Source organism: Hypomesus nipponensis, chromosome 10, assembly GCF_054491055.1.
Source record: "Hypomesus nipponensis isolate SF chromosome 10, ASM5449105v1, whole genome shotgun sequence".
Classification (NCBI taxonomy): Eukaryota; Metazoa; Chordata; class Actinopteri; order Osmeriformes; family Osmeridae; genus Hypomesus; species Hypomesus nipponensis.
In genome coordinates this window covers 10,786,711-10,853,701 of record NC_140370.1, presented here as the reverse complement: position 1 = coordinate 10,853,701, position 66,991 = coordinate 10,786,711, and the positions used below count along the sequence as shown (strand labels likewise).

Genomic DNA, 66,991 nt, shown 5'->3' with positions numbered 1-66,991 from the left:
TTCACTCTCTCTCTCTCTCGCTCTCTCTCTCTCCCTCGGCTTTGATGTTGTCTAACCTGAGCTAACCTGGCTTAGGCCAGGGCAGAGAGGGAGGGAAGGAAGGGGGGAGCGATGGAGGGAGGGAAATGGGCTGGCCTAGCTCACTACCCAATCCTTTACCAGATTAGACGGTGCACATTCAGTACAGTGTGTCGTGTAAAGGTTTTTATCCAGTGTAGTTTGTTTCCACAGGTCTTCGACTCACTTCTGAATTCCGACCCCTGAGACACCTAGCTCAAGCCCTATGCTCAAGCTCTGGACCCAAACCCTCAACTAGAGGCCCAGGAAAGTTGAGGGAATCTTGGTTTTACAACCTCATACACACAGAACCCATATTATCTTTAAATCATGTATCATTCCTATTCTCACTCAAACATGTGTGTCTCAGACACAAACACACTGTAGCCAACTCCCTGTCCTACTGCAGGTACTTCAAATACGCACCTGTGGGGGATGGATGTACTCAAGTTGACACACCTTGGGTGTGGCACAGGGGCATGACTAACCTTTCACACACGGACGACGAGACACACACTTCAGACACACACACTCCTAAAGGTAACCACAGAGATGAAACCCAACCCTAACCCTCACTGATTCAAGAAAGGATTCATTGTTAATTGCATAAACTATATTACAGTGAGATGAAAAGTAATCTGCACAGTGAAGCAGTGCAGGGTGGAGAATATTGAGTTAAAATGGGAGCTGGGCAGAACACAGGAAGGATTCAGCACTGCACACCACTGTGTTTAGTACCTCAAACAATGTACTTTCTTACACACCGTTACAAAAGACTAAGGATGCCTCAGTGCTCTCTACATACACGCAATCTATCTACACACTGCACGCATCATTCACCTCATTACAGTAACACCGGACACTCTCACACACTTTCAGCTTTACTTGAAACATTATGTTCTGTTAACTCACAGAACACTAATTCTGTATATTTCAGTCTCTTTCTCTAGCATGTCACTCTAGAATTCTTTCTACACAAACCCCATGCTAATACCCACGTGTCTTTCATTTGGACACTGTATAAAACTGGAACAGAAAATGCCAGTGTGTGTGTGTGTGTGTGTGTGTGTGTGTGTGTGTGTGTGTGTGTGTGTGTGTGTGTGTGTGTGTGTCGGTACATGTGTGTTGGTACATGTGTGTTACATCTATTAATGACATACAAATTACCAATGTCAGAAAATGTTAGACTTGAAACTTGGTAATAAGTTTAACTCCAATGCCATACAGATTAAGCCGTAGGTCACTGCAATGATACAATTCGTCTTGATTTTGTGATTCAGAAACGCATTAAAACATCTGGATGCAGATAAGATTAAGTTATTGGTAAGTTACAATTTGTAGTGGGTAAAGTTGAACTGTGAGGGACACACAAGGGCGTGCGCGAGCTTGCACCCTTCTGAGCAAGTATAATAAAATCTAAGAATAATTAACCTGTGAAGGACGGCGAAACACGGCGCAAGAAGAATAATCAACAAAAGTTTATGGACACTACACTGAAACAAGAACTTCACAAAGGCTGAGTTACACAACGAAGCTTATACTGTCACTTACATTCTCTTATCAACCGGCTTCAACTGCCTGTGCATTGCGAGAGAGAACCCGAAAAGGCTCCCGGGGTCTCCAGTCTTTTTGATGACATTCGCGGTGTCCAGGTTGAATGCCGACAATCGACTCCATTCCAGGATTAAAACAAACGACAGAGAGTAGACGTACAGTATCCACCTCAACTCCATGATGGCAACTGTAATGATTATACAAATTGAACACTTTATAGTAGATCACTCCACCGGCTTCTCCGTGACTATGGGCTGGTACTGTACACGCGCCTACTGGGAGATATGTTCTATCTGCTTGGGGGTGGCTTATGGCCCACTTGAAGGTTGTGCCGCGCTCCTCCCACAACCTCCGTCTCTCAAAGACCACTCCACCTACTTACCTGGGGGCGCACAAAATCATCAGCATAGTCATCCGCTAACGCAACGGCACACCTTGAAAAGCCTGCGAAATACTTTGAATAAAAATGCTGTAACATAACATATAAACATTGTTTTGTGTTGCCATGGGATGTGGACTAGTTAAATGGGATGTCTGTGGAACTGTGTTTCTTGATGGAGGGATGAACATAACAAAAAAGTGAGTTCAGGTTATGAGATTGAAAAAAGGATGTTAGAGAATGTCAAAGAAATTCACATTGTCACCAAACACCCCTGGAAACCTTCCAGTTTCACGCCTGTCCTCTGAGATTAGACACTTACAGCCCACCAAACTGCCCTTTGTATCCAGACACCACACACACACACACAGACAGACACACGCACACAAACACATCATGCCCTTCTATTTGATGCCAAGGAAATAGACACAATAGCATGACTCAGCCTAGCTCCCGGGCAGGAGAACTGGCAGTTAACACCATCATGTCCAGACAGGCATGGCTGTTGGTCAGCATCCACTCCACTTGTCCTACACACCCTAGTGACCTCATAGAAATACAGTAGCAAATGGACATACTTGATCTGTAGCTCTCTAAGGCCTTCCGGTTACTCATCACATCAAATAAGGTTCAAATTCATTTCAAGCATAATGAATAATAGATTAATAACGGAATGTAAATGTTTAACTGTTGGTCTCTCCAGTGAGTCACATCCACTCTGAGATGTGTGAGAGTCCAGACGGCTGTAAAGTCACAAACAGATTTTTTTAGGACATTCCATGAAACACTGACCCAAAGCATGTCCTCACATTAGCAGACAACGCTGTCTTTGTGTAGCACTTAGAAAGAAAAGAGAGAAAGAAAGAAGGGGGGAAGGGAGAGTGAGGAGAAAGGGAAAGGAAAGGAAGGGAGGGGAGGGGAGGGAAGAAGAGATACAGTATTTTTAGGGAGGGGGGAAAGTGTTTGTGAGAGTCACAGATTAACCAAGAAACACCAGGCTAAACCACTGGGTGTTTCTACTATTGGCAAATATGACAGATCATTATTTACCAATTCCTTGGCAGTAAGGAAGAGGGGAATAAAACAGACAAGGAAAAAGCTTTTAAAAATAAGAAAGCTACTTTTTAGAACCATTTGCGCCAAAATAATGACAATACATCCTTTTCAGATAAAAACCTGAGGTTTGTAGTAGAAATTTTTTCAGGTCTGCAAGGTGCTCTTTGTAACACTAAACTGTTCTGTCAGGCCACAAAATGGCATGGATTATTCTAGCCCCTTTTTCTATTGAACATTCCAGATTAGCTGTAACATGGCAGGGTAAACTGTTGGCTGGGTAGAATGGCCATGGCTGCCCCTTGACAGAGAAGGAAGCAAGAGTCAAAGCAATTGTTTTTAAGGAGAGAGGATAATGGGAGTTTTGTCATGCTTCCAGGAGAGACTGGGAAATACAGCATATGTGTGCGGCTTATTGCCAGTGTGTGTGGTACCAATTTAAACTGTGCTGACTCCAGAACACATAACTTATTTACGTGTCTCTGCTATTTATCAAGAAAGAAAGCTCCTACACTCACTTTTCTCCCTTTCTCTTTCTCTCGCCCTTTAGTCAAGCAGACTGTGAATCTGATGAGATGACAGCCCCTTTTTCTCTGTTTCATAGACACATCCCTCTCACACATCAATCATTGCTGCATGTCTGGAAAAGGCCTCAAACTGTAAAATTCCTTATAATTAGTGTGTGTGTGTGTGTGTCTTCCTTCGAAACCCTCCGTCACTGTTCTTACAGTCAGATCTCTCAACCTTCCCCTCAAGCTTTCTCCTCTCCGGTCCTATCTTCCCTCCACCCGCCCCCCCCCCCCCCCCCTTTCCCCAGATCCTCCTGACGTGTGAAAGGTCACAACCTTTGTCTGCATAAAAAACAGCCACTAAGCTGTACTGTCTCCAAGGAAGACCTGACTATCGAGGTACAGGAGTCTGCTCTTTAGACACCCAGCCAGTCCCACAGAGAGACAGGGAACTGGGGACTTTTCTCCATTCTGTGTAAAGCCTCCACAGCACAAACCTAGTGCCCTTTTCAGTTTGGATAACAGTTCTGTGCCCTTAGATACAGAGTGTGTTGAGAGGGGAAACTTTCCCTGCAGGCACAATCAGACAAACAGAGGTGAGGCCACGCCCGGACTTGATCCAGCCACCACCCTGTTCAAGATTATGCATGCGTTTGTATCCTGGCGTTCCAGGAGGTGTGCTGGAGCACATAGTGTGTGTGTGAACAGGGTGCGTCTCTCCATTATAGACAGCCTGAGGGGTGATGTTTTAACACAGAGAGATGTTGCACAATCCGTCACCGTGCAATGTCAATCACCCGAGATTTCACAACCCTAGCTGTGTGGCTGGTCTGAGGACTATGTTCTGATAGGAGTAGTCTACAAAGAGACTTCAAGATAAGCTCTGTGTCATTTAGCTACCTTCAAACCAGACAGTCCTGGTTCCCAGTATACAGATGTGGACATTTTTTCACATAAGTCTTCAGGGGTAGGTAGCAGATAGCAGGAAGGAGAACAGACATTAATCACCGACTTGCAGTCAACCGTGCTGACTCAAGCGTTGCTGGTGTGCATTTTTGGAGCAGTCATACTGTGCAGATCTCTGCCAATCAAGAGCCTTTGACCCAGGGGACACCCCAGATGTCTTTTGGGATCGTGACTCGATTTCTCTCAACCATGAAGATACTTTAGAAATGTCTGCTGAGACATCTGCATGCAATTCATTAAACAAATAATTTGACATGGGGCACAGTTTAAAAATACATGAAATACGTTTTCGTTTTTTTCTTCTGCGACTACAAATAAAGAATCGATTCCAGCTGGCTCTGGGGTATTTGTTTTGTCTTCATTTGCATTCCAAATGGATTGATTAATTATTCTGATTATTGATCCTTCTACTTAGCATGTGTTTCACACTCCAATGGTTAAATCATGAAGACAACACTACTGACGTGTGCATACAGAACTACACACACAGGGGCAGGTCCTGTCCCCTATTGATGAGTATATTGATTACAGTGTGCAGGGACTAATTGATGTCTTGTCCTACAGAACAGCAACCTCCACAGTCGCTACGCAAATCATGCTTACCCCCCAAACAGTAAGTGTAATGTGTGTGAGTGTATGCTCTGGGTAGTTCCGGAGTTTCCAACTGTGCTCCAGAAAGAGAATATTGTGTACCCTGAGGGTGCAGAAAGGAGGTGCAGGATCCTCTTCTACCACCAGACGTTCATACCCGTGGAAGGACGTACCAGTGAAAGACTAGCTCCACCTTCACTCTACCTTACTGATAATATCTGCTACGGCTGTGGTTTCATGAAACACTATCTGCAACTGACATATCCCTCTCTCCCCCTCTCCGTTGACTGACTCAAAATAAATACATCAACATTTAAATGCATTTTTATTGCTTGTCTTTCCTGAGGGGGAGACCATTTTTTCAGTTGATAGTTTATCTCTCTCTCTCTCTCTCTCTCTCTCTCTCTCTCTCTCTCTCTCTCTCTCTCTCTCTCTCTCTCTCTCTCTCTCTCTCTCTCTCTTTCTCTCTTGTATATTGAATGTCTACAACAGGTGAAATTCCAATCCAGAACACATTGAGCATGCACTCATGTTAAGTACCCTCTTTTTTATATCTTTATTACTTTCTTTCACACACAGACACACACGGACACACACACCAAACCAGAGAATTCCTGTGACAACGATTCTTGCACGTTGTTGGAATGACATAAGACAGGCTCAGGTTTCTCTTGGTGTTGCTATGGAGAAGGAGTTCAGGGGGTGAACATATAGGATCACTAATATGCCTCCACTTGTGACCCTCCCCTTCAAACCTCCACAAGTCATCATTGGCGCTCCCCCCAGGCGAGTATGACGGTCCCCTCAGTTGGGTTGTTTACTTGTGGGTCTTCAGATAGATGTTACGGTGGATCCATTATCCCCAGGTTTTGGTGCCATGTGTGCAGGGGAGAGTGGCCGGGGCGGGTGGAGGTGTAGCCTTTCTCTGTCTCTGCTTCTCCTTGCGGAGCTGTTGCTTTGTTTCTGTGTCACAGCGGCATTTAGTGAACTTCCATCAGGGGACCTTCACAAATAAATCCTCCACTTGAGAACCTCTGAACTTCAACTAATAAAACCTCCACTAGAAAACCTCTTCACAGAGCCTTAGAGAGCCCTGTAGGGTTTCTCTGACTCAGTGCTCTGGACTGGACCTGTTGTCCCTCCAAGAAAGCAGAAGAGAGGTTATGTTACGTTAACAAACAAAGTAAACAGCTTTGATGTAGACAAATACTGGGCAGTCTCTGTGTCATATTTTATCTTAACTGTTACTACTGCTGAAAATGATAATAAAGCCTTGTGTCAGAGCAATACTGCATCAATATTTAGTTAATTTACTTGTCACTTTATCTTTGACACTTGAGCGCACTTACACGCATGAACATAAGCAATGGGCCACCTATTGACAATTGACAACCGATGGGTCTGTCAGTAAGATGTTTTTATATAATTCCATAGGACACACTAACCCTTCCTCGCTCTTATCTGATCCAAGAATGTAACTAATGTCTCCACTAGTCCCACCATCACACACACATTTAACACTCCAAATTGGAGGAGAAAGGGAAGTACTGAAGCAAAATCTCTCTGAAGTAAATCTGTCAAACCGGTTTTCTCTAGTTCACTGAGAGAGAGTGAGAAAGAAGGGGCATTGTGGAGGCCTGTGACCCACAGAGAAGAGGGCTGAAAGTGTGTGTGTGTCTGTATGAAATTCCTGCAGGAAAAAGAAAGTTATTAAGAATAGAGACCCAGACAGAGAGCACAGCCATAGATCCCAGATGTTTAGTACAGCCTCCAGCAGCACATACAACACATACACACACCCAAAGATTCTCACTCTACATTCCTGGACATTAATAAAATGTAACTTTTGAGATATTCAAGCTCCAGTTAGGAACTCTTCGATGACATCCTTCAACAGATGCCCTCCTCCAATACTTACATCATTTGTTTCGTTCACACTTGTCTTTCACTGATTCAAGAACCAGACAAACGGTCCACAGTCTAAACATGCCAACATACAAACAGCCAACTCTCGTACATTTTGAATTCCCTGTGGGCATATATTTGTCATCGGATAGGTAAAAGGAGCTGACTATGCTACATGGAGCATTCTATCAACATACAAACCCTTGTGTTTACATATCTCTCTCTCTCTTTCTCAGACCTGCCTGAACAGGTTGGAATGCAAGGTCACCACTGAGACATGGAATTCTACTGGTCACCAAGGTGACTAAGGATTCCTGTGGTCCTGAGTGGAACAAGTCCCAGGAAGGTGTGATATATCCCACTCCCACACACACTAGTAAACAGGCACACTAGGAGAGTCATTTTCACTAACCACATTGCACATGAGAAAGAAAAAAATTCACACAACTCACACACTGCCACATGGTAAGCTCAGGGAAAGGAATGCATTTGATATGAACATCATGTGTGACCGTCTTTTCTGCTGTACTTGAGTGTGTATGTCTAACAGGAACTCGACCTGAAAATGTATGGTCAAGGAGGAGGGGGCCAGAGAGACAATGTTCAAGGAGAACAGGATCTGTCCCAACAGGAGAAAATTCCTCTGCAGCTTGCTCTACTCATCCCCTGCCCCTCCCTGCCCCTCCCATTCCACCTCACACCTTTCCTAGCCCTTCCCTTTTCCTCCATTAACCTTCTGTGTGTTTGTGTCTGTATACAGAAGGGGGTATACCAAGGGCTGTTTGCAAGACTCTTGACTCAGAGAAATTGTCTGTACAGGAAGTGTGTACTGCTCTAGGTACACACAATCCCCACCCTGCTCTCTAATCAAACAGCAAAACACTTGCACATACCAAACATAACAGTGAAATGGAGGAAAATATCATAAATATTGTCTTTTTTCTCATAAATTCTAAAGTAAAAGTAAATCAAGACATTTCAGTTGTTATTTTCTGAGCTGGACAGCTTGATGTTAGCCAGCTGGGACATCCTCAGTTGATCTGTTATCCATTCCATTTCCTTACCACCTGACATGACCAAGGCCATGACTAATTGATGACAGATGATAAAGAAAGATTGGTGGATCTCCTCAGCATGGATGGATGTTCTGTTCCTGAGTGACTCACCTGTGTGGGATCTGATCCAACCTACAACACACCCACATGACTGACACTCTGGCAAGAGCGAAATAACACGCACACACACACATACTGGGAGGGGCTTATGAACACTTCAATGCATGTACAAACACACACTTCACAGGTACATCGGCAGGATGTGCTGACACTGACTGACTCGCTTATACAGTAGGATAATTACCCATCTGCTTTTCTGTAAAAGAAACAGTAGGACAGGATCAGACAGCAGAGGACTCATTCTATTTAGATTATTTCTGAACTTGCATCTTATTCTTTATCAAAGCCACATGTAGCCAGCGAAGAACAGAAAGAAGCATGTGCTGCTTCTCAACTATGCCAGGAATGAGTCTTGTAAGAGCCTTTTTCTTGGCGGCACATAGCAACTCTAAAACCACAGACTCAAACTACACAACCTAGTATTTTTGCAACTGGTGTCAATCCACCTTTCGCCAATTCTTTATTCATTTAACAGCAGCGGACTCAAATTCACATTAAAAGACACCAAGGCTTACATGCTTACACCTGAGAAGAGAACAGTGTGCAGTTTAATGAAACAAACTGTCTTTTTCAATGAAGATCATCATTCGGAACCAGTGTGAAGTGCTGAGCTGTATGCAGTAAGCAAAACACAGAATGGTCTATACTGCCATCTAGTGGCCAAGTCAAGTATGAAACAAATTAGTTTCGTTCCCTCCTTTTAAAACCTCATGCACACTCAGCCTTGCTCTGGGAGATCCTAACCATCCCAGTCCTCCTGACGGGATTCTTGGAAGCTGCATTCCAACCCGGAATAAGGAACCAAAAACGTTAGTACTTAAAAGTGCTTTATTTAAATAATGACAGACTTATAGAAGATTTGCAGTTCCATGTCGTGTGGGCAGCTTGGCTCCCATGTTCTCAGTACTGTTAGCTTCTGACCTAGTGCCTCAGCTGGACTCCTGAGGGTCTCTGATCACAGAGCAGTGGGCAGCTGGACAGGGTTCCAAAGTGCAAAAACTGTCAGCAAACCTCTACCAATGGTTTTTCCATTTCTCCTGCTGTCCTGGGAGACGTCTGCAGACTGACACTATTCTTTTCAGCACCATCTACTGATGAGCCAGGGTCAGCCAGTGACTTGACACGGATGCATGATTTCCTTCATCTCCTGTTCACGGCTCCTGCTCCTCTGGTAGTTTGGTGAGAATCTCCACGCCATCAGAGGTGATGACCACGGTATGTTCAAACTGGGCTGATCTAAACAGACACACAAGCATTAGGAAAGTCCCCATCTTCACCAAAGACTTCCGTAAGATACGGCTAAATGCGAGGAGGTGTAACATGTAGCTTGATGTGTCACCTTTTGTCATCTGCAGACACGGCTGTCCACTTGTCCCTCAGGATCCTAAACTCTGACGACCCCTCCATCACTATAGGCTCTGTATGCACGGAAGAATCAGGATCAATACATAGCCAGGAGAACACAAACATGTGAATATGTGCCAAAACTGACCAATGGTGAAAGCCATGCCTTCCTCCATGGTCATGTCGTTGTCGTTAGCTGAAAGACAACGTAGAGGGGGGGGGGGGGGGTATAGAAGTATATGGTATAATCTCAGTCAAAATCTTAATTTGAGATATGTAGATAAATGAGTTCCATTTATTGACTGACCATGGTGCCATATCTCAGGGTGCCCGTGGAAGTAGGAGCCAATACCATGACCGATGAAGTAGGGACATACACGGAATCCATTAGAGTGTGCTATATCACTAGAGGGGTGGAGAGAGCATATCAATAGACCATGGGGTGAGCTACTAGCTGAAGGCATGCTGTTTAAGTGTGTGTGTGTCTGTGTGTGTGTCTGTGTGTGTTACCTGATAGTGTTTCCTATAACACAGAGCTGTGCTCCAGGTTTACAGGCAGCGATGGCCTCGTCTCTACACTTCCTGGCAACTTCCACCAGTCTCTGTCCACCCTCATCCACATGACCCATCAGAAACGTCTCGGATGTGTCGCCATGGTAACCCTCCAAATACACCTAACATGGGGGAGGCATCAATCGTGTACAGGATTAATGAAAGGACTGCATGTAGAGATTGGTTTCTGTGTGCAGGGAGGCAGAGGGAGATGAACTCACAGTCACATCAATGTTGATAATATCTCCATCTTCAAGTTGCCGACTGACAACAAACAGTTGGGAACAGGTAAACATCTGTGGCAATAACAAAATGTGTGGAGAGCAATGATGAAAGAAGGTGAAATTGTGTACCTGTCAGGTATGCCGTGACAAACCACATTGTTGACCGATGTACAGACAGACTTGGGGAACCCCCCGTACCGCAGAGGAGAGGGGTACGCATTGTGATGGATGGCCTCCTGGTGAACGATGAAGTCTATCTCATCTGTCGTCATGCCAACCTGGAGGTGAACGGTCAAACATGACAGGTCACAACCCAGACAATAGTCAAGCAGTAAAGAGAGTGAGACACACACACAGTACCTTCAGACTGCGACCAGCGAGCAGAAGTATGTGTCTGGCTAGCTGACATGCTCGAGCCAGGCCCTGTATCTGTTCCTCGTCCTTGATCTCTATGTATCCAGGCCAGTCTGGTATGACCCCACTAAATACATAGTCTGGACGCTGGATGTGCTACAGACAAGGAGAAGAGAAAAGAGAAGTTCTTCAACTTGACTGATGTGCTTCTCAGATCATTTTGAGCATCTGGATCATATCAGACCAGAGTTTATACAGTGAGTATAAAGTCACTCAAGTTCTGCCTATTGGGTAAGAGAGTTCTGACTGTACCTTAGGCACTGTGTAGGCTGGCCTGACAGTAGCAGGGCGGACAACGTTGTGAGAACTTTGCCACTTGCGCCAGAAGAACAGCCTGTGCTGCTGGGATAGGCTGCAGGCCCAGGGCCGTCCAGAACCCCTTGCACAACACCCCCTCTCAAGGAATCCTCCCAACCCTCCAGGCAGAAGGGAGATGTGGGACAGTTTGACTCAGACGTGCTGTCATGCTATTACATTCCTACTGGAAAGGATTACTTCGCGTTTTAAGAAGTTAAAAGCGAAATAAGAAGTTTAATGAAGCTATAGATATCATTTTATTAATAGTAAAACATGTACACATTTACACGCTCAATGTTACTCAAGTTAATGCCTAATCTCATTAAAGTTAACTGTTAGTTGTGGCTTTATAGTGGAGTACTGGTCGTGAAGTTGTTATAAGCAAGCTACAACAGCACGATATATAGCTAGCTAAGCTAAAAGGTGGAGTGCTTGAAAAACAATGCAATTCATATATATGTATCAATGTAATAAAATGCAGTGCATTCACGTTGTTATTTTTGGTTCTACATATAGTCGTTTGTCTTCTCGTCATTAAAATAATGATAGTACAGGAACGTTCTTACCAGCTCTTGATATGAATCTAGCGGAACAGGGCGCCGCCATATTTGTATTTGGATGGCGATCACGTGCTTTGCGTTCACCGGCGATTTTATACAAATAATTTTGTTTTTACCACACCCCCAAAAATATTTTCATTTATAGCCTCTACCGTACAGTTACTTTAATTGCACCTAGATGACGTGTTTCGTTTTATTTGACGCATTATTTGGAAAAAAGGGCTATTTATCTCTTATTATCTCGTTATTGTGATATTTGTATATTTAAAAAGATTAGACTTATTTTTTGTATTCAACATGAGCTTGTACTCCAACTTTATTGTACGAACCCGAACATCATCATCCCGTTCCTCTTCTACCTCTACCAAGGTCATATAACCAGGTAGTTCCCTCTGTTGGTCACATTAAGTATTACAATTGATTCATTGCATATCAAAACTATAATCTCTATTTTAGCACGGGGGAGTCTCTTAAAATGAAACGTGCCCTTTTACCCTATGTCACAACGGAATACCTTTAAATGCCTGTTCAATATATGGGTCAGAAAGGCAGCCTACTTCAGACTTCTTTTAACCCAAGAAAAGCCATGTCGGGTCATGTCCTGACACCAAACAATCTATAGAGCAGTGTGAGCAGTCTCAGCACCATACACTGATTTATCTGCTATGGAACTGACCCTTAGTTGATTTTGAAATAGTTGTGGTGTTTTTACAAAGACCAGCATGAGTAAACTGGGTGTTGTGCTTCTTCTGGGACAGTATCAGTAGAACAGACAGTATCTGTTCTAAGAGCAGCACTGTGCTTATTGCCCATTGCTTAGGTAGCCTTTGGGTCAGCTGCAGGCAGACACACTTTGTACATGGAAGATTAGTTGAGTGTGGGAGGCTCCACAGCAAGACTGCCCCACGGTGCATTTATGTGTGAAAGAGCGTAAGGAAACACTGACAAAGAGTAAGGCGATATGCCAGTTGGCTTCAGATGTGCTCTTCAGTCCAAACCAATGTTAATTTAATTGGATTACAGCTCTGTGTACCAGAATCTACAATTAGGTCAGTCAGTGGGGTATGAGACAGCCAATGCCAACAATAATGAGGACCAGCATCCGGCATTGATAAATAACGTTGGAGCATCCCCACTCTTGACTCTTGAGGCGTGCCAAGACAGTACAACCGATATGAGATGGATGCCGCTGAAATACTTCAATTCTCGCAAGGTTTCTGGGCATTCATCGTGCATACGTTAAACCTATTTGTATTATGAAGTTTAACCCACAGTAATTGACAAAGAAATAAAGAGCTGACACTGTAACAAACAAAAGTAAAACGTCAAATTGCATTACTAGCAATGTCATTCCAGTGATGTACTCACTCGACTATCAACTGACAACCACTCACGAGGCAACACAACCGTAAACAGAAGTTTCAAGAAAGGTAATCATACAAGACAGGCTACACAAAGGAATACGTTGTTTGGGTCACATTGCGGACTTGATTAACCCTGGCTCGTTTTGTGATATTTTTTAGATACTATTGGAGCGCGTGCGCCAGGCAAGCCGATAACTGTACGTGACGTCAAAACCAGCATGGCGGTCAAGGTGACTTCGGCATCGCAAGCTTTGCGTTTCAGAAATATATATAAATGTTGTTTACAGGATTTATTCGTTTTATTGTACGGGGAATGTTGTGTTAGCAATTGGTGCTGTATTCTAAAAGCTTTTTTGCGAATATGGTGACCTCTCTGCTTCTTGCATCATTGCGCTAACGCCCGGTGTGTGGCCTTGAATGAAACATCCACAGCCGGAGCTAGCGATACGGGCTAACCAGCTGTGCATCTCTTGGTTGAACATAAATAGAAGATAGCTAGCATGCAAATCTGATCAACTGAGTTGACTATTCTGTCTGGGCTCTTTCACATCTTATTGCATTTTGTTTTGTCTTCTCGCTTCTATTGCAAACTCAGCTAACCAGATACGGTAACAGTTTGTGTCCTCGTTAGAACTGAGCATTTGCGAGCTGGTCAATTAGCTAACTTCCTTAGCTAGCGACTTAGCTTGCAACACTACTAGTCCATGACCCTAATATCTAGAACTAGGTAGATTTAGTTATAGTTGCATGGAGTTACAAAATTTGGCTTTCTGCATCTTTTCAAGGAGATGCTAAGTGTACTACTCGCTATCTTGCAAGGTAGCAAATGTATAGTTCCCTCAGTTACCTAGCTTGATCAATGAGTACCTATTTGGTGTGATTGTATTGCTGTCATTGGTTTCAAATGTGACTAATGTTGTTATTGCTGCAGGTGCAATCCACTAAACGCGCGGACCCAAGTGAACTTAAGGCGATCTTCCAAAAGGTAGGACAACTTTGCCCTTGAACGGAGCTTGTACATTATATATTGCTGCTTATGCGGGCTTTTGTTTTATCACTCTGTCATGGCTTGTTCGAGACTGTTAGTTAGTAAGACCTGTTGATGACCTGTAAGGGTTTCGGACGATCATTATAACTCTTGAGATGACGAAATCATGCTACAACGATTTTGTATTGACTACAACTGATTCAATCAGCGTTCCATTCGGTGCCATTCCACGTCGACCGGTTAACTACCTAGTTAAGCAAGTCTGAACCGTAGAGAAGCAGAGGGCACAAGAGGTCATGTCACAAGCGGTCATTACATGTATTCAGATAGGCATTTAGAGTGGCTCTTTAATACTCTGCATCAATCAATTAAAAAAAAGCTTTTGTAGCTGGAGTAAGATATGGTAGCGACTAATGTTTTGTACTCTGGCATCTGGGTCAGCAGTTGTCACAGTGTCTGTGAGTGAGCATGAGCAGGTGTGGTGGCTACACTGACTTCTATGTTGAATGTGTGTGTGTCATGGTTGTGCTTTTGTTATGTCATGGCACAGGGGTCTTTAGCTGTCGTGCCACGCATGTGCCACACAGGTATGAATGTAAGAAGATCAGATGCAACAAATACTAACTGATACCCTTGGGCCTGTAGTCAGTCATGTGTGAGTCTACTGTTGAGCCAACAGGCGTTCCTGTCATGTGTTAACAGAGCTGTTGAATACACACAGCTTATACAGTACCAACCCTGGTCTCAGAGATGGCTTAAAGCTTACAACATAAGAATGAATGGTAGAGATGCAACTCCATCATGTGTATGACACGTGCCCGAGGTGCTCAAAGTAAGGCCTGTAACGGTTGACCCCATTTTCCTAAATTGGTTATTCTTGTTACCTCATCTAGAAAACAAATGTTTGTGCATCGGTGTTGGAGTGTAGTGTGGGTGTTACTGCTGTTTATCTGACCTCTTTCTGTGGCCCCCCTCTTTACCGTGCAGAATGCCAGCGTGGTGGACAAGGATGGAGAGAAGTTTATGACCCCGGGAGACTTTGTGCAGAAGTACCTTGGATTGCATACACAGATCCACCACAACCCCAAAACGGTTCAGCTCATCGCTGGAGTGGCCGATACTACTAAAGACGGGTATGTGTAAAAGTATGAGCACCCTTCTCTCTCTCTCTCTCTCTCTCTCTCTCTCTCTCTCTCTCTCTCTCTCTCTCTCACTCTCACTCTCACTCTCACTCTCACTCTCACTCTCTCTCTCTCTCTCACACACACACACGCACACACACACACACACACACATATTAAACTAAAAAGGATGCGTCTCGTTATAATTGCTAAAACGATGTGTTTGGATTAATCTGAACAGTAGCTAGTAGCTACCATAATTGCCACTCATTGATAAGATAAAAGGCCTACTTGCATGCAGCTATGCACACGCATACTCACTGCATTATACTCTGTGAGTTAATGATTCCTGTCATTCTGAAACCAAGTATTGCTTCAAGGTCTAACAGAGCAATACGGCCGCAATAGAAATATGTTGTTAATTAGCTACAAGGGTCAGCATTTGTTGAAGCCTATCACTGAGTGAGAGACAGAGTACATGTGTGTAGAAACGCACGGTGGTGTGTGTGTGTGTGTGTGTGCGCGCGCTGGTTTACGTGCGGTTGTGTCTTGCAGGGCTCATGTTCAGAGGCATACTCCTGTGTCATTCAGAGCTTCTGTTGAAAGTAAAGACCTCCCATCAGCCATCAAACTGTCAGCAATTGCTGTTGCATGTTGTAATTAACCAAATACTGCATGATGGAATCTCCTTAATATATGTATATATATATATTGCTGTGGATATTATTTTAAGAATTTAAGACTATTTTAAGAATTCTGTGAAAGCAAACCTTTCTCCTTCTGATTGGGTGCCTAAGCTTTGTGTTTTAATGGTGCCATTGTCATACAAGGCTAACACACCTTTTTTCTTGTCTTTGTGTCCATCACTCCCTCCCTCACACACACACATACACACACATCTAGACTGATCTCATTCCAGGAGTTTCTGGCTTTTGAGTCGGTGTTGTGTGTTCCTGACGCGCTCTTCATCGTAGCTTTCCAGCTGTTTGACAAGACTGGCACGGGCGACATCTCCTTTGGTATGTACTTCTCTGTGTGGGGTTTCAGTGTATGCTCAATTATCCATTCATATTTGCACAGTTGGGGCTCTGGAGTTGTTTTTTTGTCCAGCTGAAGGAATTTCTTAATCATTACATTGTTAACCAGATTATGCTTTCTGACTAAGCCATTGTACATGGGGATGCACGCATGCATGCACACACACACACATACACACCTACCTCCTGGGTCTCACGCTCTCTCCTGGGCTGTGTAAACTGAGACATAGTAATGGTCACTAGATTGATTTTAACAGGGAAGGATACTCCATGTCTGAATGTGTTATCCAGTTATAACAAATAAAAAAAATCTTGTTCAACTCAACAGTGTGTTAAAATGGTGTTGATGCTTTCTGTGCTGTGGGGAACACAGATAATGCCCGTGACATCTTCAGCCAGACTACTGTACACCACCACATCCCCTTCAACTGGGACTGTGAGTTCATCCGCCTGCACTTTGGCCACGACCGCAAGAAACGTCTCAGCTACCTCGAGTTCACCCAGTTCCTACAGGTATCCACACACACACACACACACACTATTGTCCGAGTGTCAACCACACCTGACTCTGTGCCACCTGTTGGGCGCCCTGCAGGAGCTGCAGCTGGAGCATGCCCGCCAGGCGTTTGCCCAGAAGGACATGGGCAAGAGTGGGGTCATCTCTGCCATGGACTTCAGTGACATCATGGCCACCATACGGCACCACATGCTTACACCCTTTGTGGAGGAAAACCTGGTGTCGGTGAGGACTTGAGAGGGATGCTTGATATCATGACAATCAAAACACATGAACCTGTAGAATGCCAATGACACGATGGATGTTTTGGTATAAAAGCTGTCAAATGAACCTTCCCCTGCGCTGCGTCTCCTCTCCCAGGCTGCAGGGGGTCACATGGTCAGCTTCTCCTACTTCAACGCCTTCAACGCCCTGCTTAACAACATGGAGCTGATCCGCAAGATCTATAGCACGCTGGCTGGAACACGCAAGGACACACTGGTCACCAAAGGTAACGCATGCGCACACGCACACACACACACACACACAAACTGCCACTAAAGCAGAGATGGAGTGGGATCATACTGCTACTCTGCTTTTAGCTGCAAACATGTTGTTGCAAAGTTGCCTGTTAATAGAGCCCGTGAGGTCTCCATTAGGGTGACCTGGCAAGTCATTATATACTAAGGCTCTCCTCACAGGTATTATGTGTCACATTCGGTCTCTTTCTGGTTCTCATTTTCCCTCTCTCACCATTCCTCGCTTCCTGGTTTCTTCCCCTTCCTTTTGTAGAGGAGTTTGTTCATGCCGCTAACAAGTTTGGCCAGATTACTCCCATGGAGATTGACATCCTGTACCAGCTCTCGGGCCTTCACTCCCCCTCTGGGTAAACACACGCACGCGCCGGGGTTACATAAGCCTTGCATGTCTGTACCTGGCTGGAGTGATGACACTGTTATGTTATTGAGTGTGTGTCTTGGTGTGTGTGTGTCAGGCGTCTGAATCTGGCCGACATCGAGAGGATAGCCCCACTAGAGGAGGGGGCTCTGCCTTACCATCTGGCAGAAGCACAAAAACAGGTATTGTGTGTGTGTGTGTGCGCAAGCTTGAATTTTGACAGACAGTTGTGTACATGATGCCTCTGGTTGTGCCGCAGGCCCACGGTGATGGCTCCAGGTCAGTGGTGATGCAGGCTGCAGAGTCTGCCTACAGATTCACCCTGGGCTCCATCGCTGGAGGTAAGGTCACTACTCCTCACCTGCCCACGATGGGGCCTCAAGGCCTTCATAGCTGGAAAAGAGCCTTTGCGTAATCCTGTGCCCTATGATTTATTATTCATGATACTTGATAATGAACTATAGAGCTAATGCTTGAGTTTGGGTGTGTGTGCGTATCCGATGTGTGTGCGTAGCTACGGGAGCGACGGCCGTGTATCCTATAGACTTGGTTAAGACCCGCATGCAGAACCAGCGCTCAACCAGCTCCTTTGTGGGAGAGCTCATGTACAAGAACAGCTTCGACTGTGCCAAGAAGGTGCTGAGATATGAGGGCTTCTTTGGCTTCTACAGAGGTACACTACTCTCTCCTCCCCCGTCTTCACCACGTTGTCTTACCCTTTCCCTTTCTCATCCTTTATTTTGTGCAAGACTCATTCACCATCTCTCTCTCTTTCTATCCAGCCTGCTCCTTGGTAGAATTCTGTAGCGAGACTTCCACCTTTTGTTTCTTTGCCATTGTTGAGCACTCACCCATTTTCCTTCTGCTCCCTTCTTTTTTCCTCTATTTTTTCTTTGTTACCTTCCTCTCAGCTGTCACCTCAGTACAGAACCTTCTCTCTTCCATTTCTCTCCCGTATTCTTCCCTCGACTTCTCCCCTCCTCCCATCCTCCTTTCCTTTGCTCTGCCTCATCTCCCACCCCTCATAGAAACTGTAGTCATATTCTGATTCTGTCCATCCTGTTGGACTCAATCCCCCATGCTACCCTGCAGGTCTGGTGCCCCAGCTGATAGGTGTAGCTCCAGAGAAGGCCATTAAACTTACGGTGAGCCCTTCCCACCATCATTCTGCATCATCCTACCTATGACAACCTACCTACCTATAATGTATATATGACATAAATGAAAATATGTATATTTCTAACAACTAATGTTCTAAATGGTTAGGGTTAGCAGCACTATGGTATCTGAATTATCTGACGCCGGCTCTGTTCTCTGCCCCTCTGCTCTGCAGGTGAATGACTTTGTGAGAGACAAGTTCACCACCAAAGATGGTATCCCAGCCTTTGCAGAGGTGCTGGCAGGAGCCTGTGTGAGTATGAGGCAGGACCAACTCTCCCTCTGTTCCACACCGCCCCTCAATCCTGGCGTCTAACTTCACTTGTGTGTCCACAGAGATGGAACGGCAGACAATCCAAAGACACACTGGTTCCTTCTGTTTCTAATACAGCCTGTTTGTGTGTGTGTGTGTCCAGGCTGGAGGCTCCCAGGTGATCTTCACCAACCCTCTGGAGATTGTAAAGATCCGCCTGCAGGTGGCAGGAGAGATCACCACAGGCCCCAGGGTCAGTGCCCTCAACGTGGTCAGGGACCTGGGCTTCTTTGGACTTTACAAGGTTGGTGTGTGTGTGTGTGTGTGTGTGTGTGGAGGTATGCTTGGGTGGTTACATCCCACACATCTACTGCTTGGTTTCTTAGTGACCTAAAGGCAGCACACGTCTGTGTTGTGTGTGTGTGTGCGTAGGGGGCCAAAGCATGTTTCCTACGAGACGTCCCCTTCTCAGCCATCTTCTTCCCGGTGTATGCCCACACCAAGGCTGAGTTTGCTGATGAGCAGGGCCGGCTGGGACCCCTGCAGCTCCTAACAGCTGGAGCCATCGCTGGTACGTGCGCTTCCTTGTTTTAGAGTGTGCATTTCACCCCAACTTTGAGGGGGTCCAAACCTTCTCTTACACATTGCTCCTGACTCAATGTCCCAGGTATCCCTGCGGCCTCCTTGGTGACGCCCGCGGATGTCATTAAGACACGTCTGCAGGTGGCGGCGAGGGCAGGGCAGACGTCCTACACAGGAGTCATCGACTGCTTCAGGAAGATCATGAGGGAGGAGGGATTCAAGGCCCTGTGGAAAGGCGCCGGAGGTACTGTGTGTGTGCACGTGGGGGTGAGGGGCAGTGGTGCGCTTAGCCCGTCAAAGTGACTGGAGAAACCACATTGTATTCTAACCTCCTGACCCCTCCCCAGCCCGTGTGTGCCGGTCCTCTCCTCAGTTCGGTGTGACCCTGGTGACCTACGAGCTCCTGCAGAGGTGGTTCTACGTGGACTTTGGTGGAAGGTAAGGCACGGCATCAACACATGGACTAGTATATGTAAGCTCCAAGAGGATCGTCAGTCGCATCCTGTCCATGCTCCTGGCGGTCACTGTGGAGCAACGCTGAGCCCCCCTCCTCTCTCTCTCTGTCTCTTTCTCTCTCTCTCCAGTCGTCCCGCAGGGTCCGAGCCCACTCCCAAGTCTCGTATCTCGGAGCTTCCTCCCATCAATGCGGACCATGTGGGAGGCTACCGCCTGGCCGCGGCCACCTTCGCTGGGGTGGAGAACAAGTTTGGGCTTCATCTGCCCAAGTTCAAGTCCTCTGGCGTGGTCTCCATCCACACAGAACTCCCCAAGGAGGAGGCTCCTCCAGCCGCCGCACAGGCCCCCTAAGGACTCCACCCTTCACCATCACCCCTCTTCTCCTCTGTCTGGGGCTACGCACTTTAGACACACACACACACACACAGGAACATACTGTACGCACAACACACATTCCACATAGGGGCCAGTCATGCAGAATCGCAAAGATATTTGCATACACTCATTCCGTTCCTAGGGGGCCATTTACAAACACACTAATAAACAAACACACACACACACACACACACACACACACACACACTGCCCTGCCCCACCACTGTTTCCAGGGTCTGCTCCAGTGGTCCCAGCCCTGGTCCTGGAGACTGACACCAGATCAGTGTTGAAGTGCAGACACTGCCCAGAACCCTGGAGGGTTCTGCACTTCCAGTGGCTGCATGTTCCTCTCCTTTTCCACTCCTTGCCCATCCTTTCCATTTAGTTGTTCCTCCCATCTCTCATCTACAACCAGTGTCTGGATGGAGCCTGCGTGGAGCCTCCTCTTTTTCATGAGTAGCTGATTTGATTTTAGAGCTTGTCAGATTGGACGGTGTGCGTAGGGGGTTGACTGGCAGCATCGCATAGGGCTCTCCTGTTTGGTCCGCACACAGGGAGGTAGTGTACATATTGTAGATCGGCTGTACAGAGACAGCATACAGCTACAGACCAGTTATGTTTCAGTAAAGCAGGAGAGCTTTCACTGTAACTCCAAAAAGCAACACCATTGTGGAACGCCATTAATAGTGGCATGAGAATGGTTTCACTGTAACCTTATACAATTATGTTGTGGTGACATTGGATCAACGTCACACTAATATAAGAATGCGGTTATGGTGATATGGTTGATACGGTTGAAATGAACGACTGAAAATCACTTACTGATGTACAGACATTTTCAATAAAGTGTTTATTGATAAATGAGCAGAGAATTAGGTAATAATAAATTAAATGTATTTCAATTCATTCATTGTATTGTATTTTATTGAAATAAATCATCCATGTGGTTTTAATTTTACCCACATGAATGTGTCTTCATTTCAAAGGGCAGGAGCAACCGTTTGGTCATTACTGGACTGGAAGTGTCCCCTCTCATATTAATTACCCAGTATAAAAGAATCTAGAACCAATGACAGACCTTTGGGAACTGGGGAATATTTTAGTGCAATATGTTGTAACCAATAATTAATATGACCGGTTCTGTCATAGAATGTTAAGGGGTAAACATACATAACTGAATATGACTCAAGCTTCATTATAACCCTTTAAAGAAGGATAAATAAACTTGGTTTTTATTACTAAACATTGTTTGTGTAAACATTGTTTGTGTATGTCTAACACTAAATAATACTAGCTTTGGTTCAAAAAAACAACACCTACATTAAGAATCTAGTGTTAAATCTTCCAGGTAAGAGAAGTACTTTTGTATCGTAGTTAAAAGCTTGACGTAGTGCTCATGTTAAGAATGTAAAAGTTAAGCTATCAGCAGAAACAATACTTTGATATATTACTACTACTATGAAATGCAACAACAGGATAAATAATTTAGTGGTCAAAACATAAGTAGGACACACAACTTACCATTCTGCAGTGAGAACGTGTGAGAGGTTCTAGTAAAGAACGTTCAAATAGCATAGCTTGAATGGGCCTCGATAACTAACGAGGAAAAGTCATTTACCATACAGAAGTATCCTTATCCCCACTAGGGTGACAAGTCCCCAGGACCAGCTACACGCACGCCTAGACACCGGTAAAACATCTGTAACATATACGTGTATAAACACACAAAAAGGCTGTAAAAAGGTGCAAAAGTTCAAAGCTTTGCATACTGTGTGTAGAAAAGGACAGAGTTGGTCAAGAGCTCTAGACAGAAACCCTGAGGAAATCGTCACGGAGATAGAATGATGGAAAGAAGTTCTCCCGCCCCGCTACCCACCTCCACACACACACACTAGCAGCCCTGTTCGACAAACAAAAACGTTATTAAAGGGTATCAGTGGTGAACTTGTCTATGCCAGACGGAAGCAGTCTGATCATGGACATGAAGTGTGACCCCCAAGCCGCTGGTGTTGTTGTTCTACTCGTTCTAACTCTATGCAACGTGATGCAGCTGGAGACAGGAAGGGGAGAAGATGCTGGAAGCAGAAAGGAGGGCTTCTTTTTTCCACTGTGACACGTTTAACGGGGCTCTTCCTGTTTTTCTGTAGCCATTGTGATTACGCGACCAGGCGCTGTGCGGCCAGCTCCTCCCCTTCATCTCGGTTCTCGTTGATCTCGGCGAGCGTGCGCACGAAGCGGGTCCACTCATCAGCTTTGGGCACGCAGATTTGCTGGAGAGGAATTCAGGTGGGGTATTAGAGAGTTCCTATTCCTAACCATTGATTCAGACTGGTTCTGGCTACATTTGAATGTAGACGTGTTTTACACAGGGTAAGTTGTGAGTTGGGTAGAAGGATGAGAACTGTGGGCGTAATGGGAGTTTATGGAGGGACAAACGTCTCACCTCTCCCACGTCGTAGACGAGCACCTGTCCGTCTGAGTCTCCGGTGGCGATCTCTCTCCCAGAGTGAGCCCAACGCACACGGTTCAGCGCTGGAGACCCCTCTACACACACACTGGCACTGGGGACCTACACACACACACACACTGTTACATGCAGTGTACACTAAGCATAACTATACACTCTGCTAGGAACATGGCCTTGAGTGAATACAGTACATTGGCAGCACAAACATCACATATCAAATATTATTAGAAAGTGTGTGTGTGTGTGCGCGTGCTACCTCTGTGTCGTTGTTGAGGTTCCACAGGTCCAAGTGTCCAGCTCCGTCCACACAGGCAAACAGGGCGGGGTGTGTGGGAGACCACATGACGTCATACACATAGTCATTACTGTCCTCAAACGAGTACAGGGGACGGGTGCTCTGTGGGAGTGGAGGGAGAGGGAGAAAGTGAGGGAGAGAGAGAGAGGTAGGACTGTATGTAGCTGTTTTGGCTAAATGTGAATTTGTCTAATGTGAATGTCAACTGTGAGAGTGAGTGAGTGAGTGAGTGTGTGTTACCTTGGTAGTCCAAAGCTTGACGGTCCAGTCGAAGGAAGCAGAGATGAACAGATGAGAGAAGTCGACAGGTCCCCCAGCACTGTGACAGCTCAGCCCAGTCACTGGTCCATGATGGCCCTCAAATACCTCACTGATACCCGCCTTACTGGAAACACACACACGTTCAGTACACCCTCCCTCGCACTGCCAAGCAGCGCCATTTTTGACAGTGACACACACACACACCTCCCATGGCGACAGGCTGTGTAGACAGAGCCATCTTCACTTCCCACCACAAAGTTATTGACATCCCCCAGAGGAAAGGCCATGGAGGTGACGGCCACCGCCTTGCTCTGTTTGAACACCAGCTCCAAACTGTCCTGTAGCACACACACAGACACACACACACCTTTAACACCAGTTTCAGATTCTCCTCATTCAGATGTAGTTTTTGTTACGGGAGCATTCAGTCCTCAGGCGCTGGTACCTGAGGCTGGGACAGCATGTCTAGGCTCCAGGAGCACATCTTGCCGTCGGTGGAGATGCTGATGAGGTTGTGAGCATTCTGGGTTCCCACCACGTTCACACAGTACACAGGGTGCTGCAGGGGAACAGGTCCACCATGGACCCACAAATTACTAAACAACATGAGACACAGGTCTCTAACAGTCGATGAGTGTGTGTGTGTGTGTGTGGGAGTGGTGTGAGTGAGTGAGTGAGAGAGAGAGAGAGAGAGAGAGAGAGAGAGAGAGAGAGAGAGAGAGAGAGAGAGAGAGAGAGAGAGAGAGAGAGAGAGAGAGAGAGAGAGAGAGAGAGAGAGTGTTACCGTGTGTGCAGCTGCAGACAGTGGGGTCCTCTGTACAGGAGTGCGTTTGTTGCTCCTGTTGTCCCATAGGACGATCTGTCCGGAGTAAGTCCCGCCCACCACCAGGTTAGGGTGGAACCTGGCGAAGGCTGCTGACATCACAGCTGACTGGAGGAAGAGGCCAGACATATGGAGATGACACACTGCCCTCACACACATGGGAACGACCACACTCAATCCCATGCACAGCTTTAACGGGAACATATTTTCTGTTCTTTTATGCATGCCTGAACATATATACCATGTATGTCTGTGTGTCTACCTGGCAATGAAAGGTGTACTCTGGTGTAGTTTTCTTGTACTTCATGTTCCACACCAGAGCCACTCCATCAGGCTCATGGGGAGCATCCTCGTTGTTGTTGTAGGACGCCACCAGCAGCTCTGGGTACTGAGACAGACCAGGGTCAAACTGGGCTCAGATGGGGTTCAGATGAGTCAAACGGGGGTCCGACAGGGGTCAGGGCCTCGCTGCCTTACCTGAGGGGACCAGTCCAGACAGGTGACCACTCGGTTCTTGGACCAACGCTCATCTGAGAACTGCCTGTTGAGAGACAGCTTAGCCCCCGCCTGCATCTCACTGGGGGAGGGAGGGAGGGAGGGAGGGAAGGAGGGGGAAGTGTGGAGGTCATTAAATATATCTGCTGCTCCAGTCTGTGTGTGTCGTGTCCTTGAGTGAGAGCCTCACCCCTCCCTGTCCTCCAGGTCTTTCCCGCTGTAGTCGAAGCAAACGTCCACGCGCTCAGAGAGGGCGCGCTCCACGATCCGGCTCCCTCGCTCGAAAAACGACATGAACTCTTCAGAGTGAAGAAGCTGCATCTTTTCTTCCTCTGTCAACTCCTGAGGAGGAGCTGTTAGACACACACACACACACAGAACACAGTTTGAGGTAAGGCGTAAGGTCGAAAGGGAGAGTCCCACTACTGGTCGGTCATCCGACAGGAAGCAGAGTGTAAAAGTGTAAATGTGACGAGCTCTTACCCTCCTCCTCCTGCTCTCCTTGTTCTCCTTTTTCCTCCGGACTCTCCTCAGCTGGTGCCACTACAGCCATCTCCTCTTCGTCCTCTTCTTCTGCCACACAACACACACACACACACAGTAAGGGACAGAATTGATTGAACCATTGAACTGAAACTGTGGGTATGTGACTGTGTTTTAGATTACAGAAAGCATGTTTACCTGCTTTGGCCTGGGAGTGTGAGAGCGTTTGGGTGGGTGTCTGAGTCTCCTTGGAGTAAGAGACCATCTCTTTTGGAGGAAAGTCCACCTGGGTCACCTTTGCCATACCCAGCCTGACAGAACCCCGCCTGCTCAGACACACACAGAGTTTGAGAGAGGCTTACACACACGACAAGAGACACACTTACATCCTCAATCACAGCACCACTAGAAAAGATAGATGCAAAAACATGCAATAATCCCACAGTAAAATAAGAGAATGCTGTCCCTGTATTAGACCGGAAAGGGCAGCAGGGGGAGGAAGGGGAGGAGGAGGAGAAGTACCCCAGTAGCTCAGAGTCGGAGTGGAGCTGGAGAGTAGAAGGGTCAGGATCCCAGTGCAACGTCCTGATACAGCCACTCACCAGAGGGCGTTAGTCACGTGGAGGGAGGAAGGGAGAGGAAGAGCAAGAGCAAGAGAGAGGGAGAGAGGGAGAAAAGGAGGGAGACAGAAAGAAAGAGAGAGAAATAGAGAAAGGTGGGAGTGTTAATTAAAAAGGTAGAACAGCAGCAGGCAGTAGACCGCACAGTGGCGACCAGGAAGAATTGCTATAACATACATACAACACACTTTGCATGCAGGCATGCCGGTGACCTTTCACACACACAAACAATATGGATATACCGGCGAAAAAAAATTGAGCATGGCACACCTTGGTCCGGCATTTCCATCTCCAGAGTCCTGGCTTCCTGTCTCGCTGCCCACTGACTTGTTGGAAGGGGACATGGGGGCGGGGACTAAGTAGTGAAACAGACAGGTGTCCTCTGTTACTACTCTCAGAGGCTCGGCTGTGGGGGTGTGGTCCACAGTGTGTGCATGCCAGTGTGTGAAAGAGGGTTGATGTAAAAATTTGAGGCAAAAAAAACAAAAAACAAAAAGGGGGTCAAAACAAGGGAAGAAGAAAGGGAGGAAGAAAAGAGAAGACAGACAGGGGGTCAATGGAAAGCATGCTTACGGTGTCATGCAAAAGAACCAGCAGTATAAACACAGGGCCGTAAAAACAGAGGGTCATAAAAACGGTTAGAGGATATGTGAAAATAATGTTAGGTATATGATTAGAAAACAAGGCAACAGTCTCGGAAGGGCAAGGGTTAAGCAGATCACCATTAGATTAGACTTTATTTGTCATTGTGCAGTAAAATCATACAACGAAATGTTGTATGGTTTTACTGCACAATGAAAAATAAATGCAACCATGCAATGTTGACTTTTGTTGGGTTATTTTCACTGGAATGGGGAAAACTTGAGACGTGAGAGTGGAAATGGCAGAAGGTGTGTGTGTGTGTGTGTGTGTGTGTGTTCACCATTGGGAGTATCAGGGGTGATACCCATGCTCTGAAGCAGAGCCTCTGCATCTCTTCTCTTCTTCTCCAAGTCAGAGTCTTCTTGAGGTGCTGCTGACCCACCCCCACCCCCCTCCCCTCCACGCTTGGAATCCCCCTGTAAGGCACAAAAGAACCCTGAATAATAGTAACCAAGCCTTAACGGTGCATGTAATCTTTCCTCTTTTGACTCACATCCTTCTTTTTCTTCTCCTCTTCTTTTCTCTTCTTCTCCTCTCTGATCTGAGCAAGACGCTGTTTCTTCCTCTCCAGCTCAGCTTTCAGCTCACTCTTGTCCGACATGCTGCAGGAGGGTGACATGCAAGTCACATTTCGGTTATTTCAGGACTCCAATAGCTGTTCTTAACAAATAGGTAGTTGATGAGCTATTTTACAACTTGTGAAAAGAGTCAGATATCTGATACTGCAGCCATGGCTAGCTGATAGTTCTTAGTACATAAGTAGTTTTGATTACAGGGAGAATACGACAAATACGTCGGTAGCTAGAGGCAGTATCACATTGGTACCATGTGAACCCAACACAAATGGACTACAGTATTGTCCTTGTCTGGTGATGAAGGCAAGATTTAGCTCATCATGCAATATTACATCACTTGTACTAACCAGAACGTAATCGATGTTTTACAGTTAACACTTCTCACGTAACAAAATCAACACTGTGTGGAAAGCATTGTCTGGTAAGGATATGGTATGTTATAACTTGCTAGTTGTCATGTTATAACGTTAGCTAGTTAGCTTCAATACAGTATCGAGTAGATTATCTTGTGTAGCCAGTAACTACATAATTGAATTACTTTCAGACAAAATTCGTTTGTCATAATATCAGTTATTGAGCTAGAAAATGATGAACAAACCAACCTAAATCCGCTGTGCTGGTGGTCGCTGACAGCTGGAACTAGAACACTGATGTGACTATAGTCTATAGTCTACTAGACTAGCTATAATCTAACGCCGCTATCTGCACTGAGCAAGCTAGCGACATATCGTTGGTTTAGCAAATATGAATGCACACTTACCTGATTGTGGGATTTTTGATCCACTAATAGTGCAGTTCGCAAACTATATATAGATTACTAGCAAACTATCAAGGTAAATTAGCTGGTTGATAGCTACAGAGTGGAATGTGAGACTCCACTCCCTGACAGTTCGCTAAGCTATGAGCCGATGATGTCACACTGTGTAACCGTCAATGAAGCAGCCGGCCTGTCCTTTTAGCTGATCTGTGTCAAGTTTGACGATATTCTTCCACATTGGAACATAATGAGTTTTGAGTACGAAACTGACTCCAGGCCTGTGGTCTGCACAAACAGAGAACTCGGATGGAAGGAAAGACAGGAGGACAATAGGGATTTTTGGATCGCATTACCAATGTCATATTTTACCACTAGATGGAGCTAATAGCTCATAAATGCAACGGTAAGGGATAATAATTTGTGTGCAGCGAGACGAGGTTGTTTCTGTCAGAGGCTTGGGGAAATTGCATTGTCGTGAATTAGGCCTAACAGGCGTTTTCACCCCCCCCCCCACACACACACAATAAATAAAGAATAGAATAGGTAAACAAATAAACGGAATAAATAAATAGTACACAGCCTAATTACACAGCTGTACTATAACAAAGGGTTAATTGGTGACAAACAGGGCCACTAGTTGTTTTCCACGTGTTGTCTTGCATCCCACACATAATGTCAAAGTGTGCTATGAGTAGGCCTATAATCAGTAAATACTAACACTGGGACTTGGTGTAACTGTGCAAGAACAAACATAATTCACATAAAAGCTCATATCTGGCTTGATGCAACATCATTAGTAGTTAATTATTGTATCTAACATGTTACAGTTAAGACCATTCTCAAAATGGCCGCCACTGTGCCTGCTACTGTAATGGCCTGCTCTGGGACATTCAGTGCTCATGGAATGCACTGGCTCTGGCTTTCATCTGATGGCTGCAGCCATCACAATCACTCTGTCTACATAATGGAGGTCAGGAATGGTTTATTCCCCCTCTCTCTCTCTCTCTCTCTCTCTCTCTCTCTCTCTCTCTGTCTCTCTCTCTCTCTCTCTCTCTCTCTCTCTCTCTCTCTCTCTCTCTCTCTCTCTCTCTCTCTTTCTATCTACCTATATGTGCTTCATCTACAGTAGTAGTGTTCCCTTGTGCCTGAAAAGGTGATGGCTGTTACCATGGAAACCGCAAGTCTTAAAATTCTAGTTAGGTACTCTGGGCAGGTGCACATAGTATGTGATTTTCAGTTTTACTGCTGGTTTCCTGATGCAATCCTAACTGCTACTGTACTGAGAGGAGAAAGAACTCTGCCCCCGCCCCTGAGTGTGTTTTTTCATGAATTTCATTTTTATGCTTTGCACCAAATTGGGAATAAATTGGTGTTTGTAGCCTATCTCTGTCCTGTTTATTCTGTAAAACTGTAAATTGATAAACCCAATGAAAAAATCCTGTAAATCCAATAAAATTCAAACAAGGACACTCAATATAAATTTAATTCGATAAAAATAATTAATTGGATATCCTATGTAACAAGTTTCTGTCAGTGTAAATAAAACCAGTGGTCGGGTTGTACATTGCATACAGTTGAAAATGACCAAGGTTTGACATTTTATTATGAACAATGGAACCTCCGTATCCCCCCCCAAAAAAACATTTCAAACAACGTCGGTCTATTGTTACATTCCAGCATAAGGCGGCTAGAGACGAACTTTCGGCCATTTTTGGGGTGTCTCTTCATTGTTTTGTCTACTAAGATGCCTCTACGACTGGTCTAAGGTCTGTGTTTAGCAAGCTTCCTTTAATGAGGACGATTGCGATTTGGGGTATGTAAAGTGATCCTAGATCAGTGTCCACGGCTGATTTCGCATCCCTGTAACGAGCTAGGTGCGCGCCAACCTCGCGATAGCCGCTTCCAGAATCAAAGCCCCGCTCGCGAACTGATGCTGACAGACGCGCGGTCATCATGCAAAGGTTACATACTGCTAGATTCAGCGAAGTACACGAAGAAGGCGCAGTGCAGAATTAGCTATCTAAAAATACGAAATTTGTGTACAAAAATGCACAAAAACGACACCGTCGTGGCTCTGTAGCAGGTGTCACACGATGGATGCATGTTTGGCACATCGGATTTTCACTGACGTTGGTGTGTGTGCTCGCTCCACTCGACAGTAAAGTGGCTTCATGAGTGTCCAAAGTAACAGTGGAAGTGGTGGAAGTTTGGAGGCGACGCCATCTTGGTCGCAGCTCTCCTCGTCCCCAACGATTTCTCAACAACATACAACGGCGACCGTCAAGACCAAGGAAGGTAGCTAGCCAATCCATTAAATGGCATTACTCCTCCAAGTGTGTTTAATGGAGAAGTGGAAAATGTAGCTCGCTTAACCATGTCTGACTAGTTCAAGGGAACGTGATGTCAAGTTCAACTGATCTGATGGCGTGAATTGGAAGCCAAAAGCTGTCAGCTGTCAGCAGCCACAGTCACAAGCTAGCTGGCTAAAGCTAGCGTTGGAGTGCACATACCAAAGAGAAACATGGCTTAAATTATCCCTTCTAGCTAACTAGACGGGAAGAGGACGAAAGCTAGGATACGTTTTCGTCCCTCTGCCTGCTTGGATGTCAGATGGTGTTTTGGGGCTCCTTCCATGTCACATTGTAAACATGAACACACAAGATTTGATGATTGATTGAAACAATAATATAACAACGCCTGCTTTTGGAATTGCCCTTTATGCGCCATCATTATGGACTTTTATCTTGCATTGAGATCGGTATTTCATTTTTATATTATTAGCATACTGGATAGCGCTAAATGGAAGACCACATCGCCGAGAATCGAATGATTATCATTTGCAAAGCTAGGTAGCAATAGCTTTTATCAAGTTACTTTTCACACCGTTTCCAAGCTGTCAAATACGACAACAGATGACACAACAGTAGCTTTGTTTATTCATAGACTATATACCTGTTATGTCAGTTAAATCTCCTCATGGTCAGGTGTAGCTTGTTGACTCTGGTTTATGATGAATCGCTTTCCCAATATCATCTTGAAAATGCATTTCCTAACCGTCAGGTATCTCCTTCCTGTCCTTAAGTTACCCCATCAGACAAACGGCCATTTGCATGTTAGCCAAAGGGATAGAATGCCGACAGAAATGTTATCCGGAAATGCCTGCTAGGAAATGGGCACGTACACACACACAGGGTCACCTGGAAGAGTTTTGGAGCACTATCTTTGGTTTCAATTGTATTTAAAAAATAGACGTTAATGTTGCACAGTGACAATCGGTCAAATGTTGTGTGTGAATATGTCTATATTTCAGTCTGTAGTGGTGTGGAGTATTATAACCCATAGTCTGACCTTTTTGAATGTAGGTTCTTAGTCAAACCTACCCAATGATTTGGTATAATCAGATTAACTGACTGTCGGCATGATTGGCAGGCCCCATGGAGGAACTCCACAGCCTGGACCCCCGCAGACAGGAGCTTCTGGAGGCAAGGTTCATGGGAGCGGTCAGTGGAAACACAGGAGGCAGCACTGGGAGTGCCAGTGGAGGAGCTAAGGTCAGGCTGTAACATACGCATTGAGAAAAAGGCACAGCCATTTTGTGCTCCCAGTTTGCTGTACTTGCAGGCCATTCTATAGCTCCTCTATTAGTATTTACTGCTGTGTTTGCTGGGTTGTGCCATAGCTTTCAATGCTCACATATGTTTGCGTCTGTTGTTTCTGTGTTCAGGGCCTGGCCAACGAGTGCTCCAACCACAGCTATGGCAGTCTGGGTTCCTCCAGTGACAAAGAGTCAGAGGTAACACATACACACACTGGCCTAGTTTTGATGTGCAGATGTCACAGATTCCCAGGTGGTCTTTTGCCTGGGTAAAGGGGAAAAAGTTTCAGTTTTGGAGTTGTAGTAAGATGGAGTAAAGATATGTGTATGCACCATTTCCATGTGTGCATTTGAGAGAAATGGATGACCTCCTTGCGTTCAGATATCAAATCCTCCTTGAACCGTATGAGGTTGCTACCAGCTGCTACCTGGGCAGAGGAAAGATTGTGGACAGAGAAAAGTGGATTTGACATCTGTTTGTTATGAGAGGCCATGTTGTCATGTTGTAGCCTTTTAGCTGCTAGAACAATTGTATCAGGGAGCAGAATGATATTACCTTCGTCCTTGCATGTCACGCCTCTCTCTTTGGCTCTTAATTTTCTCTCTTTTTCTGTCTTTGTCTCTTTCCCTATATCCCCCTCTCTCTCCCTCTAGAACTCTGATTTGAAGAGAGGGAGTTCTCCTGCCTACTCAGTACGTACTCTTATTTCCCGCTGTTCAGCCCTTCTGCTCGTTAACTGTAACCATCAAATGTGAAATGTGTCAGAACCACCAGACGCATTACACAGAACAACTGTATAACAGCACTGTTACCCCTGTCCGTCTCTCCTACAGACCCCAGAGAAGAAGCACTCTGAATCATCCAGAGGAAGGAAGAGGAAAGCTGACACCCAATCAGAGAGCAGCCAAGGTTGGACCGCTTGGATTTTGGACTGGGTTTAGAACCATAGGCACCAGAATCATTGTCGTGTGTGATAAACCAAACACAAAAATACTTGTAAAGGGTTTAGGCAAACTTCTTTGCTGAGTGCTCTTCCCTGTCATTTAGGGAAGACTTCCACACGTGGACCGAAGATCAGTGACTACTTTGACGTGAGTGCTCCAGAACTCGGCCGGTCGCTCTGATGACGATAGTTGATGATATCACACCCTGTTTCCAACACTGCTTCTTCCTGTGTGTAGCTCCAGGCAGGGAATGGTTCCAGCCCCGTGAGGGGTCTGCTACCTGCCCTCCGCTCCCCTCAGAACTCACACTCTCACTCTGCTCCTGGGTCTATCGTAAGTACGCGCATGCATGCACATAAAATCAATGACCCAAGGACATGACCTTACATTTATTCCTGTCTGGCTGCAGGTCAGACAGAACAGCTCTTCTCCAACCAGTCTGAGTTTTGGAGAACATCTGATGAACCCCAAAGCCTCCTCCAGCAAATGTGTACAGGTGGGTAACACACACGCACACACACACACACACACACACACACACAGTCTCAAGGTTACACCTCTTCTGTTGATCTGTCTTTCATGAAGTGTCTCCTTCTCTGAGTAGACTGAGCTGACCGGTCTGAAACTGGCAGCTCTGGAGAGCAACAAGAGTCTGGACCTGGAGAAGAAGGAGGGGCGCATTGATGACCTGCTCAGGGTGCGTGTGTGTCACGTTGTGTAATGGCCCCCTAATGGTACCTATTCATCTTCGGAGCACCTTGTTTGACGTGCGTCTCTCTCCTGAAGGCTAACTGTGATCTCAGAAGGCAGATCGACGAGCAGCAAAAACTACTAGAGAAGTACAAGGAGAGACTCAACAAGTGCATCACTATGAGCAAGAAACTCCTCATAGAGAAGGTAGAGTATGTGTGTGTGAGACAGAGAGAGTGGTCCTATGCATATGCTTTTTACATGCAGGTGTATGTAACGTGTGTGTGTGTGTGTTGTGTTTACAGAGCACCCAGGAGAAGCAGTCTTGTCGTGAGAAGAGCATGCAGGATCGTCTCAGGCTGGGTCACTTCACCACTGTCCGACATGGAGCCTCCTACACTGAGCAGTGGACTGACGGCTACGCATTCCAGAACCTGGTCAAGTAAGAACGCGCACACACACACACCGTCTCATGCATGCACACACACACATATTTGGGAGCAGAGTGCTCAAATACTTTTGCCATATGTTTGATCTTATTTCAGTTATTGGTCACTGTCCTGTTTGATGTGCATGACATGCTTGTTGTGGGTTTGTCTCCAGGCAACAAGAGGGTATTAACCAACAGAGAGAGGACATTGAGCGTCAGAGGAAGCTGCTTGCCAAGAGAAAGCCCCCCAACCCCTCCTCCTCCCCTTCACTCTCCCTAGCAACCACATCTGAACCCAAGCAACGCAAAGCCAAGGTTGTCAACGGCAACGACCCCGACCCCTTCCTCAAACCCTCCCTGCCCCAACTGTAAGTAGGCTACCCAAACATGGACACACACAGACACACACCTTACACCGATGGGGTGATAAGCTGGCGACGGACGCAGATCGCTCAGTGGTATTTTAGGTCTGGCACACTCTCACGCAGATGCTGTTGTTGTTTCCCCGTGCCAGGCTGACTCTGGCCGAGTATCATGAGCAGGAGGAGATCTTCAAGCTGAGGCTGGGACACCTGAAGAAGGTCAGTGTGGAGGACATCCATCTCACCCCTGTACGGGGTCCTCAGGAGCCTTGCTCTTCAGCTCTTGGGGGGGGGGGGGGGGCGAGCATTGTTCTGGAACGGTGTCTTCACCTCTTCTGTGTGCGCGTGCAGGAGGAGGCTGAGATCCAGGCAGAGCTGGAGAGGCTGGAGCGAGTGAGGAACCTGCACATCAGAGAGCTGAAGAGGATCAACAACGAGGACAGCTCCTCGTGAGTAGACACTCCCACCGTCACGGTCCGTGTTGCTGAGGGCCTGGTAGATGTGATGGGCGATGGGACAGCTGGGTCTGACCTATCACTGCCTCCCCCAGGTTTAAGGAGCACCCCACTCTGAATGAGAGATACCTGCTGCTTCACCTGCTGGGCAGGGGGGGCTTCAGTGAGGTCTACAAGGTAACACTGTGTGTGTGCTGGTTTATCATGATCATAATTGTTGGTTAAGATGGGGTGAGTAATGTGTGTGTGTGTCCTCAGGCCTTTGACCTGTTCGAGCAGCGCTACGCAGCCGTTAAAATCCACCAGCTCAACAAGAACTGGAGAGAGGAGAAGAAAGAGAACTACCACAAGTAGGTCTCATCTGATTCATCTGACAGCACACACACACACCATGGTTTCCTGTCTGTGTTGTCGTGGTAATATGTGTTTCCTGTCTTTAGGCATGCATGTAGGGAGTACCGGATACACAAGCAGCTGGACCATCCCAGAATAGTCAAGCTCTATGACTACTTCTCACTGGATACAGACACGTGAGTCATCCTGTGATCCCTGGTCATCGTGCTGCCAGTCACACAACCAGTCTGAACATGCACCTCCTCTCAGTAGAAGCTACACAGCACACTCAAATGTAATGTCTTTCTCTCTCTCTCTCTCTCTCTCTCTCTCTCTCCACGCCCTTCTGTGTTTCCTTCCCTCAGATTCTGTACGGTTCTGGAGTTCTGTGAGGGGAACGACCTGGACTTCTACCTGAAGCAGAACAAGCTGATGTCAGAGAAAGAAGCGCGTTCCATCGTCATGCAGATCGTCAATGCCCTCCGATACCTGAACGAGATCAAACCTCCCATCATCCACTATGACCTGAAACCAGGTAGGCAGCTCAACACACACACACACACTCCTCTGTGTGGAAGCAGACACTGCCTCACACACAGACAAATGTCTAACTCTTCTGTATATTTAGGGAACATCTTACTGGTGGACGGGACTGCCTGTGGTGAGATCAAGATCACAGACTTTGGCCTGTCTAAGATCATGGACGATGATAACTATGGAGTAGACGGAATGGACCTCACATCTCAGGGGGCTGGAACCTACTGGTGAGACACACACATACACACACACTCACATACCCTAATGGAGGTGGAGTATTGTTGGATTGTTTGATTATGTTAATTTTGGTCAGACACCTGCAAAGATGTATCAGAAGTCGTCTGATGTGTGTGTCAGGTATCTTCCTCCCGAGTGTTTTGTGGTGGGGAAGGAGCCTCCTAAGATCTCCAACAAGGTGGATGTGTGGTCTGTAGGAGTCATCTTCTTCCAGTGTCTGTACGGACGCAAGGTAAACACCCATCTACAAGGCTAGCATGGGGCTTCCGAGGACCGGCTTTCGGCTTAGTTCACTAACTGTGTGCGCACGTGTGTGTTTTCTCTCCAGCCCTTTGGTCATAACCAGTCCCAACAGGACATCCTCCAGGAGAACACCATCCTTAAAGCCACCGAGGTCCAGTTCCCTGCAAAACCCCAGGCCAGCACTGAGGCCAAGGTAAGTCTCTCTGCCTCTCTACCTCCAGTGAGGTCACACTAACAAACACGCACATGCAAGCCGTGCTTGGAATGCTGACTAATCGAGTGTCCTCTCTGTGCTCAGGCGTTTATCCGGCGCTGTCTGGCCTATCGTAAGGAGGACAGGTTTGATGTTCACCAGCTGGGGGCTGACGCCTACCTGCTCCCTCACATGAGACGCTCCAACTCCTCCGGCTCCCTACAGACCGCCTCCTCCTCCTCATCTCTCTCCACTTTCTGACTGGCTGACCGACATGACTGACGGGCCCCCTGGCAAATCCCACGGCAGGACTGATCCTACTACAGGAAACGTGCTCACTGTATCAAAGAGCTTTTCCAAACGGATCAGAACTGGTGGCTGGATGGAACTGGGAAGCGATAGTGAAATGGAGAGGTGGATATAATGGAGGCTCCTGGTGAAGATGTAGCACAGCCCTGTTGTAAGGAAGAGAATGAAAAGTAGATACAGAATGATAGAGGGAGCTAGAGAAAAGGGGGAGGGAGGTAGGGAGAGAGAGGAGTGATGAAAGTGAAGGAGTATTGTCTTGAGAGTGGGGACAGTCAGTGGAGATGCACCACACTGCTGGCTTGTGCTGGACTGGCCTCCCATTGGTGGAGAGGATCTCTAAACAGGAAGCCGGTGTTTATTTGTCCCTCCTCCAGAGACTCAGCAGTAGCAGCCTATCTGCTGATAACGGGGGTCTTCCTTCCACCCCCAAAGAGTTATGGACATGACTCCACCTAGTCTCCGAGGCTAGGTGGAAGCCTGGCCATGGTGTCTACCTGGGAACAGAACTGACACAAGGCCTCTCCACAGCTCTAGATAAGCTCAGTAATGTGAACCCTATCATGGGACATTCCCACTGACCAAGACAAAGCTGCTGGACTAAATAGCACTTCCTAATCCAAGATCCTGATCGATTTGGTTTCATGGACATAAAGTAGTCCAGGATTATTGTTCATCTTTTGAGTCTCAGAACCAGAGGCATGTAATGTTCCCCCTGTTTTCAGTTCTTCAAGACGTAGCTAGTTGAGAATGGCGTTGTGCCCAAGGGTGTGGCTCAAGGTGTTTGGACAGTGTGAGGATGATGGTATGGGTGCTGGGTGCTTTGCTACGGTCAGAATGAAGAGCAGTGTTATCATCACAATGTTGTCACCAAATACAGTTTGTTGTCTGCCTGGATTAGTAAAGGTCAAATGAACATGAGGATCAACTATATTAACAACCGGACTCCTCTGCTGGAACTAAATAACTCACTAATCAGAGGTCTGTTTTCTACTGAACATCTTCGCTTGGTCAGCCTTCAGACTGAACAGCTGCACCTGGTCAAACTTCAAACCTGTTTTTCTTCTGAAGGGAAAACTGTAAAAATAGAACATGTCAGACAATACATACTAGATTTTTTCTTTCTTCAAAGCTTTGGATGCTCATCTTGCATCCCAGATTAACTAGACTGGGCAGAAGTTTTCCTTTCCAAGCTATGCTGTTGGCAACAAAGGCAGAAACCTTCCCCAGCTGAGCTGCACAGTGACTCAACATGCCCATCCTATCATTCTCTTCAAGGTCGGACCTTCTCCGACATTAGAATCTCTAGGTAGAAAACGGAAGTTAACATTGTCCATTTGCGCATGTTCAGACCATCAGAACCTTGGTTTCTCACCTTTATTTGTTCATTTGTGTTCTGAAATGTGTTTTTATTTTGCTGCTATAAACAACGCTTTTAGTTTGTGAAGCTGGTATTTTAAGCTGAGGGTATGCGTACTTAAGACCTGTGATGAAGTACTCTCCCTAGGGTCATCTCCGAAGTGTATACTTCCTGTTCTTTGAGAAATAATGATGATCCTACCAGAGGGATCCCTTCAATTCATAATGTATTTGAGCGCATCAATGTTTTTGCAGTTGTCTTGAAAATATTTTAAGAGCAACTGTCAATGTATGGAGCAACGCCCCCATGTACTGTATGAAGAAGATAAAATATTTGAATGACATGAATGGTACAGGGAATTAATTAAATGTCATGCGGAGAGAGGAAGCATTCTGTGATGGTAGACCTAAGGCGATAGCCATGGTGAACCCAGTGGTTGGTGTGCTCCTTCTCCACTTGACCTTAGCTCTGTGATGGGGTACGTTTGATACCACAAGCATGAAGTCTTAATCCAACCCACCCACCTAGGTGTAAGCCTGGTCACAGACATAGTATCACAAGCAGAACAGTCACCTTGGTATCAACACCACAGCAGACAGACCACAGACATGAAAGGAACAAAGTCTCTGCTCATGGGTTTTCTGCTCCTTATACTCCTGATTGAAGTGAGACCGGTTAGTGAAAGCGACAGCCTGTACAGTCTCAGCCTGTTTCACTGAGCTTTGTGAGCTAAACGTTTGGGGGGCCAGTGAGCAGACCCTTGCAGTTCAGTGTTCCTAGTTTTCTCTGTGTGAGCCTAGTTGTGCTGAACACAGCCGTACTAAATGGGCTTAGTAGCAAGTGCATAGCAGGTAGAGCACAGCTGAGTAGCGACTGCTGGTGACGCCACCATGAAGACAGGTTCAGGTGCTGTCTCTGAACTGAGTTCAGATGGCATGGCTTCGAGGCAACGTCAGGTCCTGTCATTCATATGCAATAAAGATTGCCTTACAAGTCCTACCCTGAAGTGTGTGAAGTTTCTTTTGTTGCTGTTGTCACATCAAACACATCAGCAAAACATCTCATGTTGGAGCTTGTTTTATTTAGTGTTTAAATATTACTGAATATTCTTAAACACAAGATAAATGAAAATGAAATTATGACAAAAAAGGCTGACACTGTTGACACCCATTAAAGGAGCTATACAAGGCCATGGAGTCCATGGAATGAAGAGCGTGTGGAGAATGTGTTAACAGGCCATACAGGAATCTGCTGTTTCAGGTTCCAGGGTCCGTATGGACCAGTGCTGTGATCGCCATCTCCTTCCTGGTCTGTCTCAGGCCTTTCCTACTCTTAATCACCCTCTTCTCCCTCTCACTAACTTTTTCACTCTCTTCCTCCCCCTTCCCTCTCCTCCTCTCCTCCCCCTTCTCCCTCTCCTCCTCACTCTGCTTCCCCCTCTCATCCTCCCTCTCACTACCCTGACTTCTCCCCTTCTTTTCTCTCCCCCTCCCTTTACCCTTCTCTCTACCCTTCCTCCTAACCCATTCCTCCATCTCACTCCCCCTCTCCTCCCTCCTAAATCCACTCCCAGCTGTGGAGCTTCCTGAGCAGGAGTCAGTGGCCCCCTGGGAAGGTCTCTGGGAGTCTTTGTGTCTGGGGTGGGACGAGAGCTGATGGGGAGGAAAAGAAAACATGAATGAAACACTTGATGATAAATGTGTGGGTGTGTACGATGGGGAGAGGGAACACTTACTTTCCTTATCCCTGAGATTGTGGTGAAAGCGCCATGGTTGGGCTCACACCTGAAATACCTGTAACCATGGATACTGCCATTGTTCTCTCCACCTAAGGACCAACGGGATAGGGTATCACTGTCCCAGTCCAATCTTATATAGATAATGAGGTCACACACACACACACACTTACAGGGTGTATCCAGTTCCACTCCAATGTAGACCTCTGTAGAGTCAGTGTTCTGTAAAGGTCCTATAAACCTCACAACTCCTCTCCTTTTCTCTTTACCCCTCTGTCTTTTCTCATCTCCCCTCCGGTCGCGTAGTGTCACACGATCATTCACCTGGAGACGATTTATTCGCCTGACACACACACATGCACAGGTAAACATTCATGCATTTCCAAAGAAAAACGTATGTGTACTGAAATGTAGGGCTGGATCAGTCGACTGTACGTTGTGGAGTTTGGATCCAGACCCTCTCGATAAAGTGCTGTGGCATCTTGCTCATCATTCTCCTTCCTCTCCATCTCCTCAACCTCTTTTCTCTCAGCTTCACATGAGGCACTCTGTCGCAGGACTGTCTTCTGCTTACAAACAGCATGTGAGGAGTACCTTTTTTTAAATTCTGGGTTTCATTCAGAGGAAGCTATGGCAGCATGCTCACCTTCAGAGCCTGAGCGTAACCCACTGTCTCTGGAGCCAAAGCAGGCAGAAGACCCTCTACTCTCCTCCTGACTGGAAGAAAAGGAGAAGATAAAGAAGAACCCAACACCTAAAAAAGATGAACCTGGCACAGTGTTATGTGACCAGACACTTGCCTGTCGCTTTAGACCACCCGTCATGCTCAGGGCCATGAGCGTCCCACTCTCTCCTCGGCTGGGGAGAGTGAGGCATGCTGGGTATCTCATTCTCCTCCACGCAGGGCAGAGAAGATGGCTGACAGAGAAGTCGTGATGTCAGCATTGCCATCAACAGCAATAGGTACGTTCGACTTCATGCAGCGCCAGCGGCGCTGACAGTTGACTGCAGCTGGCTGACTTGAAGCAGTGAATGCCATTGGCTGCTTCAAGTCAGCCGGCTGCAGACAAACACACCTAGTGACATCATCATGAAATACTCACACCACCCGTTCTGGTGGAGTGAGATCACACCCACCTGCCGCCTGCAAGGGGTAATGAGGGCACGAGGATGGGGAGTCCCAAGTCGGGGCAGACAGGGAGGTGTGGTGCTGGAGGACAGACTGCCCAGCCCGGAGCTGCAGCTATGGGAGGAGGTGCTGGGGGAGGAGCCTGACAGAGAGGGGAGGTAATGTGGGAGGGTGGGGGAGGTGGTCAAAGGGGGATATGGGAGGTGATACGTGGATGGGAGGAGACAAGGGAAAGGAGAGGGGGAGGGAGCACCAGGGGTTGGTGAAGAAAGTGGACCCACTGGACCAGCAGTGCTCAGAGAACACAGAACCCTCAGCTCCTCTATGTGGATTCGCTGGGCCTCCACTCTCCTATGCAGACTGCAGAGATCAAACCACACACATCACAAAAACACACATTGGCAAAAGTTGAATATCAACCAAAGCTAGGGTGACCACTTGTCCCGCTTTGCGTTGTACCCCACAGCATTTTCACCCCTTCTCCCGCACGTCGCATATTGAGAAAATGTCCCGCATTTTCATCAGTCTGTTGGTTTTTAATGATCATATTAAGAAGAAATTGTCAACACTACAACATAACCAGAAACTGTTATATAATCTATCTAACTTAATAAACAGCGCTGTTAAATATTGGAAAAGAAAAAAAATGTCGCAAAAATAGTAAACAAAATGCATACTGCATACTTTTGAAAGAATGCATACTTTTGCCTTTTTAAGAAAGCATTTTGTTTACTATTTTTGCGACATTTTATATAACAGTTTCTGGGTATGTTTTAGTGTGGGTAACATGTCCCACATTGACCCACACAAACTTAGTAATTGTCCCACAATTTGGTTTGTTTGATGGTGATCACCTTAACCAAAGCATGAGAGGTTAGTGGTTAATGGTTAACCTGAACATTAAGGTAGGACTGAGACCTCCGTCATGCTGATGGAAATGCAGAGCTCTTTAGATATGTAGTTACACAACTCTGGTTCTCACCGTTTATTCTCACGCAGTAGCTCCGCAATCCTCGAACACAGGTGCACGTTGCCCTTCCTTGCGCCACTTACGACGAACTGGACAGCCAACGACGCGATCTGCCTATCCTCCTCCATATCCCCGAGGTCTAAATTTTGAAGAGGTTTTGGCGTATGAGCAGAAGTCGTGCGGGAAGAACTATCAATAAGAAGAAATTAGTTGATTTTTTTTTTCAAATGACTACGACGCGGTGTGGAATGTCTTCCAGGTTTAGTCCTACCTGTCCTAGACGTGGTGCATGAGTCTGGATCCAACTCTAGCGACCTCGACTTGCTTCTGGCCTTGTCCCTGCCTTTCATCTCCATTTTCTTCTAGTTTAATTAAACTTAAATAACACTATATTTGCCTTGGGATTTGTTAGGCTACTACTCTTAGCCTATTGACAATTATGTTCCCAGTCAGGCTTTGCGCTTTGGTTGTCCCTGTTGTTAATTAACCGTACGTAACCTGTGCGTAAGCCAAATCGAGAAACACCCATGATTCGTGTTGGATCAGATGTTTTTGAATTAGGAGGAAAAAAAGTAAGGCCAACTATAACATTTAAGCTTAGCCCACCCAATTCTGCCCAGATCCAGATTTTTAAACGTTTAAACCTTAATACCTTGTTTAAAACGATTAGGCCAAGAGAAAACTATACACACAAAATAAGGTAAAATTCCATTGATTTTATTGCTGGTACATGTTAAGAGACGGTTGTTACACAGCGACATCTTGTGGCTGTAGGCCTACGGTATCAGTCTTCCGTTTCAGTCATGAATGACAATATTTGACTGTCTAGCCCTCAAGAACCCAGCCACAACTCTCAACTTGCCATCTTTAATGCCATCACCTAAGACTATAATCGAGTCACCATTGTGTAGTTTTGTCCTCTGTAGCGTGGTCATCTACTGACCACCATTCCCACACGGCAGAGAAAGGTGTTTGAAGTTGGTTCAGAATTATGGTGCATAGACATACAACGGGGACAAACATGCCTAATCATTTCATAACACAAATGTGGTGCAAAACAATGCAGATTCGTTCATAATAGAAACAATCATAAAGCCATTGAGCAAAATTAACATTGGAAGGTCTAAGATAATCTAATGGTTATGATCTACTACAAGTAGGTAGGTGTTATAAAATAAAATGGTAAAGCACAAGAAAAAAATGTTTTGATGAAAGAAAAGCCCCTATTTCATCTTATTCTCATCCCCTCTCTGTGTTGGCAAAGTGTGTAGGACCCAGACAGTAGTCAGTCACATGATGAAGACCACCTAGCCTATCCGCTGAGTGGGACAATAGGCTATCTTCAGCTATAGTTATAAAATTACTCAGTAAGAAACTCAAACTGTGCCGCATGTCGGATGACCCCATTGCCTCTTGAGTAGACCTGCCCTGTGTCCATCCTGGCTAAATAAATATGAGAGAGGAGGAGTCAAACAGAAAACCCAGAGGAAAAACACAGAGGGATACAACTGTATGTATAGTGTGTACTTCCTTCCTGTGTTACGAGGACGCTGCTGTCGTTTCCGTGGTGGCCGGTGACTCCGTGGTATCCGTGGGAACTGTTTCTGAGGCCACCGCTGGCTCTGTGGGGGTGTGGTGGCTGACCTCTGCACTGAGGTCACTAGAGGGCGCTGTTACAGTAACTGTGGAATCAGGTTTGGGAACTGAGGCGGCTGCTGCTGAGGGTAGTGTGACAGCTGACGGGGTGAAGGCTACCCCCTGTGGCAGGAGAGGGAGATGGGAAGGCAGTACGGTAGGCAGGGTGGGCAGAGGGGCCAGGCCAGGCAGGGTGGGCAGAGGAGCCAGACTAGGCAGGTTCAAGGGTGGGAGTGGGCCCAGCGGAGGGAAAGCTGAAGGGGAAGAGAAACAACTCTCAGATCCCATATACAAATCTCTCTCAGCAAACCACCAAATATAAATCACTGTGGCTCTACTGTCAGATTCTCGCTGTGTGCTTACCTGTAGTTCCAGGTGGGGGTAACCCACCGATGCCAGCTAGTGACATGGTGCTGAGGTCTGGTAGCGTGAAGTTGAGGTTGGGGAGGTTAGGCAGGGGGGGCAGGCCACCTGGGAGATGCATCAGACCTGACAACAAGAAACAGGAAGAGGGACATTTAACAATCTTCCCACAGGACTATAATGAGGATGAGCTGTCAACAGTACTAGGATGACCCCCCCCCCAGTTTAAAGACTGCCACATGACATGAAGAGTGACATATGACTGTATGAAGCCTCCACCTGGTAGCGTGGTGGCAGGGTTGAAGGTAGTCGATGCAGGGTTCAATGGGGTTAGGGGGTTGAGGGAGGGGCTGGTGGATGTGGTCAGCAGGGGAATGGTGGGGAGACCTGACAGAGAGAATAGAGATAGACAGGTCAGCATTCTAAAAAGACAAATGATCATATATTTGGTATCATTGTGATTTAACAGACAACTATTTATACTGGAGAAATGCGATACCTGTCTGAAGCTCACTTGGAATGGTGGACGGAGCTGAACTGATTGACAGGCCAGAAAGAGTATCTTCCAGGCCCGTGGGTACTGCAGGAGGAGGTGTTACAGCAGACAGCTGAACCTGAGGCAAAAAGAGAGGTTGTTAAAAACATTCATGAACCCCATTACCACAGCTTGACACATGCTGTGACTCGTATGCAATAATGGAGGGTTTCCATTAAAAGTGGGCACCAAAAACACAAAAGACAAGCTATCAGACAGCTAATATCTGTTCTAACGAAACATGTGGACAAATCATTCCAGAATGTTGAATTTACACAGTGGCTGACAGGATGTGTGTTGAGGGTGGACAGACCTCAGTGAATCCATCCTTCTGCGGGCTGACTGGCTCACTGGGAAGATGACCAGGGAAGCTGATCTTCTTCCCTTCCTCGAACGGCCTGGTGGGAATCCTGTGCAGATATCCGTACCCAATTCCACATCCCAGACTGCAGCAAGAAAGACATGGGTCAGGTATGGGTGATGGGTTGTGCGTGGGAATTTGTGTGTGTGTGCGCGCATGTGTAAATACCTGCCCTCCCCTGCCCAAGCACTGTTGGGTGTGATGACCACCTCTCTGCAATTGTCTGTATCAGTGTTGTACACATAGAGCTTCAAGCCTTTACCCTCATGGGTCTCTATCAGAGAGAACAGGTCCTCTGACTGAAAGAGAGAAGAGAAGATGGATTAAGGGATCTAAGGAATACTTTTTCCCTTTAAAAAAAGTTTCACTTGTTTGTTGAATACTTGTTTCACCTCATTCATGACCGTGTCGGCTCCTATGATGTAATCAGTGTGCGGCCGCAGACCGGCCAGAGCTGCGGGAGAGTTAGGCTCCACCTCCTGATACGACAGAGAAGGAGGCCATTCTTAGAGAACTCTCAGATGAAAGACATCTCCGTCACATAGGCATTATCTACCGACAAATACATTCACATTATCAATGACTGAAGTACTCACCAGCACATGCCAGACATTCTCATTGGCTCCTTCGAAGCTGCAGAAGCGAATGGAGACGCCCAGCAGACCTTGGCCTCCCCACATGTTGCTAGGGGTAACGGTGGACTCCCTCAACTCCAGGGTCTTGGAGGAATAGACCAACATCCTGACTGGCTTCTCAACACTGGCCTTCAGCAGGTCCTTCAGTGTGTCATTATCTTTGTTCTGGAGAACATGTGCAAACTTATGAAACACTGTAAACGTTTTCACAATGACCTGACACAGAACAGGTGAAGGCAAAAGCTTTGGTCATCAGATCTTTAGTTACCGCTAACTGAAGTGAGGCAAGCTGTCATACCAAACGTTGTTGCAGAACATTTATTTTATTTAGAAAGCCACAATGACATCAGATTACCCATTTCACTTTCCATACAGCCTAATGCTTACCAGTCTAGTGTCGTTGATGGAGACGATGAAGTCAAAGAAGGGCTCGAGCCCTGCTCTGTGTCCAGGCGAATTCTCTTGGACCTGCATGGAGGACAGACTTTAACCAGCGAAGTACCATCATCACAGATCGGTAAATAGGCTTTGAACAGTAAAATAGCTATTAAGCTAAATTGGACGATTGTACATACGGAAATTAATTGTGTACACCACTGATCTAACTACCTACCACGAGCTTGAATTCATAACGTTATTCCTCTCTGGCAACAGTGAGTATTGATATGGCCCACAGTACGGTGACAGACTAGCCCGGCAGCAGTACTGGTGGTGGTAGCTAGCTAGTACTAGTAGTGGTAACGCAAACTCAGGCAAGACTACCTAGCTAGTCACGCTTGCTAGCTAGTTACCCCGACTGTCTGCAGTTGTAAGAAAGCCTGTGTAAGTACTTTTTCATTTATAAACACCTCCAATTGTACATTCTGCAACATGCAAAAGCCGGTCGATACAAATGATTAAAACTAGCAACACAATGCATTGGTTATCGTACGTAGTGTTCGCTCAGAAATAGCTAGTCTAGCTAGCTAACTCAAAATTTGCCGAGCGTACACACAGTTAGGCCACAGAGCAGATCCATGCACAGCCTCTTTCCATAGCTAGCTACTGTAATAGTAGCTTGCTATATTCCTTGCAATACAGATGGAGTGTACTGTCCAGCGTAGTTAGCCTAGCATTGTTCGTGATCATCATAGCAGTTAGCTATTTCCAGTGGCAGCACTACTCACTACTACTGTAGCAAGAGCTAGATAGAGCCAAACTAGCTAATGTCACAGCTAGCTACAGTAGTATCTCACAAATATATGATCATAATTAGCACTAATACTCACCCGAAGAACATGGTAGCCTTCGGACCCTCCTCCTGGTATCTCGACACTTTGTGATCCCCCCATGACAACCCCGGTTCACGACGTTTTCGTCCAATTTTGTCCAGATAGCCAGCTAGCTGTATCGCTTTCTCCGTTTAGTTTGCCAGCTCCACGTCGCCAGCCCAAACGAAACAGCGGAGCGCAGAGCGCAGTGTTGTTACGACGTGGCACTAATTCCCGGAAACAGGAATGTCGTGAGTTTGTCTCAAAATATTAGATCTGTGGTTTGACTGAAATAAAATGCTTCTCTTGATTTAGAGAACATACGGTCGTAGATCAGAAGTTACTTTCCCCTCTATTTCTGTCCTGGTCTTTTGATTGAAAAGCTTCTTGTTTACAATACATTGCATAAGTGTTTGGGACCTCATAATCATAAATAATGGACATTTTTCTTTTATTTTGACTGAAGAAATTCTTATCTCTTGTACCTTTACATGTTGGGATTAGGCATAGTTTTAGGGTTAGGTTTCTTGGTGAAATCTTGGGTTAAGGTTAGAGTTATGGTTAACATTAGGAATAATCTTGGGTCTAGGTTTTTGGGAAAATGCATTGAATAGCAATTAATCCCCACTATCTTTCCGACGTTTTGGGTTGGGTTGGGGCCAACTTCACCGGGTCTAAAATGTCCATACATACGTGTGTGCGTGTGCGTGTGCACGTGTGTGTGCGTTGGTGCGTGTGTATGTGTAGGGTATGAGCGAGATACATCCAGGAATGAGAAGATAACAATGAACTCAAGTAACAGGCAAACTCAATTTCTTAATAGACTTCTTTTATAGACTTTATTAGAGATTAGAGACATTGTATGCGAATTAAAGTGCCTGCTGAAACCTCCATAGGATGAATCTTTTTGCTGATGGCTACACGAGTTGGTTACATTAATCAGTTATTGGTCACATATAGTAAGTATATTATCATACATATTATTTATGTCGTTGTGCAGTTTACATATGTGGTCCCTAGATACCATAAATACATTTAATACATCTGTTTCTTTACTGCAATACACACACATTTACAATGGAGAACAGAAGAATATTGTGCAAACATCATCAATTAGAATAGATTAAACTTTTTTTGTACCTTGTATAATTTTTTGTGAGTTCCTGAATAGTAACAGTGCATGATACAATAAATATATTACACTGAATATATCAAGAATAAAATGTATCTAAAACAATCCTTTCCTCCAGCCACTAGGGGGAAGTACATTCCAACACAGAGCCTTAACAGCCCTGTGCTTCTCACTAAACAAAGGACTGGCTGGATTGCCAGATTGTTTAAATGAGATTATAATCTCATTGAACTGTCAATCGGATCCCCTCTAAACATTCAGTCTGAAAGACCCCCTTCACAAGAGACACTGCACAGATTGCACTAGGATTAAGGATAAATAACATTTGAGATGCATCTCAAATATGATCTTGTATTTATAGTTGTTTTAAATTAAGGTTTGTGGATTGCTTCGTGTTTAAATTCTCTTTCTTTGGCTGACAAATCACAAAATATTTTTTAAGTGTTAAACACACTTAACACATTACATTGATAACATATATACATGTCTACAATGAAAAAAGATACATTACAATTAAATATCTGACTCTTTAAATGCAATAAATAAATTATTCTTATTTTAAGTATGTAAAGAAAAGTTTATATATATATTTAAGTCATAGCCAACATATGTGTGTTTGGGAAATTTGACAGTTGCATTCACCAAATAAATTAGAGGTCAGATCTAGTTTGCTTCTTTAAATTAAGTGAAGTATTTAAAAGCATAACTCACCAAAGTCCAATTGGTTTCTAGAGACCGTTTCACTCTTACACACACACGTTGTTCGATTGTTGTTAGCTCTGAAAACACAGTGCTGGAATACATCACAAAAAACAACAACACAGTTCCACACACACGTACACTTTCTCCATTAAACACGCATTACAGTCAGGGGTTAGTGTTGGGAGATGGGAGATGAGTTGGTGCATTTATATATATATACACAATTGAGCACCAATGCATAATACTGTTTTCTTCTAGTACACATAGTACATACGCAAATCATCACAAATGATACATTATAATCTGTGCTTTCATCATCTTAAATGATCATTCACACAGAGACACACAGGCACACACACACACACACACACTTCTTTCTTTATCTTAACTGGTACTTAGGGGGTTCCTACTGTTAAAATGATGACCCTTGGGAGACAGGAAACGCACACACACACAACACAGGACGCTACTGCACACATGTTTATAACACGCTAGTAACAAGCTAGTCAGAGTATCTATTCAGGTTATGGTTTTCCTATCCTTCTCAGTGAAGAATTGTTTAGGAGAGAACACAGATCAAGGAGCTCTCTCAGAGCTGAGGTCATGGTGGTGAGGAGGTAAAATCCTTCAGGTGTACAGACAGAAATGTGGCTTAGAATGTGCTCTATCTATTTTTAATGTTATCAGGTATGCACGGTTCAGTCTGCAACACAGTGAACATTTGACACCTCTGGAGAAGGCCTAGGAGATAGCCAGAGAATGACCTTCAGCCACTAGGGCTGCAGTGATTTGGCTTCTGTCTACAGGTCGTTCCCTAGCCTCTCAATCTCGTCGATAAGGAAGTCGATGTCTGATTGGGTGGCGGCAGGGTTGGAGACGACCATACGGAAGAAGTTGACCTTCTTTCCCTGAGGCTGGTAGCCCACCATGGTTGTCCCTGACTCCATCATCATCGCCTTGATCTTGGGCGCCACCTAAAATAGAGGGGTCGTTTTATTTGCATAATTTTCATTGTCTATAAAATTTTCATTTTATAGACAATTTTATAAGCATTATGGTATTATATAGTTATATACAAACAATGCTCTTAAAATAAATAGTCAAAGAGGCAGAATGACACGTTTTTGGTTGGTTAACGGATTGACAAGTGTCTCACCCCGTGGAGTTTCTCTCGTCGCTCCTCACTGGGGGGCATGCCTCGCAGGCTGGGTGGAATGTACCAGAAGCACACATTTGTGTGCTGGGGCTATGGGGAGAGTGAACACACACACTTCAATATCTCCTGGAGATAGTGTACAGTGTATGCAAAGGCAGAATGGAAGGAGGCAGGGAAAGGAAGACAGCCACTCACCACTCCTTCAAACACCATCTCGTATCCCTCCCTGTTCCTGATCTTGTTGTAAAGGTACTCAGACAGCTCCAAGCACCTGTCAATGTGTTGCTCAAACCCTATTGTGCCCTGTGGGACCAGCAGAATGTGGCTGAGTTTTAAGTATTACGAATTGTGGATTTTAGCTGTGTGTGTGTGTGTGTGTGTGTCTGTGTGTGGTAAAAAGCTTACCTTGGCCTTCCACATGAGCCAGAACTTGAAGATGTCGACGTGGCGGCCGCATTGAATGGCCTTGTCCCCTGTGTCATAGGTGACATCATACTGTTTGTCTGGCTGGAAGAGGTAGCCTGCACACATGGAGTTACAGCCCTCCAGAATGCCCTGCAGAAGACATTCATACAGTACAATGTTAAAGAAAGTGTGTGTGAGTGCATGTGTGTGTCTGTAAGTGTGTGCGTGCATGTGTGTGTCTGTAAGTGTGTGAGTGCATGTGTGTGTCTGTAAGTGTGTGCGTGCATGTGTGTGTCTGTAGGTGTGTGCGTGCATGTGTGTGTCTGTAAGTGTGTGAGTGCATGTGTGTGTCTGTAAGTGTGTGCGTGCATGTGTGTGTCTGTAAGTGTGTGAGTGCATGTGTGTGTCTGTAAGTGTGTGAGTGCATGTGTGTGTCTGTAAGTGTGTGAGTGCATGTGTGTGTCTGTAAGTGTGTGAGTGCATGTGTGTGTCTGTAAGTGTGTGAGTGCATGTGTTTACTCACCTTCTCTCTGACTAAGATGGCTGAACACTGTAGGGGGACACCCATCATCTTGTGAGGGTTCCAGGTGACTGAGTTTGCCCTGCAAAAACAAATGGATTTGATTGCACAAAAGCACATAACTACAGTAGGTATGTTGTGCATGTGTGTAGTGTGTGTGTGAGTGTACATACCTCTCTACACCGCTAAGCTTATGCCGATGTTTCCTGGACATCAACAGCCCACCTCCCCATGCCCCCTGCAGAGACAGGAGCACACCGTTAGGAACACACACTTAGGGTTAGGGTTAGCGTGTTTAGCACCACAGTGTGCTTACCACCAGCACCACAGTGTGCTTACCACCAGCACCACAGTGTGCTTACCACCAGCACCACAGTGTGCTTACCACCAGCACCACAGTGTGCTTACCACCAGCACCACAGTGTGCTTACCACCAGCACCACAGTGTGCTTACCACCAGCACCACACACACACCGACTACACACTCTACTCACATCAACATGGAGCCACAAGTTGTATTTCTGACAGATGTCAGCAATCTCGTTGATGGGGTCAAACGCGCCATACACAGTAGAACCGGCTGTCGCGTTCACAAACAGTGGGACATAGCCCTGCAGTAAAGAGAACACATGTGAGAAACAGAGAGGGAGAGAGGAGGGAGATGCAGAAAGAGAAAGAAAGAAACAGAGAGGGAGAGAGGAGGGAGATGCAGAAAGAGAAAGAAAGAAACAGAGAGGGGGACCAAAGAGGATGAATACAGACCTTCTGCTTGGCATCAAGGATCTTAGCCTCTAGATCTGCTGGGATGACCCTTCCCCTGTTAGAAAGACGGAGAAAGGATGTGATTATTTGTACACTGTCTTTTAATTACAGTTATCTTGAGTATTGAATGGGCTGCATGAATGCACCTTTCATCCGTGCTCAGTAAGATGACGTTCTCAGAACCAAAGCCAAGAGCTGCTCCTGCCTTCTTGATAGAGTAATGGCTCTGCAGGGAATGAAATACACCTTACAATTTACATCTGGCATAAAAAAGTACATATAATCGACATATGAACATGATTCAAGTTAATTTACTGTATTGGAACATGGACAGTTGAGCATTTTTCTAAAAAGCTTCCATCGGCACAGTCATTATGAGTGTGTGAGTGTGTGTCCCGTCACCTACATGTTCTGACGTGAAGAGCACCAGGCGGGGGGCCACAGACATGCCCTTAGTCTTCACCTCTGGATAGTACTTGTAGCGAGCGATCATCACACTGTACATGTTGGAGATGGCACCCCCTGTGGAGACAAGGGGGAAGGTCGACACCCTGGATGGCACTGGCAGAATGGCTGGGAGACCTTGATGTAATACAGTACACACACACACACACACACACAACACTGACCTGGTGAGAATATGCCGTCCCCTTCCCCTGAGGGCCAGCCAACCATCTCTATCATCTTCTTGAGAGTCAACTGCTCCATCAATACAAACACTGGAGCAATCTCATAGGTGAACCTGCCAGGCAGATCATCAGGTCAGTGACTGACCAATACATCCATTCACAACATCAGCCCATGTAATGATCACTGTTAAATGCATGAATTAATAACGGGCCGCTCCATTATCAAAAACAAAGACAATGTGTATAATTGTATTTAATTCTCATTTCCAACATCCTTTAGTCAAGTCTGGTTGTCACTACACAAACGATATAGCCCTGGCGGACAATGAGTTAAGCTAATTAAAAACGGTCTCATATGAGATATAAAACAGACATTCATATTTAAATCTTTTAAAACTTCAGTCATCGGTTTAATTAAAAGCACACAAAGCTCTGATGGGTATCTGTCATTTCAGTCAGTCTGAATGGAGTGTTCTGATTTGATGGCTGACGTGTGTGTGGGTGTGTGTGCACAGGAGGGCATGCTAAAGAGAGATAAGAATTGCTATGGTTCCCTGCATCAGAAAATGGAGGGAATGAAAAGAAGCCAGAGGATGGTAAATGGGGGGGGGGGGGGGGGGTTAGGGAGTACATTTTTTTCTTTAATTGAATGATTTTGTAATTTCACTAAAAGGCTGAAGCAATTTAGAGCACCATTCTATTGCCCCCTACCTAAATAAATAACACTTTGCTTTAAAATTGCTATTGTTTGCAGAAAGCCCTGTTTAATGCCAAGACTCCAGTAAAGGTATATAGTCACCAGCTGTAATGCTAGCTCGAATGCTTGCTAGCTTACCCACTTTTGCCTCGCTCTCCTACCCCGCTATTCACCCCACCCCCTTCTCAGCACCTCCCTCCCAGTAGACCACCCGCCTGTACACCTCTGCTACACCCAGTGTCTAATAAGGACAGTTATACAACCTCCATCACGCTCCCCCCCAGACCCCCCCCCCCCACACACACACACCCCTCCACAACTAGCATAGTCCTCCCCCAGTTCTTTCTCTCTTCTGTCCTCCCTCTATCCAGGTCTACTTTACAGGACGCTCTGTTTCCAGCTCAGGAGATGAAGGGAGTGTAGGTTGAGGTGGAGAGAAGAGGAAAAGCTCATAGTGCGATGGGAGAAGCAAGTGACAGAAAGAAAATGGGTTGAAAAAGAAAAGGAGAAATAGATCAAATGGAGGATGAAAATACAGTAGAAAGGATGCAGAATGGGAGGGGGAGAAAGGGGGAGATAAAGGAATAAAACATGAAAAAGAGAACATTGAACACATATCCATGGCATGAGACAGGAAAGTGCAACATAAAATACCACATTTTAGGACTAATGATCCAATCTAATGCTCAAAGATGACATATGGAAAATCCAGTATGCCTCATATTCCCCACAAATCACACTGAGTAGAATACATCAAGTCCTTGTTCTACCGTCTTATTTGCCTTAAACTGGGTTCTGGCTTCAATAGAACCAGAGCATCTTTTCATGTTCCTGACCTCTCGCACTGTCATTTCATGCTGTAATGACAATAATGGAGATCATTATCACAATCAGAGCCAATCATTGGTCTTTTCAGGGTGAAAATTTCCCTTCAGTCACCTGCCTCTCCCACAGGACAGGCCCCTAAATGCCCTTATTATGATCATCAAGGGCACTGTGTGTGTGTGTGTGTGTGTGTATGTGTGTGTGTGTGTGTGTGTGTGTGTGTGTGTGGGTGTGTGAGCAAGCAAGCGTGCGTGCGTGCATGTGTTAATGTGTCTGTGTGAGACTAGCCAACCCCTGGCCCCCACCTCCCCCTTGAGAATCTGAGGACCATTGACTCGGTCTGTGTCCACAGGGACAATAGATGGGGAATGAGAGATCTGCAGGGAGCTGCAGCAGCCAGGGCCACGGTATGACAGGCTCCTCAGTTTTGCCGTCGGCCATTGTGTGTCAGTGTGGGGCCCAGCTGGCCTATCTGCTAAGACCAGCTCACAATGAGCCTGCAGTCAATGGGGTGGAACCCTATCTGCTGTATCTGGGACAGGCAAGGCTGGTGTGTATATGTGTGTGTGTGTGTGTGTGGTTTCGTGAGGATTTTTCATCCCAGCATTTAGTTTTCTAGGGGGGTTAAAGTCAAAGACGAATCAAGTCTGACATTCAATGTTTTGCAAGTATGTTTTAACTCCAGGAAGGTCTGACTGTCAATATGCCTGTTCAAAATCAATCTGCTCTTCGAATAAAATGAATTATCCTGTCTGCTCTCTGTTAATCTATTGTCCTTGTGTAACCTGTCTCTTGTGTGTATACTAACTTACGTAGTCAAGCAATATCTAGCACTTGTTACAACTGTGAAACTGTGATGTGTGACTGTGTGTCTGGGGCGGGGGGGGGGGGGGTTATGCCCTCTATCATGTAACTGTGAGCTCTGATCAATATGCAATCTAACCGGCCCTGCGGCTACACTTTCTGGTGGTGTGCATGTACAGTATCCAGGCCTGCTGTTCAATACAGCCTCTGTCTTTGTACACTACAAGTTGTGACCAGTCCATACAAATGTACATAACTGCCCTTGGCAGCCATCTTGACCCTTGCGTAGGGAACACTTTGAAGGAGCCAGACCAAAGTAGAACTAATGATTGATTCTATTATTGTCTCAAATAAGAAATCCCCCAATCACAACCCATTTCACAAACATGGGAAACATTCCATAAAACACAACAGCCCCAATCACTTACATGTTGGTGTTAGCAGTAGAGGTTAGCCATTCTCCAGCCAGACCAATGATGTCAAGCCCTGTGGACAACTGGTTAAAGAACCGTGGGTGGCCTGGTGGGGGTAGAGAGAAAGAGAGAGAGAGGTTGTGAGATTGCAGTCTTTTATTATCAGAAGTAGCCACAATAATGACATGCTCTCCCTCCTTTGAAAATGATAACAATTCCTGTAAACTACAGGAACAATATCCATTGATATTGGCTGGGTTTCCCAGATTCGTTAAGAATCTCTTAAAGCTAAGAGCTTCTTAGGAACGTTCCAAGAGCGTTGTATACGTAAAACATGGATTTTTTTTTTTTTTTACTGACATGAAGCAGGCGAGTGCTTCTGTTCTGTTGGTGGATATTTCAGCACCACGGATAGTTCCACAATCTAGCCAAGCAAAGCTGCGGCGCTCAATAAATACTGTGACAGTAGTTTATTCTCACTTAATGTTTCTAAATGACCAGTGAATTAAGCTACAGGTATATGGTTGCAACCTGATATAGTCCTACTGTAGGAAATAAACCCAAGGGACAGTTTGAATGTTGTCGTTCCTAACAGCTTGTAACAGCGCGCGCAAGCTTGCATCCCCTCAGGCGATACTTGCTTTAATAAGAGGGAAGGAGAGAAAGCTGTCAACCGAATCACCGGTTACACAGTCCGTTATTGAGATGGGATGTAGAGCTGAGAACAATGAACACCATATAAAATTGCTCAGGAGTTTAAAGGTAAGCTTTAGCTGTTTTGTAGTAAAGTTATCTAAAATCCACACAATTCGGCCCAAACACCAAAACAAAAATAGGATATCACAGGCTATAGCCTGCATTGAAAATAATTGGGCAATTATTCAAAACGAATTCCTTAAAAATTAACATCAAATACTTCATTAACATCTGTAAAACTGGATGAGGGCCTGTATGCCCTCATTTAAAAGTTAATCAATATGCTTGATCAAATGATCACCGGTGATTATACTTTATTGTTCCGATTTTTACGTTCAGTATATATTGTTTTTTGGCCTACCTGTTCGCACGCCATACTTAAGAGTGTCCCGGCAGTCAACGAGAATCTGCTCAAGCGACTCTGGCTGGTCAGAGAGCTCAAGGTTAAAGCCTTCCATGCCCTCGAGGAGCTGGTGTGGGTGGTGGAAATCCAGGACCTTGGTGGAGCGGTCAAACGTCTTCCGGACGTAGTTGGTGAGAATGTCGACCACTTCCAACATGAACTGCATGGTGGGCTCCTCTCCATTTTTGGCTGGCAGTAAATCTGTTGGAAGCAGACCGTAAAAAATATGTGTTCAAAGGAATTAAATCAAAGTGTCAGCTGTTTTTGTTTGAAAAAAGGTTTTAGGAAAAGGGAAAGGTTTAAACTCGGTTAGGCCTATCATAGACATTTTATCTTACGCATTTGATTATATTGACAGAGAGAAGAGACAGATTATTTTACCATTAATTTAACTTGAATCTTGTTGGTCTGCTTCTTTGAAACCAAAGGATGGTATAGTATATCAAATAAATTCTTACCTCTCGCGAACAGATTGGAAAAGTCGGTCTCTGTGCGGCGAAAGCGCGCATCCCGGTCACTGTTGTCACAGGAAAGAAGGTTCTTCTGGCCTGCAAGCCTCCCCTTTTCGTCAAGGCTGTTGTTCTTCTGTAGGAATCCTGGGGTGTTACATTGAGGGTCGTTAGAAGGGGGGCAAGAACGGTTATTACTGCCCATCACCACAATTACTGAGTGCAATGGTTTGCACCTAAACGTTTTCCAATGTAGTGCAGATGAAATGAATGTTCCAGTTTGACCATCCAAAGCAATTTAACCACATCCACTCTCCCAGACTATCCCTATGAGTGGGTAACTTTTTGGATCAATTTAATAACGAGTACTGGTGTGTGTGTGTGCCCGCGCGCGCGTGTGCGTGTGTTATGTCCATTGCCCTGCCCCGCCCCAACAGTATCCAACTAATTCATGCGACAGAAAATAAACACCCAAATAAATCCAGCGATGATTATCTTCTGTCCTCACGAACATTCACGCATGAGTGAAAGGTGCCCTGCCGATATAGGCCCAAAGCGGCCTAAGGGTCTCCTGATTTTGCCAAGGGATTTCATGAAGTCAGATGTCTTCTGATTTCGGTTTGTCTCGACCAGCAACAATATTCAATATATTTTGTTGTTTGCTTAAATCTTTCTAGGCCTTGGCTATAAATTTCCGTAAAGCCCACACCAGATACACCAACGAAACGAAATAGCCAAGGTATCGATTTGTACATAGCAAGCCTAATGGAATTGTAGAATAAAGCACTATCAAAAAATCGCACAAATGCCTGATTGTTTATCAATTAATTTATTTTCCATTTAAAATCGACCAATTAGTTATTTTGGCTTTATCTTGCAATATTGCACAAATATATCGTACACACTTTTCTTTTACCAAACCATTACCAAACCAAAGTACTCTGTTCCACGTCCTATCAACGTCATTTAAATCAGTTATAGGCAACCCCTTGTCCAATATATAAGGATATAAAAGCCATGATACAGGCATTGAATTTAAAAGAACAATTATATACATGATAGAAGCTTTAAATCGATCTATCTAGATAATAGTTTTGTAACGGAAAACGTCTGCTCAACTTGTTAGTTATACCCCATTGTTTTTCCCATATTCCACAATGTTATGATATTAAGTGGTGAGATTGTAGGGACAGTGCAGGTCTCCAGGGGGTCTCTGTCGCGCCTTTCGAGCCCTAGGGCTAATCGCTACTGACCTTCGGAAGATGAGAACATCGAGTGACAGTCATGGACGTCCCTTAAGCTGATAGGCTACTATCACAAAGCATGCAGCCAAAGAAGACGTAGAGTAATTTTCTTGTGTCTAAAAAGTAGGTTACCTTAGACATTTTGAAATCTTGTATAGTTGAACTAAGGCGAAAGGTTGTTAACTAAGGCGACTGGTGACAGATTTGTATCTGTTATGAAATGATTTGAATGGGCCTAACACTTACCACATATCTTCATCCCCAGTTTCCGAGTACATCCGTGCATCCACGCGTCATAGGCTAAAACAGAATTTTTGGGGAGATGCTGAGTGTACAACAACGCTTATCGGATTATGCCAATGCAATAGCTTGATTGGGGTGAAAGTACTAAAGCGCTGGATGGTATTGTCGAGCGAAGGCATATGAGGCAAACTGGCAGCCCAGTGAAATGCAAAAGCGGTCTCTTTGCCGGGTGTGTGACTTTTTTTATTGGGGCATACAGGTTTCCTCGCCATTCGAACGGTTACGAGTCCAGTCCAATCAATATAAGCCATCAGAGGGTCGCACGGCTAATACACGCTGGCACACACCCGGCCAAGGGGAGGTTTGGAATTAACACCCGTGAAATGAGCTCGTGGAAGACGGCGGAAATTAATTGGGTGAAACACAGTATGTGACTGGCAATGTCTGGCCGGCCGGACAGGTTTAACACAAAAACAGAAGTGCGACTCTTTTTCCTCCCACCTCGTTCGTTCTCTCTCTCTCTCTCTCTCTCTCTCTCTCTCTCTCTCTCTCTCTCTCTCTCTCTCTCTCTCTCTCTCTCTCTGTCTCGCACACACACACACACACACACACACACACGCAGCTAGTAATCTTATGCAGTGAACGTAACACAATCAAGCACGAGCAAAAGTGCAATAGCATCAGAGAGAAGACAGCAGAATCAGAAAACAATGGAAAACGGACAGAGGCAAGGCTACAGTGAACAAATGGAGCAAAAAAATATATTTTATATACATTATTGTATGATTCAGGGGTAAATCTGATCTGATAAACTCAAGATATCGCTCAAGCCGGGACTCGAGTAGACTTTTACCAATAGGCTGAAGGCTAGGACAACTCAAGCCGCCTCACTCTGCAGGAGTGAGATGGAGCGTGTCACAGAGATAATTATATCATCCAAAAGCATGATCAAACTCAGACAAAAACATTCAAAAAGATGTCACATGGACACTGAAATTATTCCCAAATAATGATACTGCACATTTATTTAGGCCATTGTAGCCTAGAACAGTCTAACGTTGGGGCCTTTAGTTGTATACTATTTTTCTTCACCATTATCTTCAGAGCCTGCGGATATACGATTGGGGGATAAAAATAAAATAAACTGTAATTCGAATCAAGAGAATGCTAATGCCGCAGCAGGCCATTATCCACCACTGACCAAAATATGGTATATAGCAGCATTGTGCCCCCACCCGTCCACCTGGTCTCGAACGTTGCTTCCAACCTCACCTGCTGGTATTTTACGGATCCTCGCTGAACACAAAAGACAACCTTGTCTGCAGGCCCGAGAAGATACAATAACCCGCTTTTGTCCTTCGTAATTGTGCTGGTGTGATGGTTCTCATTGCAATGAGAGCCACTTTACGAGTAAATTGGATAGTAACCTTTTTTGTTGCTTTGCATATATAGATGGCATTGAATACTGACATCAAATTAGGCCAAATGGAGGTTTATTTTTTTAAACCCATGACATCAATAAAAACGACCACTGAAAAACGTAAATTGTAAAAATAAAATAATTGTTGGCTCAGGCAGCGTAGATAGGCTATCAAATCAAGTCAGAAGATTTTAAACTAAGCCAATATAAAATAAGAACAAGGAGACATACTTTCTTTGTTGCAGGCTTTTACTTAAACGTTGTGTCCAAACAAATTAGTATTTTAAAACATTTCCTACATTAATTGTAGGCTAATAGTCTACTCTCAGATGTCTGCTTCAGTACGCCGTTTCTCCTCGCTACAGTGGAGGTCTATGTGGCAGGAGGTGCGTTTCTCAGAGCGCGCTGCTGATCCATTAGACAGCGTCAGGCAGCTGTGATAGCTCTGTTTTTAACCCGAATGATTAACGACGGCACACACAAGTAAATGGCCTGGGTGATAGACCATTTTTAACCGCCAGAGAGGGAGGGAAAGGAGACTTGGTAAGGGAGGGTAGCCTACTTGTAGATGGAGGTCTTAAATTGGCTGAGTTGGGGTCTTGGTCCCCGCCGGTGGTTGTCGGTTCGGACGTGGCCATTAGTCTTCTTTTATTCCCGCGCGCTCCGGGACTGCTATCTGATCCTTAACGGGAAATATCTATCCGGTTACTGAAAACAAACGGCCGAGAGTTAGTGTTGCCCCTGAAAAGCACATCAATAATGTATATCAGATTAATAATAGTATCACCTCTAACGATACCATTTCCTGAGAAATAGTTTAAATTGCCTTTATCATGGGTAAGTCTGTCTAGAATCAATGGCCTACATTTTAAGGTTAGCCTTTGCCAGACTATAAAGGTGATGAGGCAATAGACAATGATGCATCGTTTAATGCTGTAATCTGCCTCACCGATTGGAACAATTTATTCTCGGACGTCAATCGACAGGCGAATTTTGCCGGAGAGATGAAGCAGTGGCAGCACAGTTTGGGGACAATTTGTCTCGTGCAATACCACACACACTCAGGCTCGCAGCCAGATCCCGGTCACTAGCCAATGTGCTTTTTGAGATGACATCCCGTGCATTTAATTGTGCTGTACTTATTCAATTCTGACAGAATTGATGGGCACAAATGGTTACAGGAAAATTATATCTGCCTAATCTTTTGAGCCTTTTTACGTAAATTGGATGTAAACAGGAGTAAACATTTTTATATTTTTAAATCTCTGATCTTTGTAGGACTATGAACACTCGAGCTGCACACCAGACTGTAAACTGTTTTACAGTTTCATAAAATCGCGGGGATGTCTTCATAAACATTCATCAAAGCTTAAGCATTTCTTAAAAGAAGCATTTCTCAGAAGTGAACAGAATACTCTAAAGAGGTTGGTGATAATATACGACGCATATTCCTGTAGGAATATAAGCCTAAAATATATCAGAATATATACTAATCATTTAAGATATTCAAACAACTGTCACTGTCTTGAATAAGAAACATTCATCAAACTAATGAATGAATCCTGACATATTTAACCAATAACAATATTAACAAGTTACATCAATCTAAACGTCTCCTCAGCGATAAACTTACGGCAATTACTGTAATTAGGCTGAGCCACAGGTCATTTCATTATTTCTTCCTACATTAATACTCCAACAGGCTTTTAAAAAGCCAAGATAAACTGTGGACACGCTTAATGCGGCAGCTTTTGCATAATAATAACAAAAAGTATCAAGTGATTTTGAAACATGAGTGAGTTTGGACCAAACGGTCACGACTGCAATGTAAAACATTTGTTTCCTTACCGTTAGGGTGCACAGGTTGTTGTGTCCAGAGTGGGGTAACTGTAGAATGTACCAAATATTAGACTTCAGTTCTGCATCCACCAACGCTCGACGCGAAACAGTCCAGAGCAACGACAGAGGAATACCAATAGAGCGCGTAAAATTCCATCCACCGACGCGCGAGTGACCTTTTTTTTCCTTCAAGTGTTTTATTTTTTTTATTTGAGCGCTCCAATGGTCCTGTTATCCGCTATGCGTGCAAACAAGCGTGAGTCGCAGCATTACCTCTCTATGACGCGAAATGAAGCGTACCCTCACTGCTCGTGACAGTCAGGGTCCAATATATTTAGCACCAAAAAAAAAGAAAAAAATGGCAAAATTCAACAATTTACGGGTCCCGCTCACTGTTTATAAGATGACACAACGATTCTACAGGTGTAAGCTACTTATCGAATTAGCTTAACATTGACTATTTGGAATGGCAGAATCAGGATTCAACTGATTTTATGAAATAAGGTAAGTAGCACGTTTCCAAAGTCTCACCCAAACTTCAATTTGTTCCCTTACGCGACAGCTTCATTTATATGTCAATTTATACAGCATATGAAGCTGTACCCTACCGTTTGAAGAGAATCGAGACGTCTAATCCATTTAACACCAAAACCTTTGAAAATGCATACAATTTATTTGCGTATAATTATTCTGACATTCAGACGAGTCGATGTAATCTGGAAAAGACTGGAGATCTATTCTCAAATAAGTGTTTAGAAACACCAATATAGCCTCGGGCCTACGTCAATAAATGTGTCATACATTTTCATCCCAAAGTCAATCTGGAGACATGGTGTGTCTTTTGGATGCTCAGGTGACGACAGAAACCACGCATGTGTGACGTGGAAGAGATTGCTGGGGCATGTTACGTGGGTACCATTCATTGATTAATAGAAAATTGTGTATAGCAGTTACATAGCACGATGGTGATATCCCTTTAGTTTATCTTTATGCACGGATTGCATCCTAAATTCAACAGAAACTTTCCATGATATAATAGTACTCAAGAGGCCAGAGGTATCAGGATAGTGGAGTTTATTTACAGACTGAAGAGCCAATGCGTTTTAGTGACAGAATAATGAGGATATACTGAAGTGTTGCACACAGCTCACTGGAGCCCTAAACCACACATTATGAGCTGAGTGAGAGGAAAAAATGCTCATGTTAAGAGAAGGAGAGTCAAGACTCCAACTCCAAGACTAGACTAACTGGGTAGCATGGCAACTGGTGATGACTAAGGGGCTAGGTGAGAAGGTGGGCATGGTTTGTGTCTCCTCCCCTGGTTCTCATCTTCTTGTTCTTTCTCCTCTTCCTCCTCTGATGAGGATGAGGAGGAAGATGTGGAGGAGGAAGAGCTGCCTGTGCTCTGAGCTGACTCCTCTTCACTCCCCGAGTCCTCTGAGTCATCTTCATCACTGGAGTTAGAATCATCATCCTCTTCCTCACTCGGATCTGCTGCTTGCTCTAAAGGAACAACCCCCAGGTCACAGCCCGTAACCACTCAGCATGATTTAATAACATTTTTGTCTCAGAAGTTTTGTTCTGAGTATGTGTGGAACTCTCTCACCTGTCAGCAACTTGTCCTGGATCAGCAGGAGGAACTGTGTGGCCTCTGGGTTCTCTGGTTCATAGATAAGAACTAGAAAAACAAGCAAGGAGAGTCTCATGAACGGAATGCACACTGTGGTGTCGGAGAGACAAGGAGAAAAAAATCCCAAAGTATCAAACACATACTCATCTGACACAGTTTCTTGGCCAGAAGGTAGTCTTTCTCCATCACAGACTTGAGAAACTACCAACAAACACAGATACCAAATCACTCACATAACTGTCTGTCTATGTACTAAAAAAATCACTGATACATTTGGCCCAGTAGTTTGCAAATTCAAGTTATTTATAGCCGACAAATTGCGTCATGGAATAGTAGGTTTACCTCAGCCATCAGTTCAAGTGGAGCTTGGTACCCTTCATCCTGCTCCTCTTCCTCAGTGCAGTCTTCCTCTTCCTCTGACTCCAGGGAAGGGATGAGCACTGCGGGTGATGGCGGGGCACAAATCTCTTTTCCTGCATCACAACCCAAGACAATCATCATTTTCACTACCAACAGTAACATCCTCAACATGTGTGCAGTTCTGTGTACTACTATATAGAACAATTATAGTATTCTATTATGTGTCCTGTTACATAATCACCATACCTGTTGTCTGTGATTTTGACTGCTTTGGGCTGCTGTTATCATTCCTGTTAGAGACTTGATTGGAGAATACAGTGACTCCTGCATTTTTCCCTATTCTGGAATCATCAGTGATGTTAAGACACTGGATGTAGTTGATATTTAGAGCTCTTACTGCTGTAGACTACACAGTGAAAACACGTATAGGCTACAGTCCAGATACCACTTTGGTACTGACCCTGATCTGCTCTCCCTGGATTTCTCTGGAGTTGGCTCTATGAAAGATACACGAAAAAAGATCTCCGAATATAGACATCAGGCACATCAATGTGTGTACAAAGTGAAAGCTAACTCTCACCTCCTGCAGACAACACGGTCCGTGCCACTGGTGGACCGTTCTGAAACAGCAATGGCAGATTTGTAGGAAATACAAGGAATCTTGGTACAAAGAGCCACAAATGACTTTTACTGTATTCCCTATGTCAACTATGATCGTCACTACGTTGGCAAAATAATCCTTTTAAGTGCATTGTTACCCACCTTTATAGAATGTGTTACAGCAGTGACAGGTTGGCTCCTTCTGTTAAGACATATTGGTTTTCAGAAGTGTATTCACTATTCTCCAGCAACTGACAAACCATGTGAACTTTGACTGGTTAGAATATTAATATAAAAACTAAGATCTGAAAAACAAAAAATATAAGTGTCTCACCGAGGATAATCAGTGGGGGGCTTTTCTCCAACAGTCTCTGGAACTGCAGTCACATGATCTGTTTGGCAAAATTCAAGACAGCTCCGTCATTGTGCAGCACTGTCAAAATCAAAGGGTGATTATGCCAAGAGGAACAGAAGACTATACCTTGTGGCCCGGGGGGCTCAATGAATGCAAGGGACATCTGTAAAGTTTCCTATTGGCAGGTGTATCATACAGTGTATAGTGAACATTAAACAAATATTACGAACAAAAAAATATATATATGTATGTATGTATATATATATATATATATATATATATATATATATATATATATATACACACACACATAATGTTCAGCTCTAAGCAATTTGAGAAAGTTTAAGAAATGTTGAAAGACATCAGAGTTTACCTGTTCATGTTGTGTTTGCTTTGAGGACCTCCCCACACATTCTAATCTGAAGAGTGCAGTGACGTAAGCAGACATTTAGGCTATGGTATTATAACTGGGGCCTCCGAATACCACAAATACAAACCCCACTGCTTCCCTTCAATTCCAATACTGGACTAACATTGTTGCATCTTTACATGAAACGTTGATGTAGCATGTATGGCAATTGCTACAGCTATTTACCGTTATTCTGTCACTAGAACGACTCGATAAATAGTTAATGCTACTTTGTAACAAGTTCGTAGCTAGCTAGAAAGACACGTTTAATGCTAGCTAGTTCTAGTACGCTCACCTGCTCATGTGTGCAACTAGAGATTTGCCGACAGAGTTGGTTTGCAACCAATAATCTTTACTGCAAATATTTACACGATTCTTACGATTTACTATATTCCTTTATCTTTCCGACCGACAAAATAGTTAGACCACCTAGTTGTTGTGGCTAAGCTATAACCAATCAACAAGCTGCACACAAAATGAGAAGACACAAACTTGCGTCTCCATGACAACGAACCCCCTCCGCTGTTCAGTAAAGCTCGCCTTCAGCCTAGTCCCCCATTATCTTATTCAGACCCTTTCTTGCTGTCATTTAACCGATCGCATTTTATCTATAAATTAGAAGTACCTTCAACAGTATTTGTGCGTTTACGCAGTTACTTGTAACTATGTGTATCGCACAAGGAAATAAACTGAGGGAGAGAGAGACAGACTCAATCTTCCTCTATGATAGAGGGAGAGATTATCTAGGTCAACTTGGTCTCACCTCACCGCTCGGCAAGGTCCTGCCATATCTTGCCCTAGTAAACTGGTCAAGTACCCGCTGTCTCTCTAGATTTTTGTTAATAATTGACTGTGGAGGAAGGACTCGGTAAGTTGAAACATGCCTAGCTTGCTTAAACAGACTGAGGTAAACACATTTGATTGACAGTATTGCAAATTATTTGGGGTGAAACAGACTTAATGCACAGAAGAATATTGAATGGATGCTTGAATGACAGTTGGGTCTGCATCTCTGGCCTTACTGCCTGCCAGACAACCACCCAGTCAGGCAAGGAGTGTCCTACTCAACTGGGGTGGCAACATGCCCCAAATAATATGTTGTAAACAAACAAGAAGTAAGTAGGTTTCTCTCTCTTTCTATCCTCCCTCTCTCTATCCCCCCTCTTTCTCTCTCTCTCTCTCTCTCTCTCTCTCTCTCTCTCTCTCTCTCTCTCTCTCTCTCTCTCTCTCTCTCTCTCTCTCTCCCACACACACAAACACACACACGGCAATTACCCAAGGCACTGGCCCTTAATGCTGAGACAAAATGCTCCTTTGGGATACCTCTCATGCAAGCTGAACCATGCATGTGTGTGTGCGTGTATGTGTGTGTATGTGTGTGTGCTCACTTGAATAAGGGAGGTATAGAGTGTTTAAAAACCCTGAAAGAGTGAGACACAGTGAAGGGGCTGGGTGGAATGGTGTTTAGTGTCTTTGAATGCCATGATAAAATGACAAAAACAAAGACATAGCAAACTGGAATCCAAAACAGAAGACTTCTATTGACCAGTGTTGAAATGCCCCTCCAAAAACATATTGCCACCTTGATGCCCAGTACGTTAGGCAGATGGATATAACTCAGCGGTCACACACGCACACCTGCCACAGACGGTTGGTGGGAAAATATATTTGAGACAGACGACATGATAACAGAATCATTTCACACTCCACTGAACCACCCTGTAGCCTGCGTATGGTAGTGGGCTTGTGTGTGTGCTTGATGGTAGCTATGGTAAGGTGCCAGAGACTACCTTTCACTAAATCACATGCCAGAATCCATTTTGATACTGTGAATAGAAACACATCAGGGGAGGGAATACGAGGGGTGTTTTGTTGTTGTGACATCGCAATGTCCAGGAATCTATATCTCTGTCACAGAGCCGTATACTGTAGTTACTGCCACCAAAACTTACATACAGAAATGAGTTTGACATAACAATGAACAGAATCCTGAAGGAAAAAAAGATCACGTCTGTCGTGACAAATTGATTTTGTCACCAAAAAACAGCGTTTGTGTCCGTGCGTGCACGTGTGTGTTTGTTTCGACTCTCCTCATGCTTCAGAGCACTGGCAGAGGGAAGGCTAATTGCAAATGCAAATTGCAATCAGAGGAACTGATTTGAGAGAGAGGATAATTACCCCATTATGGCTAGTGTCATTGTGTGTGTGTGTGTGTGTGTGTGCTCTTACCAAGAGTCATGTGATGACCAAAAGACTACGTGACTTTGTAGACAAATAATTAAATATCAGCTAAAACAGAGCAGATATGCTACTTTATCTGTGTATTCTACTGCCTTTTACCCAGAGGAAAGAGGCCTCTAGTGGATGACTAAGCTGTGGATGCCTTCCCACATGTATTGAGAGTGAAGGACTAGCCAACATCAGCATTACTTAACGCATGAGCCTAATACTGAATATGATCGGACAGTGTACTTCAATATTGGTTCAGTACATTTAACTTGATGTGGTGTGGAAATCTATTGATTCATTTGCTTCAGAAGGCACAGAGGAAAGTGCATAATCTATTTTATTCACCACAAATTGTATAGGAACCAGGCTGCTGGAAGCCAGGTCTGTTCATCTCTAATGGCTCCTATTCTGCACGTGTGTGTAAGAAAGACATGGAAAGAAAGAGAGAAAGGGAGAGACAAAAAGAAGGAGAAAGAAATAAAGAGAAGGCAAGAGTTATTGTTTCAATAACAAGTTGAGTTTTTATGTGTTCTCATTTAGAGGCCTATTAGATCTGCAGTCTTGTTTCTGTCCTTGTAACATAGGCTAAGGGGCTTTTGGCTAATCTGAATATCATTATGGAAGCTTTGCATATAAAAAGAACTCTGTTATGGTGAGTGACTTTTGCCCCGGGACACCCATTGTGTGTGTGTTTGATTTTAACATGAGTGAAACGGATAAAGAGTTCTGTCTCATTGAATGTTAGACTGTTATTATCCACAGGAGTGCCAGGATGGTGTGGGCTTGGCCTGCACTATTAAAGATGATTTTAACGTTGGTGGGTCATCATCATTGTTATAAGCTCCGTAAGCGCTCTCTCTTCACTCTCTTTCTCTTTCTGTCTTACCAGAATATATCTCCCCTCTGTCAATTGATCATTCCACTGCTCATCTACTCTCTTCATCTCTTCATTTTCTGTCTCACTCCGTCTTTGTCGCTCCCTGTCTTGTCACTCTCTTCTCACTCCCTCTCTCTCGTTTCAAGGCTTTTGTCTCCAGCCTGGAGT

General features: G+C 45.0%; 9 protein-coding genes across 20 annotated transcripts in view; 2 read left to right on the top strand and 7 right to left on the bottom strand.

Annotated features, from left to right (window-relative positions):
* The window catches only part of LOC146271681 (integrin alpha-6-like), a 12,637-nt gene extending 10,734 nt beyond the window's left edge, over positions 1-1,903 (bottom strand). For both annotated transcript variants that reach the window (XM_084708000.1, XM_084708001.1), the window contains exon 1: positions 1,609-1,903. In XM_084708000.1, the coding sequence (XP_084564126.1) occupies positions 1,609-1,790 (182 nt within the window). In that variant the 5' untranslated portion in view covers positions 1,791-1,903. The remainder of the gene's footprint in view (positions 1-1,608) is intronic.
* Positions 1,904-9,003: 7,100 nt separating this feature from the next.
* Positions 9,004-11,627, bottom strand: metap1d (methionyl aminopeptidase type 1D (mitochondrial)). Its single transcript, XM_084707742.1, has 10 exons — positions 11,587-11,627; positions 10,976-11,139; positions 10,670-10,819; positions 10,439-10,587; positions 10,307-10,349; positions 10,044-10,207; positions 9,841-9,938; positions 9,682-9,729; positions 9,529-9,607; positions 9,004-9,425 (listed from the first exon to the last, which is right to left on the bottom strand). The coding sequence occupies exons 1-10, from the start codon at positions 11,624-11,626 to the stop codon at positions 9,341-9,343; spliced, it is 1,020 nt and encodes a 339-aa protein (XP_084563868.1). The 5' UTR covers position 11,627; the 3' UTR covers positions 9,004-9,340.
* Positions 11,628-12,739: 1,112 nt separating this feature from the next.
* On the top strand, positions 12,740-21,213 carry slc25a12 (solute carrier family 25 member 12). Of its 2 annotated transcripts, XM_084706982.1 has the most exons (19): positions 12,740-13,010; positions 13,104-13,174; positions 13,876-13,929; positions 14,920-15,065; positions 15,957-16,072; positions 16,464-16,603; positions 16,686-16,832; positions 16,968-17,097; positions 17,379-17,472; positions 17,581-17,665; positions 17,743-17,824; positions 17,998-18,156; positions 18,576-18,628; positions 18,817-18,894; positions 19,058-19,198; positions 19,327-19,465; positions 19,562-19,720; positions 19,824-19,914; positions 20,061-21,213. In XM_084706982.1, exons 2-19 carry the CDS (start codon positions 13,163-13,165, stop codon positions 20,281-20,283), a joined length of 2,049 nt encoding a protein of 682 aa, XP_084563108.1. In that variant the 5' UTR covers positions 12,740-13,010; positions 13,104-13,162; the 3' UTR covers positions 20,284-21,213. The 2 variants fall into 2 exon arrangements, with proteins under 2 accessions (XP_084563108.1, XP_084563106.1); XM_084706980.1 differs by lacking the exons at positions 12,740-13,010; positions 13,104-13,174 and having other exon boundaries at positions 13,184-13,929.
* Positions 21,214-21,419: 206 nt separating this feature from the next.
* Positions 21,420-28,043, bottom strand: LOC146271678 (dynein, cytoplasmic 1, intermediate chain 2a-like). Of its 7 annotated transcripts, none has more exons than XM_084706983.1 (17): positions 27,729-28,043; positions 26,887-26,995; positions 26,674-26,809; positions 26,022-26,157; positions 25,654-25,716; positions 25,330-25,457; positions 25,132-25,221; positions 24,839-25,001; positions 24,631-24,730; positions 24,416-24,541; positions 24,115-24,261; positions 23,776-23,889; positions 23,535-23,668; positions 23,310-23,454; positions 23,031-23,171; positions 22,751-22,876; positions 21,420-22,577 (listed from the first exon to the last, which is right to left on the bottom strand). In XM_084706983.1, exons 2-17 carry the CDS (start codon positions 26,992-26,994, stop codon positions 22,464-22,466), a joined length of 1,971 nt encoding a protein of 656 aa, XP_084563109.1. In that variant the 5' UTR covers position 26,995; positions 27,729-28,043; the 3' UTR covers positions 21,420-22,463. The 7 variants fall into 7 exon arrangements, with proteins under 7 accessions (XP_084563109.1, XP_084563111.1, XP_084563112.1 ...); XM_084706985.1 differs by having other exon boundaries at positions 25,132-25,218; XM_084706986.1 differs by having other exon boundaries at positions 26,022-26,106; positions 27,729-28,042.
* A 1,593-nt stretch (positions 28,044-29,636) lies between these two features.
* LOC146271677 (serine/threonine-protein kinase tousled-like 1-B) lies at positions 29,637-38,410 on the top strand. 3 transcript variants are annotated; one of them, XM_084706936.1, is made up of 22 exons: positions 29,637-30,020; positions 31,155-31,225; positions 31,450-31,518; positions 31,975-32,013; positions 32,155-32,230; positions 32,369-32,412; positions 32,503-32,598; positions 32,675-32,761; positions 32,870-32,962; positions 33,052-33,162; positions 33,261-33,397; positions 33,559-33,753; positions 33,900-33,966; positions 34,099-34,196; positions 34,298-34,379; positions 34,461-34,552; positions 34,643-34,732; positions 34,901-35,070; positions 35,164-35,299; positions 35,430-35,541; positions 35,638-35,745; positions 35,851-38,410. In XM_084706936.1, exons 1-22 carry the CDS (start codon positions 29,897-29,899, stop codon positions 36,004-36,006), a joined length of 2,253 nt encoding a protein of 750 aa, XP_084563062.1. In that variant the 5' UTR covers positions 29,637-29,896; the 3' UTR covers positions 36,007-38,410. The 3 variants fall into 3 exon arrangements, with proteins under 3 accessions (XP_084563062.1, XP_084563061.1, XP_084563060.1); XM_084706934.1 differs by having other exon boundaries at positions 29,638-30,020; positions 31,155-31,276; XM_084706935.1 differs by lacking the exon at positions 31,975-32,013 and having other exon boundaries at positions 31,155-31,276.
* On the bottom strand, positions 37,325-41,939 carry LOC146271676 (uncharacterized). Its single transcript, XM_084707598.1, has 10 exons — positions 41,517-41,939; positions 41,258-41,384; positions 40,284-40,635; positions 39,943-40,064; positions 39,793-39,856; positions 39,582-39,712; positions 39,320-39,489; positions 39,147-39,238; positions 38,838-39,063; positions 37,325-37,356 (listed from the first exon to the last, which is right to left on the bottom strand). The coding sequence occupies exons 1-10, from the start codon at positions 41,599-41,601 to the stop codon at positions 37,325-37,327; spliced, it is 1,401 nt and encodes a 466-aa protein (XP_084563724.1). The 5' UTR covers positions 41,602-41,939.
* Positions 41,940-41,941: 2 nt separating this feature from the next.
* gorasp2 (golgi reassembly stacking protein 2) lies at positions 41,942-46,254 on the bottom strand. Of its 2 annotated transcripts, none has more exons than XM_084706937.1 (10): positions 46,043-46,254; positions 45,162-45,242; positions 44,736-44,939; positions 44,532-44,618; positions 44,308-44,438; positions 44,092-44,224; positions 43,743-43,857; positions 43,523-43,630; positions 43,244-43,369; positions 41,942-43,134 (listed from the first exon to the last, which is right to left on the bottom strand). In XM_084706937.1, exons 1-10 carry the CDS (start codon positions 46,103-46,105, stop codon positions 42,785-42,787), a joined length of 1,398 nt encoding a protein of 465 aa, XP_084563063.1. In that variant the 5' UTR covers positions 46,106-46,254; the 3' UTR covers positions 41,942-42,784. The 2 variants fall into 2 exon arrangements, with proteins under 2 accessions (XP_084563063.1, XP_084563065.1); XM_084706939.1 differs by having other exon boundaries at positions 43,758-43,857.
* A 2,311-nt stretch (positions 46,255-48,565) lies between these two features.
* gad1b (glutamate decarboxylase 1b) lies at positions 48,566-60,513 on the bottom strand. Its single transcript, XM_084706658.1, has 17 exons — positions 60,373-60,513; positions 59,087-59,232; positions 57,108-57,161; positions 55,627-55,764; positions 55,127-55,369; positions 54,085-54,175; positions 51,331-51,443; positions 51,108-51,223; positions 50,848-50,927; positions 50,702-50,756; positions 50,434-50,550; positions 50,113-50,177; positions 49,943-50,021; positions 49,420-49,569; positions 49,210-49,317; positions 49,015-49,104; positions 48,566-48,832 (listed from the first exon to the last, which is right to left on the bottom strand). Exons 2-17 carry the CDS (start codon positions 59,160-59,162, stop codon positions 48,659-48,661), a joined length of 1,749 nt encoding a protein of 582 aa, XP_084562784.1. The 5' UTR covers positions 59,163-59,232; positions 60,373-60,513; the 3' UTR covers positions 48,566-48,658.
* Positions 60,514-61,427: 914 nt separating this feature from the next.
* erich2 (glutamate-rich 2) lies at positions 61,428-64,081 on the bottom strand. Its single transcript, XM_084706659.1, has 12 exons — positions 64,013-64,081; positions 63,682-63,727; positions 63,435-63,483; positions 63,288-63,345; positions 63,116-63,155; positions 62,934-62,973; positions 62,814-62,850; positions 62,600-62,694; positions 62,336-62,466; positions 62,137-62,194; positions 61,970-62,041; positions 61,428-61,866 (listed from the first exon to the last, which is right to left on the bottom strand). The coding sequence occupies exons 1-12, from the start codon at positions 64,018-64,020 to the stop codon at positions 61,637-61,639; spliced, it is 864 nt and encodes a 287-aa protein (XP_084562785.1). The 5' UTR covers positions 64,021-64,081; the 3' UTR covers positions 61,428-61,636.
* Positions 64,082-66,991: the final 2,910 nt, after the last annotated feature.

Bases quoted from the DNA above. Each gene is read 5' to 3' on its own strand.
- LOC146271677 (XM_084706934.1), top strand. From the start codon at position 29,897: ATGAGTGTCCAAAGTAACAGTGGAAGTGGTGGAAGTTTGGAGGCGACG. The intron at 34,380-34,460 runs GTAACACTGTGT...GTGTGTCCTCAG, and splicing joins GCTTCAGTGAGGTCTACAAG to GCCTTTGACCTGTTCGAGCA. The intron at 34,733-34,900 runs GTGAGTCATCCT...TCCTTCCCTCAG, and splicing joins TTCTCACTGGATACAGACAC to ATTCTGTACGGTTCTGGAGT.
- gad1b (XM_084706658.1), bottom strand. From the start codon at position 59,162: ATGGCCACGTCCGAACCGACAACCACCGGCGGGGACCAAGACCCCAAC. The intron at 49,570-49,942 runs GTGAGTAAACAC...TGTCTTCTGCAG, and splicing joins CCATCTTAGTCAGAGAGAAG to GGCATTCTGGAGGGCTGTAA. The intron at 49,318-49,419 runs GTAAGCTTTTTA...CTGGTCCCACAG, and splicing joins GGCTCATGTGGAAGGCCAAG to GGCACAATAGGGTTTGAGCA.
- erich2 (XM_084706659.1), bottom strand. The intron at 62,974-63,115 runs GTGGGTAACAAT...TTGCTGTTTCAG, and splicing joins CTGTAACACATTCTATAAAG to AACGGTCCACCAGTGGCACG. The intron at 62,467-62,599 runs GTATGGTGATTA...GTTGTGATGCAG, and splicing joins GTCAAAATCACAGACAACAG to GAAAAGAGATTTGTGCCCCG.
- LOC146271676 (XM_084707598.1), bottom strand. From the start codon at position 41,601: ATGGAGATGAAAGGCAGGGACAAGGCCAGAAGCAAGTCGAGGTCGCTA. The intron at 39,713-39,792 runs GTGAGCATGCTG...GTTTGTAAGCAG, and splicing joins GTTACGCTCAGGCTCTGAAG to AAGACAGTCCTGCGACAGAG. The intron at 39,490-39,581 runs GTACAGTCGACT...TGTGTGTGTCAG, and splicing joins CTGGATCCAAACTCCACAAC to GCGAATAAATCGTCTCCAGG.
- LOC146271678 (XM_084706983.1), bottom strand. From the start codon at position 26,994: ATGTCGGACAAGAGTGAGCTGAAAGCTGAGCTGGAGAGGAAGAAACAG. The intron at 23,172-23,309 runs GTAACACACACT...CCACTCCCACAG, and splicing joins TCAAGCTTTGGACTACCAAG to AGCACCCGTCCCCTGTACTC. The intron at 22,877-23,030 runs GTAGCACGCGCA...GTGTGTGTGTAG, and splicing joins ACCTCAACAACGACACAGAG to GTCCCCAGTGCCAGTGTGTG.
- slc25a12 (XM_084706980.1), top strand. From the start codon at position 13,858: ATGTTGTTATTGCTGCAGGTGCAATCCACTAAACGCGCGGACCCAAGT. The intron at 16,833-16,967 runs GTGAGGACTTGA...CTCCTCTCCCAG, and splicing joins TGGAGGAAAACCTGGTGTCG to GCTGCAGGGGGTCACATGGT. The intron at 19,721-19,823 runs GTACTGTGTGTG...ACCCCTCCCCAG, and splicing joins CCTGTGGAAAGGCGCCGGAG to CCCGTGTGTGCCGGTCCTCT.
- gorasp2 (XM_084706937.1), bottom strand. From the start codon at position 46,105: ATGGGGGGATCACAAAGTGTCGAGATACCAGGAGGAGGGTCCGAAGGC. The intron at 44,619-44,735 runs GTGAGTACTTCA...CTGTCGTATCAG, and splicing joins AGAATGTCTGGCATGTGCTG to GAGGTGGAGCCTAACTCTCC. The intron at 44,225-44,307 runs GTATTTACACAT...TTCTTGCTGCAG, and splicing joins GCTTGGGCAGGGGAGGGCAG to TCTGGGATGTGGAATTGGGT.
- metap1d (XM_084707742.1), bottom strand. From the start codon at position 11,626: ATGGCGGCGCCCTGTTCCGCTAGATTCATATCAAGAGCTG. The intron at 9,939-10,043 runs GTAACACACACA...CCACCCCTCTAG, and splicing joins GTTATAGGAAACACTATCAG to TGATATAGCACACTCTAATG. The intron at 9,426-9,528 runs GTGACACATCAA...GTGTCTGTTTAG, and splicing joins GTGTCTGCAGATGACAAAAG to ATCAGCCCAGTTTGAACATA.